General features: G+C 36.3%; 2 protein-coding genes and 1 long non-coding RNA gene across 3 annotated transcripts in view; 2 read left to right on the top strand and 1 right to left on the bottom strand.

The window, feature by feature from the left end:
- Window positions 1-29,534: 29,534 nt before the first annotated feature.
- On the bottom strand, window positions 29,535-50,542 carry angpt2b (angiopoietin 2b). The gene is given in 11 exon segments (XM_043217231.1): window positions 29,535-30,202; window positions 31,481-31,611; window positions 33,924-34,090; window positions 35,688-35,789; window positions 37,401-37,460; window positions 38,216-38,340; window positions 38,571-38,675; window positions 38,678-38,802; window positions 41,293-41,414; window positions 42,983-43,129; window positions 49,789-50,542. Coding segments are annotated over 11 exon segments (1,527 nt in total). The 5' UTR covers window positions 50,071-50,542; the 3' UTR covers window positions 29,535-30,041.
- Window positions 30,080-33,229, top strand: LOC122323417. Its single transcript, XR_006247002.1, has 3 exons — window positions 30,080-30,221; window positions 30,395-30,671; window positions 32,451-33,229. It is a non-coding gene; the product is annotated as an uncharacterized LOC122323417 (long non-coding RNA).
- Window positions 50,543-68,563: 18,021 nt separating the features above from the next.
- The window catches only part of trappc3 (trafficking protein particle complex subunit 3), a 4,756-nt gene continuing 1,230 nt past the window's right edge, over window positions 68,564-72,089 (top strand). Inside the window, 4 exon segments of the mRNA XM_043217089.1 lie at window positions 68,564-68,723; window positions 69,557-69,654; window positions 70,843-70,889; window positions 70,892-70,941. Coding sequence (XP_043073024.1) covers window positions 68,682-68,723; window positions 69,557-69,654; window positions 70,843-70,889; window positions 70,892-70,941 — 237 coding nt within the window. The 5' untranslated portion in view covers window positions 68,564-68,681.

Genomic DNA, 72,089 nt, shown 5'->3' with positions numbered 1-72,089 from the left:
TTAACCTCATATAACTGATAAACAGCAATGGACTGCTGTTTTCGTGTAACTTACCCAGCAGTGCTCTTCGGTACAATCCTCCTGTATCCCAAATCGCACTTTCTAACTATCAGCTGGCGAAATGAACAAACCTTGATGATCTGAAATTCAAAAGTTGATCTTAGCTTATGGTTTATGAGTTGATGACCACTACCACCGATTCTCAAATTTAATTATTTTGAATTATGTATGGCAAGTAGGCCACAACAACAAATAATAATAAGCATTAAAGTGATGGGGACACATGATAAAAAAGATACAGTTTGCTTGATTTTGGATTCTGAGAGCTTAAGAACATCACAAATACATTTTCATGGTTGTTCTGTCCAAATAAACTAACAATGTTTATATAGTCCTATGGTATTATGGCTTATTGTAACATATTATTCTCAAACATTAAACTGCTTTTATGAAGACTTGACCAGCAGTGTTGTAGTGCCTTTGGGTTATGTTTGACTATAGGACAAACAAGATATCTGCCTATATCGTGTTATGAAGATAAATAAAAAGAATGTATGAAACATGTTCTTCTTCATTTAAATCGTCGTGTCACTGCCATGAATAGTATAATTACATCCACTTTTTTGCAAATAAAAATTCATTTTCCAACTCCCCCAGAGTTAATAAGTTGAAATTTTCAGTTTTTGAATCCATTCAGCCGATCTCTAGGTCTGGCGATAGCACTTTTAGCATAGCTTAGCATAAATCATTGCGTCCAATTAGACCAGTTTCAATATTTTTTCCATTTAAAACTTGATTCTTCTGTAGTTGTAACGAGTACAAAGACCGGCAGAATATGAAAAGTTGCTATTTGAAAGGCTGATATGACTAGAAACTATACCCTCATTCTGGCATAATAATCAAGGAAGTATGCTGCCTGCGCCTGCTGTGGCCATGGTTCCTGTCAATGCATCAGTGTCTGGGTTATTACTAATGACACTGTAAAAAAAAAAAAAAAAAAAAATCGCACTACTCAGTAGGCGCACTAAATGAATATAAAGATTCCTGTAGTGATTTTACAGTCAGTAAGAACAGAGCAGGTTTAGACACTGAGGCAAACGCGTGCAGAGCTGCTTACCCCACAAACTCATCAACAGGTTTGGCATCTCTACTATGTTCTGGACACACATTTTCCGTGATCTTCTGAAGTTCCAGAAGAGGATGACTGTATGTGCTGCAGTGAAAGGAACTGGGAGGCAAATCATGTCAGGTTACAATGTGCTGTTTGACATCAGAAGATCCAAGCAGATGGCAGATGCAGACCAGCACCCACTTTCCAACTTTGACAGATGGTCTGGCTTTTTACTAGAGATCTCACTCTGAATGTCCCAAGCCGTAAACTCAGTCCAAGGAATGTAGAATCCTTCAAAGTAGTAAGACATATCAATCTGGCTTCATACTGTTTACATCTCCCACCTAATTACCATATCTTACCCCCTTTACATGACTCCCCGCTGATGCTTGTGTCCTCAATCATACCCTTCTGACACCACCTGCTCTAGATGTAAACAGAAGTCTGGCTAACCTGACTTCCCAAAGCAGTTAGATGTAACCTTGTGGATTACGAGGGCTCCGAAAAATGATCATGGTCTTTGGATGAGGACTGAAATCATTTCTAAAAACCTTTGCTATGAATACTCAAACCATCCAGCAATATGAGCATCCCAAAACAGACAGGAGAGATAATAAATTGTTGGGTGACCTGCATCTCCACCTCCCCGCCACCAGAATATATATATATATATATATATATATTCAGTTTTTTTACATTTAAACTATCATTTAACACAGTTAACAGACCGGCCCCAGTCTTGTATATCTTTTTACATTTCATACAGTAACTGTTGACAAATATAATACAGGTCAACAACTCCATAAATGCAGTTATGCCCTAAAATTCTAGATATTGGTGCAAAAATGCCCCTGCATGAGTTCTTGTCTAATAGTTATATCACAGGTTATATCACGGGCTGGGAGAACAGTATGCTGCTGATTCTTCCTGAATATCACAAGTTAAAAAGTGAGAACTTGATATTGTGTTATTTTAAACACAACATTATATGTTTTTGTTGAATTTTGCAGAAAAAATAGTACCTTTTAAAGTCTGCATGAATCGGAAGTTGTTGCTGACTTTATTTCAGTACGGTGACATATTTCCAACTATTTTATTACATTTAAAGTTATATTTTGAAGAGAATGACAATAACTGTTTTCGATTTTAATATGCTTTAATATAATGTTAGGGTTAGGTAAAAAAAGAAGAGTTGTGCTGCATAATATTTCATATTACATAAACACTTTAATAACAGACAGGGCTTAATCGTTCAATTAGGACATTTAATTAATTTCTATAAACATCATCTTTCTATACACACACACATTTTAGTCTCTAAAAATTGGGACTGCCCAACTTGTATCAGTACCTGTTCTATAAATAAACTGCTAGGTTTTCTTAATGTCACATGTCAGGCATCAAGCACATCATTAGTAGTGAAGAGAGGAGTCTGGCAGCTAAATTAAACTCAATTATGTCAGCTATTCCAATACAGTTCTCCATTGCGAGTGACATGCATTCAAAGCTGTCAAACTGTGCTACTAATAAGCTAATACCGCCAACAATTGGTAATTAGGCGTCCCAGAGTAAGCAATTAATTATCATTTTACAACGTGGCTTCCCTCGTTAATAGTTGGTAAAAGACAGCTCAGTTGATGTTTTGTTTAATAGTCATAAACTTTATTGCCTCTCAAACATGAAAAGTCAATTACATGTGACTGAGGATGCTTAACATAGGTCCCTGCAGAAGGGGAGGTTGATTGAGGGCACACAATTCCTCAAAGCATTAAACGGATGCCGGCCAAATAAATGAAAGGCTGATAATTAAAAATTATCAAGAGACAAAAGACTCTCTCTCTTTCAGTCTCACCACAACCCTGTAAAGGTGTCACAGTGAGACATCTGGATTACCAAATCCCTTCGGCTGGCGCTTTTCTCTGCAACATTTATCTTTTCATTCTTTTTTTTTTTTTTTTTTTTTAAGAAAAGAAGACCATTTTAAATATTTTACGATCTTAAATTATTTAGATGGTAAACTGAAAACTTCAGCATCCTTAAAACATGATAAAAGTGTAAAAATTAATGTCTCGAGGGCATCTGAACAATTGCACATTTATAATGGTCCCTCTTATATTTAAGAGGCTTGCAGTGAGTGGATGCTATAAATGGACATGGCGATGCTCCAGTAGTTTCCACAACAGACCAAACTGGCTGATGACTCATTCACCCAATACTCTCATAGTCACAGCGGCTCAGAGGTTTCTGGCATGTCATATATTGTTAAGAAAGCTACTTGTAAGAAGACTAAGTTGGGATGGTTGACAGGATTAAGTTTAGGTGGCTGACAGGGCTAAATTTGGTTGGCTGCCAGTGCTGAGTTCTGATGGCTGATTAGGGTCGTCCTACGGGGCGAAACCCAATTGTGCTGAACTGCTTTTTTTTTGTGTGTGTGTGTGTGTTTTTTTTTATAAAATATTAGAGAAAGAGAACAGTTGAAACCATTTTTTTCGTATTTTCTGTAGCTCTGTTTATCTCAGACTTTAACTTTTTAATTATAGCTGTTTAAGAACCTACAACTCATCCCTAAATGTTATAAATGAATGTGAACTACAAAGAGCACCACTGCGACAGCGTAACACTATTAGAAATCTTTGGACAGCAGTTATACCGTTCAAAAGTGTTTTGTTCAGTAATAACTGCTGCTGTAATAATAAAAACACTACTATAATAAATTAATTACTAAAATATAATTGTGAGTTTTCATTGGCCATTACTCTAATCTTTAATTTATTTTATTGCATGCTGAAAAAAAACATTGTTATTTAAATATTTTATAAAATATTTTAGCTTAAAATTATATTTTTGTAAATGTATCGTTAAATAAAAACCTTGTAAATTAAAGTTTTTAAATGTTTCTTATGTTATAAAAATATTTCTTTCTTGTGTAATTTCATACTAATGCATACTACTATTTCCCAGACTCCAACAGAGCTCTTTGAAAACCATAACGTGTTTGGCTTGTGTTCTTTCGTGTTTATTTGTTTGTTTTGACATGTTAACGGGACAGCTGATGGACTTGTTTTCTGATATAATATGGCTGCTTGAAGTTTCAGCTGACAGTGCTTGAGAAGGTCAGCAGTCAGTCAGATCACTTTCTCTCTGCTGTCCTCAGTCACTGAGGCAAAGCTAAAGGCCGCCTAAGGCTGGACAGACGTCAAGCCAACCTCTGGAACATGCCACCTGTCACCAGCACATCAAGACAGAAGGTTTCCTGAAGTGAATTGCAGAAGAGGGCCAAGATATGAGAGCATGAACTAGCGGCACTTCCAAAGGAACAAAAGACCACTCTTCCTAAAGCGTTTTCCAATTGCCAGTTGATTTGAATTGGACCTAGAATGACAGGTCATTGTAAGCATTAGGAAGTGTCCAAAATAATGCATGTGGAAAAGGTTCTCGTAAAAATATTATGCAGGTGCAAACACGCATAAAGAAAAAAATGTATTAAAGAGAAAGTATGTTTTTCTTAGTCATTTACAATTAGCCCAACATTTTAATTGCTCTTAGAATATCCCTATATAAATTGATGCATAATGTATCAACGATCAACTTGGCAATGTTTTCGTTTGTGAAAAACAGAATTAAGAAAGCATTTAAGTTATTCCAGTTTTTCTAAATACATTCAAATGATTGTTAGACAGACCAAACAATAACTGCAGATGGCCATACATTTCTGTGAAAGTCTGTCTTTCTGGTGTTTTGAGGCTTGTATGTGCGGTATATGAAGCTGTATGGACATTATTTTTTCTGCCTTTAGGACTGTCATTCTTTTTCCTTTTCGAAAAGGTAGGCTGTGTGTCTGTATTCTCAAGGGAGCTCATAATTTTATGTTTTGTTGGACCCAGTTGAATCTGTACCATTCTAATTAGCCGTTTTCTTTCTCCTCTCCTAAAAACAATCATACGTTTATGCTTTTATGAAATCATAATGTACAAATCCCTATGTCATGCTAGATTGTTTTTACTCATCAGAACATCAGACAGAAGAGGACGAGGTTCCAGCAAAACAAATGAAGGTGCTCTGAGTTACCCGTAAACTGGCTGTAAATTGTTACATTATTTAAACCCTGTACTTTGGGGCATTGGTGTTCCTGTTGACTGCAAAAAAAGCAACTAATCCTACTACTCTAGTTGTCTGTTGTTCTCTTGCCCGAGGAGCAGCCCTACAGGCAAGCGTATATCAGCAATTTCTTACGCAGCATGTGCTCACTATTGCAGACTATCACTTTCCAATTCTTGGTGAAATGTCCTACAGCAGACCGGAAAACAAAAAGTTGCTTCTCCTGTTTTACTAGAAGATTGCATCTACAAGAGCGCAAGATGCTCTTTCCGGCTGCCTTCTCTTTTTCTTCGCTGCCTCAAAAACAGAAAGATGCACATGACTGATCAGCCGTAATAAAATGTAGATTTTTGCTTTTTGTGGCGTTTTAATCTTGTCAAGAAGGTTATATTGAACAGCTGCTGGTTTTACAGCAGTGTTTGGAATGTATGGAGAACAATAGGGTGGATTGCACCTGTATATCTGTGGATCTACAGTGACCCCTGATGGTTGGGTGAAGAAGTCTTGGTGCAGGCAGTGCGGTGAATGCCATCCTTGACCTACTTAGTGCCTCTGCGTTTCTTACTAATCTCAAAGAACTGTGTGCAGAACTAATGCAAATATATCTGTACTGAGTAAAGCAAAATTACACAGTGTAAGAAGGCTACAATAAAAACCACTGTGTGTGTGTGTATATATACAGTATGTGTAGTGTGTGTGTGTGTGTGTGTTTTGTGTATATATATATATATATATATATATATATATATATATATATATATATATATATATATATATATATATATATATATATATATAATGTGTATGTATATATAAGAATGTAAATACTATAAATTTATTTATAATTGTAGCAATACATTATTATTCATAATAACAACATGATTACATTTTGACCTTTTTTCATTAAAGGATGTATTTATCTATGCTCATCTGTATAAATTCACATTTTCTGTAGAAATCTCAGCGGCTGTTTGTTATTCATTTCCCAAAACTCACTTTTGTCTCTGAATAGAAGGATTATTGTGGATCCTAAGATTAGCAGACAAAGTAAGAACATGTACGCTTGCAAAAGACCATTTAAGTTTAACCAAATCTCAGAGGAAAATTCATATGTTGATTCGGTATTACGGCACACAGCCTTTCCGTTTCTATTATGATTTTACCCCGCAGACATGTGTAGTACAGCTCTGACGCTGCACCCGCTGGTTCATGAAGGCAATGATTTCATCCCTGTAAAGGCTCTGATCTTTGCAGGCTCGGTAATAATGAAAGCAAGCTCTTGTTTACACAGGCCATTTACTCAGGCCTACTAAATGTATGCAAAGTGTTTTTGAGTGTCACTCCGACAATTAAATGAGGTTTGCCTGCGCTATTGAATCGCTATTTTAGGTCACAGGCAACAAAACCAGCTTCTGACAGTGAAATGCAGGTCAAAGCATGTGAAGTTGTTGAATATATAAATAAATAAATAAAGATAGAAAAGATTGAGGGAATTCAGACAACTCTAAACCCAAAGATCAAGAGAAAACAGAGTCGGGCAGCATCATGAGTGGGAGATCATCATCAAGGCAAGATCTTTTTTCTTTCTCTTTTCCTTCTAAGAGTGTGCTACTTTAAACATTTTTTTACTTCTTAACTTTTATCTGTCAGAGCCATGGTACTATTACAGTGTTGAGGCTCTACAGTACTCCTAATTTTACTCTTATTCTACAATACTCATGATTTTAAGCATACTTTATTTTAATTACATTGCAAAGTTTAAATACCTGCAATGTTTTCTTCTAAGGTACTTTTATAAAAGCTGCATAAACACCGTAATTTAATTTAAAAAACAATGAGTTGCTCAAAATTACATGATCAAAATTGAAAAGGTAAAACTGGAACAAATAGAATAAGAACATCCTAATTAACAACTTAAACTCAAATTGTTCAGGCTTTGTTTTGTTTTGTTTTTTATCATCTGAACAAACCGGAATAACGATGCCACGTACTAGAAAAGAAAAGAAAACAAAAACTGTATGTTTCATTGATTTACTGTTTATATATTTTACAGTGTCAGGGAGAGGAACATTTAAAAGGAATACATTTTTAAGAAAAACTAGATTCCTGCAATGAGAAAGAGAGTTGTTTAAGATGAACTGATTCAACTCAAACCTTCTCAAGGTTTTATATGACAGATTTCATTATATTACATTATGTCTGAACGAAGCAACTTACTGTAAAAGTTACAATATTTAAAGCTGCTCCTTGTGCTGAAGATTAGGTTTAGATTAGATAGTTGCTTCCCAACAATGCTTCACTAAAGCGTCAGCTCAGTCACGTCAGATCTTAACAGGGACTTTACCATCCAGACTACCTGGGGCCAGTTTGTGTAGGGTTGCTCTGGTTCATTTTTGACATTCATATAAAGTTAGGTTCTGTGGGGATGAATTTTCATCCACAAAGCAAGTCTACCATATCTTCCACCAAAGCTCCATGGCTCCCACCAATCGAAAACTTCCCGCTAGCTCCTATAAAGTCTCAGTCTGTTAATTTCCTCAAGGACCCAGTACCTCAGTTCAGGGTTTAACCTCTCTGAACATACCCTTGCCCTTCTTTTGGCAACAGCACTCTTTTGACTTTAAAGTCTGCTGTCCTTGCTCTTCTCTAAGAGGATGTGTTACCCAGACTGCACATCAGTAACCTCTCAGTGTTCAGTCTGCAATTTAGAGTCCAGTCTGCAATTTTTTCTTTCTGACATACTCGAAACATGATTACTGACTTTATTCATATTTTGGGATGAAAAGGTCATTTTTAGAAACTGTGTATTTTCATAGCATCTAGCTATACCGCCATATAATGATAATAACAACACGTGCATATACAGTATAACAAACATTTACACCAGGTAAAAAGGAAAGTCTAACTGTGTGCATAGACTACAGTAGCAGCCAGAAGGTAAGAAAAATGAATAAGTAAACTCTTTCATCTAAATTGTTCTATACTGTTGCAATTTATATTTCTGCTTCTTCTTCATATTCTTCAATGTGGCAAATTACAGCAAGTGATAACCAGTGCTGAAGTAGGTCTTAAAGGGTTTGTTCACCCAAAAATGACAAAGTCTTTGTTTTACTTCCCTTCGAAAGAATCCTATGTGTATCTGACTTTCTTCTTTGACAAATCCAATCAGAGTTATATTAAAAACTGTCCAGCAGGTGTATACTGTATACAGTTCAGAAGACGCTAAACAAAGTGTGCACATCTGTAATAAAACATTTCTCACATGGCTCCAGGGGGTAAATAAAGGCCTACTGTAGCGAGTCCGTATCTTTTTTTGTAAACATTTTTTGTCCTTTTAAACATAATAAACACTTTTCTCTCACTTCTTTCTCTTTCACTTACTGTGATATGCAGAAACAGTCCTAGTGGATTACGTAAGATGTATGCATTGCATGATTAGTGATGAGCATGGAGACTCTTATGAAAACTTAACTGCTGTTTGCTCACCAAGTCTTAACTGGTCAAAATGCAGTAAAAAAAACAGTAATATTGTAAAATATTGCAAAAAACATTTTTTCAAGTAACTGCTTTCTATTTTAAGATACTTTATGTAATTTATCCCTGTGATAACCAGGCTGAATTTTCACCAGCATTACTCCAGGTTTTGTTTCACATAATGCTGCAGAAATCTTGCTGATGTTTATTATTTTTATTTGTACATTCATATTTTCCAACATTCTTTAAATAACACAAATCTTTGAAGCATTATAAATGTCACTGTTGATCAATTTAATGCATTCTTACTAAATGAACATTAAATTCTTTGGGAATAAATAAATAAACATGTATGTTCATACCTACATAGATGCTTAAGATTCATACAAATGAATGAATGAGTGACCCCAAACCTAGTGACATAGCTAGAAGCGGCATAGCTTTGGATGAAGCTCACAATGAAACCATTTCATAATTATTGTTACCTTGACACCCCCCTTTCAAGAGCAGATAAGGGGCAGTGTGTAATCCTCCCGTTCACATTGGCACTGAAACCATCATCACTCACTTGTATATTTCTCAGAGTGGAGCAGACCTCCGGGGCCTCTTAAAGAAGAAAGTGATGCTTTAAAGGTTCAGTCACTCTGCATTGCCTGACACCAGACTGATATATTTCCAGCTGCTCAGGCTCTCTGTCAGCAACAGCTAATGGAATCAACATGGGTGACGGATATACCAAGGAAAATAAGTTGTCAAAGAGACCTGGGCCTTTCATCAATGAGTCTGCTGTGTTTGATGCTGCCATGACCCTCCTGAAGTTTCACAGAAGGTTTATCATCTGTAGACCGAAATTGCGGTTCGAGTGGTTTGACGCAAGAAATAGGGGAGGACTGTTTGTGAAGGTCAGCGAGATGGATGCAAGAAAATCCCTCCCATGCTCTTAGACTATAACAGGGTCAATGGATATTAAGGTTGAAGTGGAACAAAACAAGTATCTTTACCTACATCACGCAGACGAAATATTGAGACCTCCACGGGATGTAATACTTTACTGTACAGTACAAAATGTGGGGTCTTTATTTAATTTAATTTTTGTTGATGTTTTTGTTTTTATTTGAAAGAAAAAAATTATATATTTTTGTTTAGCAACGTTTCTTGAGTAGCAAATCCGTATTTTTTTTTGAAGGATTATGTGACATTTAAGACAGCTTTGCCAGTACAAGAATAAAACGCTTTTTAAACCTGACTAATATATATATAATATTTATTATTATTATTATTATTATTATTATTATTATTATGTTTCAGATTAATATTTTTGCTTTATATATATTATTATTATTATTATTATTATTATTATTATTATTATTATTATTATTATTATTATTATTATTATTATTATTATTATTATTATTAATGTTTCACATTAATATTGTTTTGCTTTATTTCCATCAAAACATGCAGCTTTAATCCTACCAACCTTTCAAATGATAATCTGTTGTCTGTTTGTGACGGTACGTTAATCAGCGTGAGCAAATCTGTTATCTTAATCATTAATATCTGATTATTTATTTATTGATTTTTCATTTGTTGTCCTGAATTACACTTGGAATCGCACATTTCTCATTTCTTCCCCTTAAAACGACTTTTAATCCCTATTTGCTTCCTTTGCCAAGACGTTTTATGAAGAAGGTAAACACAGAAAATGATGAAAAACATTTTAAATTGTCCATTAATTTTTAAAAGCATGTTAAATGATGGAACCGCTTCAGTTAATGCAACCTCTCATGCAATATGTAAGGGTGATTTGCATTTTTTGTGTGGGTAGAGATGTTTTGGAATGAACACGTACGTAAAAAATTTGCTAGATATGAAATGCATGTTAATGCGGGGCGCAAAGGGGCCTTGTGAGAGGAAAATGTGCCATGTAGTACAGTGCATTTTCGTTTGTCACCGTCTCAAACCTTCCGTGGTTCTTCTGTTTTCTCTGCATCGCGTGAAATGGGTCATTCTTTGTGGAGAGACATTGTTTAACGCGGCGGATTCTGCCATTCTCAAGACGTCTTTGCTGGTGTATCTTTTTGATATTAATTCCCACGGAATCGCGTTTCAAAAGACTGTCAGGGTCCGGAGAGCAGTCTTTTCAAGTGGCGTTTCAAACCTCTCTTCATATAGAGTTTGGAGTAAAAAAAGAATATGCAGATCAGAGACCTATATTTAATCTTTAATACTGACACTTGAATTTTTCAGTCTGTTTGCACTTTCTTCATTTCAGAGACGTTGCCAGCAATCACGCTACGACTGCTCGCCAATCGCGTCAGCCAATAAGCAGCTCCGGCCTTGTTTGATGGGAGTGTGAAACTGTCCCCCTTTTGGAGTGCAGATTAGGAAATCAATATTCTTATCCCTCTTGACATTTTTATTAACTTCATATCCAGCATCTTCTCAGATGCCAAGACTGTCACGCGCGGCAATCACAACCTGCAAACGTAATAGGAACATAAAATCATACGAGATCTCTAAATTTCAGTCAAGAAAATGGCTAAATGACCTTCCGTTTCAAATACATCATACGCAGCTCATTTTATTTTATTCTCTCTGGGAAGGGAGTCGTAGAGAGATTCATGCATCTGAGCAAAGATGCGTATGAATGTGGTCACTGTTGCCATTTAATAAAGGCCGTTGGTACTGACGGTTGCATTTTGAGTATTGCATTAGTTGCTGCAGATAGATAACACATATTTCTTTGTTTGTCATATAAAAAAAGGTAGCATTTACAGTGCCTTAAAAAGTTTTGAATAGGATATTGATATAGGACATTGATCTGAGATGTTTGTGTAAAAGCATCTGCTAGATTAAATAAATGTAAATGGAATATAAAACAGAAAAGTTAAAGTGACATGGGGACAGGAGCGTAATTATATATATATATATATATATATATATATATATATATATATATATATATATATATATATATATATATATATTTGCAATATTCGCTAAAATATCAAAGATGCAAATAAAATATTTAGCAAAAAAAAAAATCTCTCTCTCTCTCTCTTTAAGAAATAAATCAAAGGCTTGTGGCTTAAAAGGGTTTAGAAAAATTCAAAAAATGTTAGGCATGAGCAAAAGTTTATGTGGGGTGTGAATATACTCATTTAATTTGCATATTATGACATCATCGGGGGCAATCCATCTTGAATTTCATAATATTCAGGACATTGAAGTGATGTTTCAACTTATTTGCATGCTTTTTTCTTTTTATTTCTTCTTTTTATCCTCATTTAAATTTATCAGGAAAGAGAAACCAACAATAAAACAGAAAGTTAAATTATTACTATTACTATTATTATTATTATTATTATTATTATTATTATTATATTACTGTATTATGCTAAATTATTACTATATTATACAGTAGTAAAATGCATAAAAATCAATAATATAAATTCCCCTTCAGAGTCATAATAGGCAAATAACGTTTCCTCAAACACTTTAAATGGGAACATATGGCATCGTGTTTGTTTAGGATCAAAGTAGCCTACTATATGTCTGCCAGGAGAGATGCATCTATTCAGTTTTTTATTTACTGTCTTGTTGGTCAGGTTAATTATTTACAGATGAACTATTAATTTTTACATGTATCAGTAGGCATTGTTTTACTAATCCTGAGCGAGCGCATACATACTGTAGCCTGCGCGTGGCTGAATTTAAAAACCTCTTAGCTGAAACGTAAAAGTCTTGATTAGAAAGAAATCTGTGAAAATGGAGCCTTCTAATATGGTTTTGCACTCTGCGTGCCGTGTTTTCACAGGCAACAAGCATTTACTTTGTGGGTTTGGCAGAACAAGACGTGTGTCTATGTGAAAAGAATATGAAATTTTCATCCAACACGAGTTCCCTAAGGCCCCGCAGTCTGCTGAAGGAATCGTCTGCATCTGTGCTGGTTGAATCACAGTTCAGCAGCCTAACATTACAAGGTGGCGTGAAAACGTAATTTATAATCAGCGTCACCCTGAATTCATATATACTGTATGTACACCTGCGCGCTTGTCCCTTTCCGTTTTGGGAAATGGAGATGCGGCGGTCTCTTGAGATAATCTCAGCACAATTGCATATGCTTAAGGGGTCTCTCCTACTGTTTTAGAGGAGCGTGATGCATTTCAGGGGGGCATAACTAATGTCCTTGAACATATTGCTGCTATGGCTGGTTATTCTCATCTCCAGCTAATGAGCTCTGCTGAAATCACAATTACCGTCACAGGGAATGAATTAATAAATGAATGGGTTGCACCCTGCTGGTGAACTCCTTTGTCTGTCATTATATAATAATCAGTTCTCTGTATATATTCCGTTTTGTATGAACTGGATTTTGTTCGCAAGGGGTTAACTTACACTGCTCATGCTTACTGTCATGTTATTTTATATCGTATTGGTGGACGAGAGTAAATCTCGATAGTAATATTTGATATATTCAAAAGATAAACAGACACATGACCCAATACAGCCCGGTTCTTTCAAAATATCTTCCTTTGTGTTCAGCAGAACAAAGAAATTCGTAGAGATTTGAACAACTTGAGGGTGAGTAAATGGTGGCAGAATTTTCATTTTGGGGCAAACTATTCCTTTAACCCACACTGGGAGAGCTGCCACAAGTCACGCTGTAGTAAACTACCCAGCTGAGTTCATAAGAATGCATTTTGAAATGACGGCTTGTTTGGAGCACAGAAACAAACTGGTAATGTGGCTGTAAATTAGCATTTCCTCTTGGGCTGCTATCCATCAAAAATCCCTTCAAAGAATGCTCTTCGGGTACGAGTCGAACACACTTCGCTAAACAATAGAACAGATACACTCGCACGAGTGTTTGAGCGAAAAACAATCGCTCGTTACTCTCAATCACAGATTTTGACTTTCATGGACGTAGAAAAGGGCTCAGTGACAAACAGGCCCTGGGGTGCGTTTCTGCGGCGTATCTAAACACCCTGAAGTCTAAACATATTTAAATTGCAGTTTTTACTCTCACAACATAAATTGTGAGAGCCTTGACTTCTTTTAGTCCTTAGGGTCCGTCTGGCAGACCTTGTATGGAGCTTTGATGAAAACAGCTCCCTCCTTTTTCAACACAACATGCAGAATGAGAGCAGCATTTACTTATTATGGCACATTAAACATTTCTTACTAGCCATGCAACTGCATTTTACATATACACATTTTTTATGAGAAAATATATTTGAGTCCGTATATTAAGGAAATTACTTTAGCCATGTGAAATTATTACAAATGAATGAAATCGTGAAGTCATTGTGTCGTTTGCAGCACTATATCCGGGATGAGTGGGCATCTTTTGCTGAACAGATTCTGTCACAAAAATCAATTGCGTTAACACTTCAGTTTGAGAGGAATATAAACATTTTCTAGGAGCTGGGGAAGGTTGGAGGGTTTGAAGCGAGCTGCAAAACTGCTTCTGCAAACACTTGTCATATATTTGCCATATGATGATGATTTCATTAGGCCAGATTGAGTTAGACAAGATGCATGAAAACAATGAAAATCTTCCCTTCTGGTCCACAGAAGAAATAAAGTCAAAGAGGGTTGGAGCGACAAGAAGGTGAGTAAATGGTGACTTTTTGGGAAAACTAGAAAAATTAGAAAAGTTGTCATGACACATAAATCGAAGTGAGCCAAATCAATAAAATTACCAACGTGGAAATAAATACAAATTAAAACCTTTGTGAAACTAAAATAAATAAAAATAAAATAAATTGAATTTCAGTAGTGATAATGAATAAATAATGTCGAAAAGTCATACCAAAATTATAATAAACTAATCTAACAAATATTAAAATCACAAACTAAACTAAAATGACAAAAAATAAATAACTATGACATAATAGTAAATGACACTGGCAATATTTGCTTCTTTTTTTTTAATGGTACAATAGCATAAAAGTGTAAAGGATAAAACAAAGTGCAACTTTGTCTGTAAACTCGCTAATGAACTTTGAATATCATGCACTGTGGAACACACTCATAAGGTTCATTTATACTGGGACTCTTGAATGAGAAGTTTGGCAAATTTGAAATGGCTCAGTGGATTCTAGAGGAGTGTCATTTACTCCCTCTCTCTGCACAGCTGCTGCATGCTAGTGCAAATTAAAAATGCTCATAGGCATATTTTATCATGCTACTCCTCACCTAAAATTAGCTGGGGTCAAATACAGTTCCTCTCATTTGCCTCTTCTAAGCTGAGCTCTGGAGTTAAGACTCTTCTGACCGTGAATAAGTTTTCTCTTCATTCTTCCTGAAGTCCCCTAAGCCCATGAGAGACCTTAAGCGTTGCTAAAGGACCCTGCAGAGCAGATGTGCCGCCCACCTGCTATATAAACACTAATTCTGTTTCATTTGCTTCACCCCTTCTATATCATCTTCCTCCTGTTTCTCAGTCTCTCTTGAAAGCTGTAGACTCTCAGAGCAGGTGATGTGTGCCAGAAGCCTTTACACACACTTACTTTTGCCCTTCCGCCATGAAGAAAGAGGCAGTCATGTGGAGGACATTATGGCATCTGGCCCTTAAGTGAAGAACTGACATGGCTGCAAAGTCTTAGTGAGATGACAGCTAAGGCTGAAATACTTAACCGCTTCCATTTTCAAATCTAGTAAATCTTTTTCATTTTAAATTTACTGCTTGTAGTTTTTCCATTTGACTTGGATTGCTGAGCATGTACATCTTATCACGTATCAGATATCATCTTCCCTACAGTTTATGCTGAACTCGAACCACTGAGCTGCCACATTTTATAAATAAAAAATAAATTTATTTTTGAATACTTATAGAAATGGATAGAAATGATGATTAAACAGATCTGACTTGCCGTTCGATAATGGATCCAATAAACTGCAGCAGGAGTGAGGTACACAAAAATGTTACAAACAATACATTTCTTTCAAAAAATGAATAATAGAATAAATAAATAAATAAATAAATAAATACATAAAATTATAAAATATTATCATTATTTGATTTTATTTAATGTATCTAATGTAAAATGTTTTATTTTAGCTTTTCAAAATTTGATTAATAGAAATAAAAAAACATAATTTGAAAAAAAAAAACTTTATATTACATTATAAATTAAATTATTCACTTATTTGGATGCATATAATAAAATAATAAAAGTTATTAAATTGTAAAGTAAAAAATATATAAAATTATAAAAATTATATTATTATTAAAATAATTATAAATTATATAACAACAATATCAAAAATTATGACGATGGTAATAATATATTTATAATACATTAGATTAATCATAATAATAATACATTTATAATATAATATTAATAATATAAGAATTATATAACACCATGGCTGCTCACAGTTGAATGCTCAACAGTTGTCTGCTCAGGCTTTTTACTCAATGATTTATCTTTCTTATTTTAAACACACTCTATTAAGTTGGGTCATCAATTACAACCTGATTGGGCGAGTAAATGTTTCTGGCTTCTTTTTACAAAACTAGGTTGTTCGTAATGTATCATGTCGACTGCCAAAATGTACTTCTCCAGACCATCTGCTCAGGAATTTTGGAGTTTCACATGACAGAAAAGAAGTCCTTATTTTGTAGCCCTCGTGAAAAATGTCCCATTTATAGCTGTTGTAACACAAGCGTATTCTTAATCATGTTCGGCAATCTTTAAATAAAACATTTTTATGAAGAAGAATCGGTCCTCGTGTTAGTTGCTGTACCGCAAACAATACATGTTAAACAGGCTCTGCTGGTTTTAGATAAATGGCGCTATAGTTCAGAGTGAGGAAACCGTTCTTCTGTGGACTGTTGATTTGAAAAAGCCATATAAAGCTTGAAATAACAGATAATATTACGCCCTGGGATTCGCGGTTTATGAGAAGACCAGTGCTTTGGAGAAGAATGCCAAAATTCAGCATGACTTGCAAATGAGCTCAGACACATCTGCGGGAAATGGAAGGCTCTGTGTAGAAACCAACCATAAAAGAGGTTTAAAACAAAATCAAATCTCACTCTTTGGTACTTGACGAAGTCCCTGTTGAGAGGACAGGTTTTATCAGTGTTTTATTCAGGCTTTAGAAAAACAAATGAGCGCACCGGCACACAAAGTTAAAATGCATCAGTGCTCTTTCGCCAGTTCAGTAAATAGACCCTTTGCACCTCACACTTTCTCACATCTCCGGGTCACTCTAGGAAGCTGACTCTGAAAGGTAATGGTGTTTTTGCCTGGTTTATCAGCACCTACTCCTCTCGCAGTGCTTGTTACACTTGAAGGATTGGGATGAATTGAGAAGGGATATATTGGAGGGTCAAGTGCAGGAGCACAAAATGGCTGAGGAACAGTGCCGGCAATGAGCTGCAGTGTGTGTGTGGCGAGGGAGCAGAAAATGTCACGAGAAGGGGAAAAAAAATCAATGGGCTTGAATTAATTTCATCCAGCCATCAAATATGCCATGACAACTGGTGCGTAAGGCTTATTTCTGCAGTTCAGAGGCACTTTCAAGCATTCGATATGGATTGCGGTGGAAAGTTTACTAAGTAGGCGAACCCGCTATTCGATATGTAACAGGAAATAAATGTAAAAAAGATACTCGTATACTAGTAATATGATTATTGTGTTGTGAGCTTGTCCACTTTAAAGGGATAGTTCGCAAAAAATAAAAAATAAATAAAAATTTATTCAATCATATAATGGCTCAGTACTAAATTCAGTAATAAAATTCAGTAATAAAATTACTCAGTCATATAATGGCAGTCAATGGGCTCCAAACATCCCAAAGCTGAGAGTAAAACAAAAGTAAAAGAAACTGAACAGTATTTCTATAATTTTTTACCTCTGATACACCACAATGTCCGACTGCCCTGAGCTCATTCACAACATCCTGCACATGATGCATAACATGCTCTGGCACATATATATATATATATATATATATATATATATATATATATATATATATATATATATATTAGGTAGATGCCTCATTAAAGACTGTTTCTGCGGGCTGTGAAACATAAGGTCTACATATGTATCTATTTATATATGTGCCAGAGCATGTTGACGCGTCACGAGCCGGATGTTGTGAATGAGCTCAGGAAGACATTGTATAAATTAAAGGAAAAAATAAAAGCATAAATGCTGTTCAGTTTGCACAGACAAGTCACCTATATCTTAAATGCCCTGGGGGTAAGCAGATTCATTTTTGTTATTGGTATATGGCGACGGGTAGAAAAATACGCTTTTCGAAACGTTAAATCAACTGAACCAATTGCTTCACAAAGTGATTCACTGTTTCAAAGAGCTATATGCTAAAAGCACCAACGAAAAAATGATGTTTTTTGTCTTTTTTTAAAACCCTAATGCATAATATCATTAAATAAGATTTAGGATCCATATATGTAATCCTTTAAACTGAATCATTTTTTTAATTCAAAGAGTCAAACCAGTGACAAGTAAGGAAACCTCTGTTGCTGAAATTTAGTATCTAGTACTGTTTCAATTCACAGGGTCCCTAGTGTTTACCGCTCTTTACTCTCTGTTGAAGTTCACTTCACCTGACAAGAAGCGTTCATTCGAAGTTGGAACACTCTGTAACCTTATCCCAGACACACAGCACTTGAGTCATGCATATTAGAGGAGTATGATGTCATAGGTTACTTCTGTAAATAAATATAATAGAAATAGGACATCTGTATATAATACATTCATGTGTGTTTATATAAATATGAATTTTATTTAATATTTCAAAATTTAAAAAACCTGTATGTTAAGTGCAAGTGTTCAATGTAATGACATATTCAATTAACCCTGGTCAGAATTTATGTTTAAGGTAAAAAAAAAAAAAAAAAAACACTCTATATATATATATATATATATATAGATAGATAGATAGATAGATAGATAGATCATGAAACTAATTAAAATATTAATCAAAGATAACACAAGTAAACACAATATGCATTTTTTTAAATGAAGGTTTTTATATATGAAAGGAAAAATATGTGTGTGTGTGTGTGTATTATATATATATATATATATATATATATATATATATATATATATATATATATATATATATATATATATATATACACACATTAAATTAATCATGTGACAGTAAAGACTTTTACACTGTTATTCTTTCTTTTATAATATGAATAAACATTTTTTATATATATTAAATCAAACTTTTGTCTTATTTAACTGTAAAGTTTCCCCTCTACTTCAAATGACGTGATGCACTTTATTCCTACTTTTGTTTGCAGTGTGAACTTAGCATGCTCACTACTTTCAGACTGGACTCTTACCAGCAGAATAGCAGAATACCTTACAAAGTCCACTTCACAGGGCACTCATGGTCAAATCAAATGCATCCTGACTGCGTCCGTCAGCACTGTGAAACAAACGATTCATAAAGATTTAGCCTTCATGCTTCAAACATGCCATCGCTTTTATCACTAGACCTCATTCTGCTCCTTGTTTCAATACTTCTGTGGCAGGCAAGCAGCATTCTGTTCATTCACTGGTGAATCCGAAGCAACAAAACATGAATAAAACAGCAAATCTGGCATGTTCTTGTCTTGAATCATTTGGTAAACAGGTGAAACAAGCCTGAGACTCACAAGCTTGAGGCAAAGTGGTGTCAGGAGATGGGCATTTGATGGGAATGGGTCCTGATGGAGCTGATATAAAATGTATTTGAGGAGCATATGGGACATTGCCTGGATATGAAATGTACACATCTGATGATCGTATGTCACCTGTATTTGAGTCTGCAATTATTAGACCCTCTTTGGATGCATTAATTGTACTCTTTGTACGATGAAAAATTGAAATCTCGTTTACAGTATATATTACAATATACCAAATCACAAAAAGGCAATTCAAGATGTAGAGGAGTTTGATTTGTTTTCATTGAAACAGATTTTTAAAACATGTAAGAAATGTTTCTTCACTTGCTCACCAATGCATTTTCTGAATAAAAAAAAATCCAAACAGCTGAAAGAACCCATCATGGTAATCCACATGATTGAAATAAATCCAGTTTCTTACTTCAAACTATTGCTTCTGGCTATAATGCGAGTCCTTTGATGAGATCCGATGGTGAGCTAGTTAAGTACTGCTATATTTCTCTAAATTTAAATGTTTAAATATATATATTTTTAATTATATATATATAAAAACACTGTACATCTTGGATGGCCCGAGGGCAAATAAAGTTTAAGCATTTTTTTTATTTAAAGTTTTTCATCTCTTCCTTGAAAATACAGATGATATGTGATGAATTCATGTTTATTTAAGGTAAACACTAATACACATAGTGATCAAAGGAATCAATTTTCAATTCCCCCCCAAAAAAACAACAACAACATGAACAAACGCTAACTGTTTTATGTAGTATCATGTTTGCCATTGAAAACTCAATTTGTGGCATGTAGTTGGAAAGAGTCATAACAAGAAAGAAACGGAGAAGAACATGCTCAGAAAGGTACTGATTAAAGATTAATGCTGGAATTTAACAAGTTAATACAATTTTTAATGTAACATGTTAATACCGTTTTTAATGTATTCATAACAACTTTTAGATTTGACCTACCTTTTGTTGCTGTCATATAACATTATTTCACAAAGTTTGTCAGAACATGTAGATGGAATGAATCAGGCAAAGAAAGAAACAGCTAACACTGACAGTGACAGTACAGTTACACTTTCTACATAAATTATTTACTGTGCACTTTTACACAAGCTAATACAGTTCGTAATGTATTCATATGCTTCAGACTGGTTTGAATTACCTTTTTTGCCTTCTTGCTGCATAAAGTATAACATTCACGGCAGTGACATTATGATGGAAAGACATAGAACTTATAAGAAACTGTTTTCATGAACATTTTTTTCATATTAAGATATTTTTTCTCCATAGACATTTACATTATTTTCGAATTGTCTTGTTCGTCCTCGTCAAACACACGACCCAAAGTGACTACAACACTCACGTCATAATACTTCATAAAATAAGAGTTTCAAAACAAAGCAAAAGTTTGAATAAGAATCAACTACCAGTGATTGCACATTTAAGCAATATTCTAAATATCAAGAGGGTTATGTCTACATCCAAAACTGCAAAATCACAATAAGCCATAAACATGGTGTTTGAATGTCTGCACAATGTTTTTTTTTTCCTTCTCCTTCTTTTTTTCAGTATGCACGAAAACTAAATCCAGAATTTTGCAGTCCTTAAAGCTCCGAATAGATTTACCAAACAGAGTAAATTAGAATTAACCGTAATAAGTGTCAATGGGAGGGGAAAATTCTATGATTTATTAACAACACGCACAATGAAATCTACCAAGATCAGCCCAAATTACTACCTGCTTTAAGACGTGCTTTTTTCAGGCACAAATACCAGTAATTTAACAAGCACAAATGTTATTAAATTATACGCTAAAACATGGTTCGCGGAAAGCATCAGAAATGTCTTAATATGTTTTCTGAAGATGAATGAGGGTCACATTCACACTATAAAATGAATGCAGTGCACTGCAAAAAAATTATTTTCAAGACTAGATTTTGTGTCTTGTTTCCAGCCATTATATCTAACTCTTAAACCAAGAAGGATTTTCTAGAAAATAGAAAATTATTGTCTGTTTTCAGAAAAACAAAAACAAGTCAATGTTAAGCTTTATTAAGTAAAACAATCTTGTTTTCTGTTTAAAATAAAATGATTTAGCTTGGTCTTTTTTTCACATTGAATTAACAAAAAATACTTGGACATATTGCTTTATTTACTGCAGGGCACAGGGGCCGAAGTGGCGCCGACACCAGATAGTGAGATTTATATAGTCTCATTACTAATAACCCAGACGCTAAGGTTTTGACTCTGAGAATAGAATATAAAGAGAATAAATATAGAAGTGCTGTACTGCATGCTGGCCCGCTTCAAGCACTGATTATGAGCATTTTACAGCGTGCAAGCACCAATGTTATACAAAGGTCAGTAGAGCCAAACATCGCATGACCTTGAGGACAATGTGCCTTTTTTTGCGTGACTACAACTTTTTCAGTCAATTTGAGAGAATTTTAAAAGGCCGTGGCAAAACATGAAATAGAAGCCTGAAATAGAATGATATCTCTCCTCATTAAACACCCAAGGTCACTGAAAGCACCGTTTGAGCCCCGAAGGGTTGCATCAGTCAGGAGACACATGCAGCAGCACGAGAGCACCACAAGGGGGGCAAAGGAGAGACGGCGGTGTCCAGTGGACGTATCACTGTCTATCGCAGCATTGATGCGCCCGCACGTCTGATATCTGCCCAGCTTTTTAAATGTCAGGCCTGAAGGTGTTTGAATAAAACATCAGCCTGTCTGCTCGAGTTCATCTTCACCTCAGCTTTCACGACCGTGGGCCATCTCCCAGCACTGACCTCTATCCACACTGAGAGTCCGAGAGGTGTCACTTAAAACCCACCTTCTATTCCGCTGACCCTTTAACAGCCGTCCCAAAGAGCCACTTTACTTTGCAAACAAACAGGGAAACCTTGGCCCCTGCCCGCCCTGACAGTCATTGATAGTACAGTTCATAAATACAGAAATAAATGTGTTTATTCATTACGCGCAAACAAGCTCATCTTCACATGCATCTGGTTAATGATGAACAGACCATGTGTCTCTAAATATAGGATGTTCTCTGTAATGTTGAGTAATGATGGACAACATGGCCGGTGTAGTCAGAGCTCATTACCTCTCTCCGGTCTAAGGCAACTGTGCATGTTAGCGCAGCGTGAGCTCGCTGCTAATCATTGGCCACGGCCCAGCCCCTCTGTACAGTTATGACAGCAATGCACACATCAGATGACATTAGTGCAGAGGTGAAATAAGTGCAACGTGGAATGTTTTTTTCAATGCTAATGTAAAAATGTAACTCGTTTTCCAGGCTTTGCATAACGTAACATTTACAGTTTAGTTCCATGCATTTTTTTTCTGTAAGCTTTTCAAAGCAGCATAATGGCATACTTTACAATAGTGGCAGCATTCAGAGCAGGGCAGTATTCAAATGACTATATTTGATTTACTTTACTTATACGCCGCTATTCAAAGGTTTAAGGTCAGTGGAATTTTCTTTTCAGCAAGGAGGCGTCAAAAGCGACAGTGAAGACAGTCACAGAATCTTCAATCAATAAATTTTTTTAATCAATGTATTATGGTTTTCTCAAATAAATAAACAATTAAACAGACACAAATGAAATAGCCTTGGTTAGGATAAGACCTTCAAAAACATAAAAAATTAATCCAACTAATAAACAGAACATAAAAATAAAATATATATAAATATTGTCAAATATAAATTTATATATATATATATATATATATATATATATATATATATATATATATATATATATATATATATATATATATATATTAAAATAATTATTTTCTGAAACACAATAAAACATGAAAGACTTATATCAATAATGATGTTTCACAATATTACTTTGCTAAATATTTTGGTAAATCAAAAAAAAGCCTTGGTGTGGATAAGACTTTCAAAACATTACATCTTACCTAATCTAACATCAGTGTATATTTATAATTTTATTTTTATGTAATGTTTTTATTTCTTTAATGGATTTCTTTAATGAAGATAAAAAAGGTAAAGGCCCTCTAGAACTGAAAACCCTAATTCCTTACACGCTCTTCTTGTATCCAGTATTTCCCCTCCTTAAAAATATTCTCATTAATGGGGACGATGGCACATTGAAACCTAACAAAAATGTATGCGGTGCAGAAAGATCTGTCAAACGAGAATGTTCAAGTTCGTGAGCTAGTTTCTCACCATCATTTCTATTTCCAGAAACAAGCTGGAGAGGGTCGGCTGAGCAATAGATTTTTGAATGAGAAGTGGAACTTAGAATTGAGAAGCTTTCAGAAGTTTTCCGAAATTGTACATCCATGCATCCAGCTAGTCTGAACTTCTAGGGTCATTCATATAACTCCGCGTTTGTGAGTTTAAATTTATGCCCGATGCTTTAACTGTCAGCATCTTATCGACATCAGATAAGACCACACCATAAGAAATACTTTTGTAGATGTCCAACTTTTTCCCCCTTGAAATGCATTGGGAAATTAAAACTTATAAATGTCAAAGCAGCAATTAGCTCTAATTGAGCCTTCTGGATAAATTCGTGATGTGAGTCACGGGCAGAGCGGATACGGACGGGGCCATTTGCAGTGCTTAAGCAAATAAAGGTTATTAAAATGCATTTCTAAATAAATTGTGATCGTTGGTTTTCTGCACTGAAATTATAAATGGCAAGCTCCGATGTGAAGCATTGTGAGCACAACATCTGCTCTGGGACTTACTGTACTGTGCATTTCAATTAGCATGGTCTGCAGGACCCCGCTATATTCCCATCGCTCTATAAGTGTCTTATTTTTCAACTAAAACCTGAATTTAAACGCAACGTTCCCTTTTTCCTGACATTTTGATTGACGGTTGGTGGTGTAGTGAATTTGAAGTTGACAAGCCCAAGGCTCAATGTACCCATTCAGTCGACAGAGCTACTTCATTGCATTCTTTTTCTCCTCTCTCAGCACACCGCAATGGAGACACCCAAGCACGAAAGAAGAAAAATAACTTTTATTCCATAACACAGTTTCCTCTGCTTCTCTCTCTCTCTCTCTCTCTCTCTCTCTCTCTTCCTGCCTCCTCCTCACACACAGGAGGGAGCCAGTCAACAAGTAGCCAGGGGTCATACCAACAATTTTATTTGCTCTTCATGTTCGCTCCTAATACATATGCTATTGGAAGAGGGGAGTTTTTAAAAAAAGAGCTAAATAAATAATTAAGCCTATTAACTCATGGCCTGCATTTCCCGTCGGAATCAAATATTTATTTTGTGCCCTGGGTCAAGTCTGTGCCTTGCTTTAATAGATTCTGTCGTGATTTTTCACGCTTTTCTCTAAGTTCTCTTTGAGGTGGGAGAAGAAGGAGACACCTTAGCTGTCAGGGTTGAACTGGAGACCGACTTCTAATTATACTTAAAGCTTCAAGGAAGTAGGTTATTAAATATTTTTAAAAGTTTACTTTTTTAGATATTTACTTGCATTATCATAGTTAAGCATACGTCCTACTGCTAGGATCATAAGCTAAGCATGTATTTTATCGCTTTTAAGCTGATTTTTTTTGCACCTTAAAATACCAGACATAAATTATCTAATAAAATAGTTTTGTCCTTTGTTTTATACTATTTTGTCAAAATAAATTACAAATAAAACACTAAAAGCTAAAAAGTATGGATATTAATTTTGAGATTTCATAAAATTTGCTATTAAATTGTTAGTGTTATATTAGTGGATTCAGTTTATAAATAGATTGGCACCAATATTATGCATATTGCATTATTGGAAAAATTCTGCTTTGCTATCACAAGAATGAATTACATTAAAAATATATACATTCAAATGCAAAACACCTTTTTACAATTGTAATAATATTTCGTAGTGTTGCTGTTTTTGTATGCCTTTTTATTTCTAAAACATTAAGTCTATCAACCCCAAAATCTTGAACTGTAGTGTAATTCATCTGTAAACAGATTCCCGATGATGTCTGCTGCACATAAACACTTCTAGATTGCTATTTCACATGCACCACCAAATCATCTTGTCAATATAGCAGAGCACATTATGAACAGACCGTGTTGTTGGTTTCCTTCCAAAATGACACTTCAAAGTGCAGTTGAGGAGCCCCCTCTGAAGCCGATCTTGGCCCCCTTCTAGCCCTCCTCATAATTTGAACACTAGGTGCAGGCATTATTGCTCCACTTGCATCCTCTCGAGAAAGCCCCCTCCTTTTGGAATGACAACAGCGGAGTGCATATGCCGGAGTCGGTACTCTTTTATATGTAAATACGCTGTTGGAAATAATAAGCTCAAGTAAAATGAAACGGAATCAAGGTTGAACAAATGGAGTGGATGATTTACCACAATATAACATTCAGTTCATTAGGTGTTGCTCTGAATAGCTTAACAAATTAACATCAGAATCCACGAGTCGAGATGAAAAACAACCGAAATAAATAAACGCAATACATTCTTTTTCTTTTTGCATATGCAGCATAGGAAGACACCCCCACCACCGAGAAGGAAAGACCCTAGACTTTGAAGTGCTAATAGGTTAGATCATTACCCAGCCGACACTGACAGATGACTAGGTTCGCCCGATGCATTTGCAACAATATGTTCTCTGTGTTTCGGCAGCGTTAACGAGCCCATTCTGATGGTCTTCTGGCCTTTTTGATTCTCCATTTTTAGTGAACATATCATTAACAGATTTCTGATGCCTTATAAACAAGTATCACACGATGCCCCCCTCAATCGCCCCTTTTTTCCAGCCTTCCATTCGGCCATCTGTTTGAGGCGACGGCATTAAAAGAGTCGCGATAGTTACGACCGACACGCAGGAGACGTTGCGACAAAAACAGAATGATAAGAGAGGAAAGGCAGAGCAAAGTGGAGACAAACTCCCTATCATTTCTGTAATCCAAATACGCAGCTTCTATTTGATTCTAGAAGCATGCTGCGTTGTTTCTGTGTCTCCAGTGCCCCCTACTGGCAACAAAAAAAAATCATTTTGTCTGCAAACATGATTAAACATGCTAGATGTAAACAAACAAACTGAGAGGGAATGCAAAAAACGTTTTCATTCGAGGTCAGTAGTCTGTGCTCCGCCGGGTTATTAGTATCACACCGTCCTCTAGATTCATTATGGCACGTCCCTGACTTCACCTGTCTTCACATCCGGTTCACCATGTGGAACTGAGGCCGGACAGAGATTTATGTATGGAAACCATGCACATCCTCCCCACTGAGCTTGCTTTCTTCTCCGTTCTCTTGCTCAAGGAGATGATAAATTCTTGGAGGTGCTCAAAGGCTCTACTGGTGCGGAACCCCTTGTCAGTGTAGGGCATCTCATTTGCACACTGAACCAAGTCGGTATTATGATGGCGTCAACAAATAATACACACTCCAAGCGGAGGTTCATACCTGCTTTAAACTGGGAGGAGCCAGCTGTCCAGAACTCTCTTTAAATCCAAATATGATGGAACCCCCACCCCCTCACTCCCCCCCAAGCTTAACCCTCATTTCACCAGCAGTAATCCATCACAGCCGCTGCTGGACCCGTAATAAAGTTGTGCTAGTTGTTATGGAGCATGGGGAATGTCTTCATCTATACATGCCTTGCAGTATATTTCTGGCAAATGGCTGCACGGCAAATCAATGCAGAATCTCGTGTGAAAGAGAACGGCAGGTAAGTCTTCTCGCTCTCTGGCCACGGATGAATGGGGTTGTAGACCAGAGCTTTAAATCATGACAGTAGTAGCATGGCTAAGTGCTGAGTGTGAACACAGGTCAGCAGGCCAAGAGAGCCAGCCTCTGAGAAGTGTTTTATAGGAACGGCCTTTATTGAATGATTCATCAAGCGATTGGCATAAAAGCAGGGCTAATGCAGACCCTTAACACGCTGCATGGATGGTCAGTCTTCCACAGCAGCTTTAAACCAAACCTGCTGCTTTTGCAATTATGAAAATGGCAGAGTGCAAGCGTAGACAACACCACAGTAATTACCTCATAGTGGATTTGAAGCTGTTTCCTGCGCTACGTTCCAGCAGAGTTCTCACCGCTGCTGAATCTCCAGCCACGGCAAAATAAGCCAGTTTGCAGTCTGTACTGAATGCAATAAAAAGAAGCGTACTGTGAAATAATGCCAAGAAACATTTTTCTTTTAAGCTGTTGTTACATGCAGCATGTTTAGTGTAACAATTCTAATGAACCACTAAACTGGACATTATGTTTGTTCTGATGGATGCAGTATATATGTTTAGTTTTTTGATGACAATGACTCTTTAAAAGGCGCATCTTTTTAGATCCCCTTTTTATTATACAATTCTTAAAATCGTATTTTTAGTGAATCAAAAACAACCACGCTAGTTTGATTCCCAAATGAATGATTCTTATGAATCGATTCTTTTGAGTGATTTAAAACAGCATAGCGTGGTTACCAAATAAATGACGCTTTAATAACCGTTTTTTTTTTTTTAAATCCATGACCAGTGTAATCAGATTCATAAATAAATGACCCAGTTCTTTCAAGTGATTCAATCAAAACCTTCAAACATGATTCACATTTGCAAAACTATTAATAAATCAAAAGTATGCAATTTGATGAGGGAAACATGAATGTGTTGTTTCTTTTATCTAATCAAAAACCCACAACACACTCACTGTAGCATGATTCACAAACAAATTGCTCTTAGGTGTTTTTATGTTTTTTTTAGTTAAATAAATAAATAACAACATGATTCTCAAATGAATGAGTAGTGTAATGAATAGCTTGATGACTTACCAGTTTAAATCAGTCAATTAATCTTTCACTTCAAGGCATATTAAGCATTTATAGCTTAATATAACGTTAATTATGTCTCTTACTGAAATGTGTAATAGAAACCCACGAAAGGTGTGTGCTATTTAAAAAAAAATAGACATATATAGATGGCATAGATGCCTCATTAGCGACTGTTTCTATGAGCCGTGATACGTAAGCTGTCCTCTATATTGTAGCGCAATATAGTCATTCACCATAGTAATCAATGAATATTCAAAAGATGCCACAATCCTGCACACAACAGCTCGGTGATTCTGTGCAAACCCACAGTATGGTGAACAACATCAAAAACAACATGGCGGCCGCATCTACGTGCCTGGATCGATCTAATGAGGCGTCTATGCATGTCTATGCTTTTTACTGCAACACAACTCAGAGTAAACAGTTCAGAAAATAAAATTCTTACAAGATACCATTTTTGGTGGTAATTTTTAGTCGCAAGGCAACAAGAGAAGCGATAAGAGTTGGACAAAATAATGGGAAGATGTCTGTAGATGAACACAACTTCCTTAAAAAACATATCTTTGTCCTCTCCGCTTATGCTCTGATGCCCTTGACTCTTTTAGTAGATCACAGCTGCCGAAAGAGCTCACAAACGGCTGAGACAAGAAATGCTATGCCATCCTATTAGGATGTAAACATACCCACGCTTATTATTACGTCACGGCCGCTGGAGGAGTTTCTTATCGAGGATTTCCCTCGATATCCAGGGCATTAAGACTTCTTGTGAGGGAAAATAAAATCATGGTACGGAATTTCGTTTAAGCCTATGCTTATATCCATCGCATCCTATAAGCTCTTTCATTTGCTGTGGTCATCATATCAGTATTTTAATATGGGAATTCTCTAACCTTTGAGTGCACATCGCTTGTACAATCGTTTTTGCCATGCATTATGGGATTGAAGGAGTGCACTCAAGAACTTCCACTATGGTTTCGGACACCACTTAAAATGGCTGTTATAGGGGGTCATCAGAATAATGACGCCCACCACAGTTCAAAGTATGTTTAAAACGATGTGAATTTCTTACTAACATAAACCATTCATGGTTTTTTTTCTACATATTTCAGGGACATAATTTACGTTATATTAAGCCATACAAGCCTTAATTCCCAGGGTCCCCCTTCACACAGTTGAACTGACTGAGCATTTACTAAATCAATACTTCTCACATATGATAACTTGTAGTTTAGTAAGTTATTATTTTCAATCACGTCAGGTTTTTTTTTTTTTTGATTAAACATTATTTTTGCTAAGCATACTTTTAATATATTACATATTTACATATCATTAAACATGCAGGTCTGTAATGAAGAATTAATCCTATAGGCAAACATTCTGTGAAAGGTTGAAACAGAATTCTGTAGGGAAGTCTTGATGTCTGTTGTTTTATTACAAATATGTATTTATAATGAAAGGTGTGCATATAAAACATACACCTGTTTCAGTGTCTTGAGCGCTTGTATAAGAGGTATTCTCTCTTAAACCCTTTATAGGCACTAGAATTGGAAAAGAAATCTCAGGAGAGCCGATGTTCCACTGGATGGAGGAGGAAGATAGGTTAGTGTTTTTCCAGACAGACATCGGGCTCAAACATCAACTACAAATGTGAGCACTGATCAGCCATTCCAGTTCATTGCATTTTACATTGGAAGAGTTTGCTATACAGGGAGATAAAACATTTATGGTGCAATTTGTGTCTGTTTCGCCAGACTAAACAAACAAAACGGAGACAGATTGAATGGCTACAATGACATGGGCACAAGCTGTCCAGTGCTCAAGTTGTCCATAATTTTCATTGATGTCACCAGCTTGTTTGGATGATTTGGCTGTCAGTAAAGTCAAATGACCCATTTATGAGAGTGTCTTCCTGTTTTTAGAAGTCCACAGGCCGTATCATCATAGTGGTCATGGTCGCCATCCAGCTCGGCCCTTTCCAGTAGTACCACTTTATACTGTTATACCGTATCACATTGGAGCTTCCAGAATAGTATATCCCATTGAGATTGGAAGGACCACAAGCTTCGAACCACCACCCTGCAGAGATAAAAGACAGGTAATATCAGTTATTAACATGAACTAAGCTGCCATGGCAACATTCCTATGGTTTTATCTAATATTTATATTATTAAAATATTTTAGTTTCAGCCTTTCTTTCCATTAATAGTTTCCGTTTAAGAAATAGTTCATTCAGAAATGATCATTTGCTAAAAATGTGCTTACCCTCAGACCATCCAAGATGCAGATGAGTTTGTTTCTTCATCGACACAAGTTTGGAGAAATTTACCAAAGGATCCCCTGAGTTCATTGGTGCCGTAAGAAGTTCAAATGTGTTATATATTAATCCAGACTTCTCCAGCCACCATTATTATGATATATATATTTTTATTTTATAGCCAGACTCTCATTCTGACGGCACCCATTTACTGCAGAGAATCCATTAGCGAGCAAGTGGTGCTAAACTTCTCCTACAGAAAAACTGATCTACATTTTGGATTGCCTGAGGGTGAGTACTTTTTTTAGTAATTTTGAATTTTTGGGTAAACTATTCCTTTAATAATAACAACACTTAATATTGGCTTTTTAAATGTAGGCTCTGTCAGAGGAAATCTGCACAGGGCTCTGCAGAGGTGGATCACACTGACTTAGCATTGAGATAAAATAGCAGACATGCTTCATATTTGATCAAATATTTTTACACAGCCTTCCATCATTTTGTTTTATTGTGAGCAGCACACGAGAGATGGATTCATGGATGTTTTGTGTTACCTTTATCTGTTGGATGTAAGCAGGGAGTTTGGTTCCAGCAACTCTAATCTGTGGCTCTTCTTAACTTTAGTAAAAAAAAAAGTGTCCAAAGTTTGTTTTTAACAAGGTCCCTGATCACATCAACCCAAACTTCAGAGTTTGTGCAGTACATTTCAGTGAGGATTGTTTTGTGGTTCTGTCAGGGTGTAATGCAGGCTTTGGAAAAATGCTGCTGTCAAAGTATAAGGCACCATCAACTGTATTGAACCCAGCAGCAAACCTACAATACCTGACTAACACTAGTGGACCTTTGGGTGAGGAAATAACGTAGTAAAAAAGACTACTAAGATTTAGACTAATCAAAACTAAAAAAAGCCATATTTTGTTTTAATCAATATCATTATTCAAAGTCAAATAAATGTGAACTGTTGTTTTATAACGTATTATTACATATTAGCATGCCTTATATTTTAGCATCATTGTAGTTGCATGATGTTGGAAAGTTGTTTTTCATTATAAGCAGTTTGATAATTACATACCCAGTTAGAAAGAATATAAACGTGATACCTCCTGTGGCCATCTGAGCACACTTGCAGCTGCACTGGTCATTGTCCTGATCCTTTGTGCTGAACAGGGTTCCTGAGTGGGTAAGACTACTAGTGCGTCCAGCTGTACCACTGAAACCACTTGCGTGGAGACTGAAGAGGGAAAAAAACATGGATGGGTGTGGTTTTTAATGTTTTTAATGCGGCAGACTCCCAAACATGGTTATCCTTGTGAGGGACCCCATATATAAATATAAAGGCAAACATGTATGGGTAAGGACATTTATTCATCAAACAATACTGAAAACATTGCAACCAACTGTTTTAACATTGATAATAATTATATATTTTTCTTGAGCAGCAAATTAATGACTTATTATAATGATTTCTGAAAGATCATTTGACACTGAATACTGGAGTAATGACTGCTGAACATCACAGGGATAAATGGCAGTAAAAAATTATAATATTTTCAAATATTACCTTTTTACCACATTTTTGATCAAACAAATAAAAAATATGCTACTTTCAGAAAATAAAATCCTACCACCCCAAACCAAACCTAAATTTTTTTATGTATATTCGTGAAGATTACAGTGTAAAAACGGTGCGTTTTATGTTTAAAAACATAGCCAGAAAACTTTGCTATACCACTTTCTCTTTTTGCCACTTCCTGTATGTCGAGTTGCAGCATTAGCTTGCTTAATAAGCCCCGGCACATATCCTGTTTTAAATAAATTACTTAAATACTATACACAAAGGATCACTTCAACGTACTGTTATTTTTACATAATCAGATGAAAGCGTCTACATCTATTACATCCACTGTTAACCCCAGTAATTGGACCGGCTGCAAGCCCGTATAAGATACTCCTAAGTGATTTATCTTTTTCCTCTTTCTTATTTCGGAAAGCTCTAAGACTCATTAATGTGTATTCCAAAGATATTCAGCCTCCATTATCCACAATCCATTGTTGATGATGTCTCACCAGGAGGAATCGCGAACACACTGTGCCAGAGAAAGGACCACACAGCTAGAAACTGCAGGAGATTGTGTTGGCATCAAAACATTTTTGCACCATAGGTTGCTTGGCTGGTTAATCCCAAATGGGCCCAAAACCCTCGAGACCATGCCAGGATTCTCAGCGCGCTAATAAACGCACACTTACCATATGAGGTAAACTAGAAAACAAACGTGGGATTTGGCAAGTTCTAGTTCAGCAATTTCTCTACCTGTTTACACGCACACAAACACAATCTGATACCATTGCTACAACACTCTCGCATTCTATAGCTGTATTCCAAATCATTTATTTTGAGTTAAATTTAATATTTCTGGTTCTGGTTCATTCGCTGTATAAGTATGCCCACAAGCAATACTGCATGTTTAATTGCATCCCTTAAGAGAGGTGTGAGATTTGTTTAACTCGGCAGTTTTCTGGCAAAGCCTCATGCTTGAAATGGTTTGCCCTGTTTCTCTTTTGTAGGCAGATCTGCTCCTGGGATCGGCAGACCATAAGCAATAACGATGCTGGGAGAAATGCCGGTTTACCCTAAATGTAGCTCATCATTTTGACTTGTGTACAAAATCACACAAGCGTCTCCTATCCCCGGAAAATGACAAAGACAAGCCAACAAAAAAAAAAATTAAATGTATCAATAATGTTCTAAAAATGTGATTCACATTGCAAATCTAAATGCAAATCAAGCCTTAATCAGATTCTGTGCTCTGAACAATTATATACTGAACATATTCTACTTAAATGACACACAGTGTATTAAAATAAACAGCATTACTCACACAAGTTCAATTTTGTCTTGCTTTGACTAACAGAATAAAACACGGCTGTAATGCAAAACCCAAAGTACTGGAGGTTTTGCTTGTTTCCACATAGGCGTCATTTATGATTGAGACTGGTAGGATGTGTCCACCATGGCCGATTTCATCCCCAGCACTTTATGAAATGCTAATACGTAGGGAGCAGCTTCAAATGCTGAGAAGGAGTTTTCAATTTGACAGAGGGTATTATAATGAGCCTGTTGCTGGATTTCTTATTTTGAATGTTTTGTTGAGTGATTGTTGCAGTCGCGTTCAGTGGAGGAAAGCGTTTGGCGGGAATGTCTACCACACACTGCTCTGCCACCTCCCTTTCACTTTCCACTGCTTGTTATCGAGTTAAATCACAAAACAAAATGGATCCAAATGTTTTTCTGTTGCTGATTTCGGTTAACTCAAATGAAAGGTTATATTAGGGAACCCCTCATACTAAATGCAAAAACAATGCCATAGACCAATCATATCTGATCCCAAGTTCATTTGAAATGATTGGTCCCTTAAATAATTGCGTAAAAACAGCCACTCAGTGTAGTATTTTAAATAGTTTAGTTTTTTTTTGGTAATAGGAAAATTGTTCTGTGCTTCTATGCAACATCTAGAGTCAAGAGAATAGAGAACTTTTTGGTACCTGTATTTCTTATCCTCTCCGTTAATGTAGAACTGGTCATATTGAGAATAAGCTTGCTGCCCCTCTGAGTCTTTGAGGTGGACCTGGAGAGTATAGACTTTTGATGTTGTAAGCATGTGGATTGCATCATTTCCTAACCAGTGTTCTCCTGATGGATCTCCAAATCCCTGCGATATAGATGACGAAAAAACAAAACAGTTGCTTTATCTGCTTGACATACATCTCATTTTAACAATCTCGGACAAACAACCTGAAGTCATTCATTTCCAGTGGAGGATACACACAAAATCTAAATTTTAAAATGCTACTTTGAAATAATTGTTTTCACTCTACAGTAGGTCTGTAGTTCATCATGTTTACATCCAACTATAAGCGCTGAGTGTGTTGAAATATTCTGACCAGTATTTCTGTATTCTGTAAAAGAGACAATTATGAATAATTCTGTCTGAAATTATTCTTTTCTAAGTATTACATAATTATTTACACCGATAGCAGAAAGATAGCAATCCTGGGGTTCCTTTTCACATACTATTAAACATTTCACAAGACCTCCTGTAACCACAGCAGAACGCTGCATTTCCATCTGTTTTGGACGAGCAAATGAAACGGCACATTTGAACGCTGTGAGATGTGGTAGTGCAGTTGGGCATTCAAATGCTTCAATGCACGCGTTATCAACAATCTACAGGGGCTCCCCACTCCCACTCTCCATCTGGGGCCAAATATTTATCATTCACTTGTAAAAACATTTTTCTTGGAAAACAACAAGGAAAAGAGAAAAACAAAAACTTGTGCGGTTCTGACGCACTCCCAGAGCAGCCATAGCAATTTGTCTGTTGAAATGGCCCAGGTGAGATGAATTACCACTGTTTTTGCATTTAAAACTCAATAGTTTCCAAACAAATCAGATCTCCAGGGAGTTGTTACTTTTTCAGGTGGAAAACGCTGATTTTAAAGCGAGCTTTACTAACAATAGCATACTTTAAATAACGGACGCAGTGCATGAATGATGACATCCTACTTAAATTATAATGTCTTTTCTTATCTTTTCCTCTTCAAATGACCCTGTGACCAGATTAATTTATACTTATCCTCCCAGACAGAGAGGGAATGCAGGTGTAACAACATAGGGAGACATGGGAATGCAGAGACGGCCAATCGGAATTCTCTTCCTCAAAAAAAGATCAATGGGGTCACTGACGCATCAGTATTCTATGGCCATACAAGTCAAAACACCACAAGAGTTAGACTTTCTCCATCAGTTCAGGTTAAATATGTGTTTAAAATGTTAGGCGCCTCAGATTAATGGTAGCAGAATTGTGCATAAATCAAAAAATCTCAATAAGGGATAGACAGGCCCACATGTAAATTATACAGTATGTCTTCATTAAAGGAGTGATCATACTTCATTGTCTAAAGCAAAATCAAGAAAAAATATTTTTAACCAATCTTTAATGATGGCACAAAATCGAATTCCTTCAGCTAGGTACTTTACAATGTTCACCTTGTCAGATGTGATGCATGGCGATATGTGCCGTTTTCCAAAACATGACTGATATTGTGGAATTTACCAGATGGGTCTTACTCAAGATAGATATATGAAGACCTGCTTAATGTAAATGCCTGCGCTAAAATAAATCGAAAATTGGATATAAGAGAATTTGAAGCCAAACTGTACTCGCTCCTACTAAGCGATCGCTTACGTTCCTGAAATGGATTAAATGTGTAAAATGCTCTAATTGGCATTGGACAAATTGCTCATACCAGTTTGTAATCATTCCAGCCCCGGTTGAAATCGACAGATCCATCATATCGATGCTGAAAGACAGTCCAGCCTCCCCCTTTAGTTTTCATGTCACAGAATACCTGGTAAGAAACAACCATACAGAAACACATGCAACGCAATATAAATACATCTTGTCATTTTATACTTTTAACAGCAGAGAGTGAGAACTAAATGAAACATTCTTTTTCTTTTAAGCTAACATTTGTGAGAAAACCGTTATTTAATTTTAAAAAATGGCGTGAGACTCTTTGCGGGTGCTATATTTTATTAGGTTAATTTTTATTAACAGCAGTATTATTTTAGTCCTAATTTGGTAAGTACTCTCACACTATTCACAAAATAAGTGGCGGTTTTGATATTTGACTGCTCAAAACTACTGTAATTTCCCAGGATATTCCACAATGTGCCACAACTCAGCATGTTTTGAATAAGGACCTTTCTTATCTCTGCGGGTTACACTGACAAAATACAGATAACTGAGATTGTAGAATATGATCTTTAAGAGTCATCGCAAAATCAACAAAACAACAAAAACTGTGGCCCACAATCCTTTTTAAATACGCATGGGGACAAGACTGGATCACAAACCACCACATTTGGACCTCCAAAGCAGGACATTCTGTTCCTGTCCACAGTGAGATACTAGGTCTTCAGGCTATATGAGTACTCTGTTGGGTTTGTATTTAGCTTTTGAATTTGGTTAACCACTGTGCAATAAACTTGCCAATGATGAATTGTACCAATTTTAGCCATAAAGTACAAACAAAGTCTAAGGCAGACATTTTTGGGACATGAGCACACTGATCTCGGTTCAGTTTAAACACACGAACATAAACTCGGTGCTTTTTTTGCGGATCCAATGAATCTTTTACTAACCATTGATTTGGTATTGAACACAAAATAACTTAATAATTTACTGCTTTGTGGCAAAAACAGCAAATTAGTATGAGCAACGGGAAGCAAAATAAAATAATAAAAGGCCAACTCATTGAGTTCCATCATCCGAATCCATCAAAACTAATTAAAGCCAATCCCGTAAAGGATTTTATTCTGAAATATTAAATATTTCTAGCCTGTGGGTGTCGAGTAAAAACATTCCAAGTAAATATCCTCTGTATGATTTTTCTCCAATTTTCCCAGCTGTTTTTGAGAGGAATTAAGCTTAAGGAGAAGGCGAAAAGCAATAAGTTCTGCTTGGCAAAAACAAAAAGTGGGATAACAACACATGAGACCGTCCATCGTGAAACTTTAAACGGCTAATCAGGGTTTAAAGACAAAGCACTTGCATTAATGACATCTGTAGAGAGGTTGTTTTAGGGAGTATGAACTGATTCTTATTCGGCACAACATATCCGTTTATTATCCTGTTATTTGCATAACAGTCTTTTCTTCGTCTAAAACTTTAGCTTGTCTCTGGCAGCAAAAACCTATTTAAACTTTCACAATAATGTGTTCATAAATGAGAATCACCAGTCAAGATTTTCCAAAGGAACCATTTGTTGTCAATAAACCTCAATCAGCACTAATCAATATCTCTCATAAATACGTTGATTTGTATCATTATGCAAACAAAGTGCAGTAGAAAAAAGAGCAATTTGAACTCTAAATGAAAAGAGCCACCCAGTGTGCTTCTCTGAGGGGTGGCACAGAATGAAAGGGTGGTGATACTACATATACCAGCTCGCTCTCACTTGCTGCATTAAACCCTGTGTTGGCAGGAAGCTCTCGAATCTTTGCCAAACACCTGGCTCCTATGCCCACAGGAAACAGAGGGGAAGACGAATGAGTGCACAGGAAAATAATGAATAACAAAAACAATTTTAGCCACGTTTTTAAAATGTTCATCACCCCAAGAGCCTGCCAGAAATTAGATTTGACTCTGGAAGTCAAAGGCAGAACACAAACCTTTAGAGGTTTTCTTGTGGTTCAGTAGGGCAAGATTTTGAAATAAATACGGGTGCTTATTTTCCGCACACAAAGAATTGGCCTAAAGGAATTCTCTGACTTCTTGACTTGGTTTTCTGATCCACATGACATTTTCATCTTGCCCTTTTTTTTTCAAAGACGTACTGAAATTGCAGTATATTAAACCATTTTGTCATTCCAGATTATTTTGTCCTCAAAAACAACACAAAGAACTAAATGTCAGGGGAGTTCAGTTTCTTCAGTAATCAAGATACATGCCAAGATTCTTTTTTTTTTATTATTACATATAAATCAAATTCGCTCACTCTTTATTTCAAGATCCAAATCACACTTTTAACAAACAATTAACTACACATTTTGCCTCAGTAAACTTGCTAATAGTTAGTATAGTTGCTAAGTTAATTAGGGTTAGGGATGTAGAATATGGAATGCAGAATGTGTGCTTTACATAAGAATTACTACGCAGCCAATATGTTAATAATACTATAAAATAATACAACTAGTTAATAGTGACAATTAGTCCCAACACTAGAATTTATTCAAAGTAATGTTTTAAATAATGGTTAAACCATCCACAAACCTTGGTTTTCTGGGTTGAGTTAGGAAGATGAATGCTGTATATCCCACTTTCTGTAACTCCAGATTTGAATATCTCAGCACAGTCTCTGAACTTCAGCATCTCCTTTTCAAGTGGAGTGGAAATATCTGGAAATACACAGGGTATTGTTAGGTTTGAGAAAACCTAATAATAAGAAATACAAGTATACCCAAGTCCTATTTTGAATCAATATTGATTTACACCGCAATCTTCTTGAAAATTGTTGGCAGATCACTTCTGGAAATTTAAGCAGTTGCCCAGTTTAGAGAGATTCTTTAGTTCCCACTGAGTTGGCTGTACGCAGTCTAGCCTTTGATAATGTTAATTTGGCACTAACCGTTACAGTGAGTGACCATAGCCAGTAGCTGCTGCACTGTGTCAGTGAGTGTGGCCTGCTGTCGTTGGAGCAGTGTGCTGTTACGAGTGGAGCTGGCTAGTTCTCCTCCAGCAGGCTGACCAGGTGATTCTGTCTGTCCAGCAGCTCCAACAGCTGCTGTTTCTCCTGCTGGATGGCCTGAAGCTCTCTGCTGTGCCTGGCCTCCATGGTAGCAAAACGCTGTTCCAGATAGCTGAGAAGAAACAGCCTGGTTTATATATGTATTTGCTATTTGCATCTTACAAGCTCAACACTTTTAGAAAGCCATTTATACATTTCTTATATAATAGTCCAATGCACTATGATTTTCGCACCACCTGTCTGCGTCCCAGATAGACTGTCAGTCGGTGCGTTAGTCGTTTGTCTGGAGAATACTTCAATAAGGCTTGAATACACTGCATGGTCTTACATAGTTTTTTTTTTTCCAAAATTTAGAGTCTGGATGAGTCTGCACTAGTTGCACTGAGTCAGATTTTGAAAACTGTGTAGTGTTCTCCAACTTAAAGATGAGTCTTAATGAGTGATTCATTGAATCATTCATTCAATCGATTCATTCAAAGCACTCCCTGCACTCAAATATGCCTGTTCCTGATAATGTAGCAGAAAAACAAGACGTGAAATGAATAGTACTGTATGTTTAAATTCATCAAAAAAGTATATAAAAAGTACCAGACAGTGATCGGTGTAGTACGTCCAGATTTTAATTACACTTCACACTTTGTTACTATATAGAACATACTTTGTTATCCACAGTACTTCATTCAATCAACTGGTTGCAACATTGATTCATTCAGGAGGCAAAGGCCACTATGTGCTCAGGAGGAAACAAAACTGGATCTATTATAGTTGTAGAACAATATTGTGTATATAATGTAAGTTTCTCAATATTAACTTTCAATATTTACTGAATTACTATGGCAAATTTTCAATAACTAAATTCCCTGACCACATTCAAATGTAATACCATAGTGATACCCTCCTTATCAGTAAATGATAAAACACTTTTCTAATAGCAAATTTATTTCTAAAGGCATTATAATGTTTTACCATTTGTATTACTCCAGCAGGCTGCAATATTTGGACAGGAGGCGCATAAATCGTGCCTTTAGACACAATTGTTTTGTCTTACTATATTAAGTGTCATATCAAATTCAAATGTTTAATACTTCACTCTGTGTGAAGCTGTTTGTTGGTTCACAGCGCTCTCGGCACAGACGACACCCTTGAACAAGCCTCTCAGATTCCACATCACACACCTCTGCGAGCCTGAGAGGCTGGTAGACCTGTAAACACCTGGATACCGCTGCCATTCACAGATGGTCGTGTTGCCTGGGCTTCTCTATCAAAATCAAAATCAACACTCTGACAGGCTGTGTGAGCTGGCACCGTACCAAGCTCCAAATAAAGACAATAAATCCCACAGGCCTGATCTTTATGAGTCCGACTAATGACTTTGCAGCAGTTTTTTATTGAAACGATCCACCCACACAGATTGAACAAGCTACTTTCAGCTAGTCGAAAGAAACATTCGCTAAATCTCACTCCGCTTGCTGTTTCTGTTCTTCAAGCATTCACCCTTTCAAGGAGCTCTGCACTTGAGAATACCTTTTCGTGTTGTCTGAAAATACACTAAATTGTTTTTAAGTTATCTAAATTTGTGGACATGGCTGTTGTTAAGCTGCAGCTTTATTGTAAAGCAAAAACTAAATCCAATGATATTTCACTCCTGAATAGATTATCTTACTGTCCCATTTTCAGACAGAAAGTTTAAGTTTCCACAGAAAGCTTGCATATTTTAATTTGGGTTAGCAGAAAGATGCATAATTACTGAGCCATACTTCCCTAAAGACCAACATGGAAAGATGAAAATGCATTTCCTTTATTACTGGCTCTTGACAGCCAATTTACTGTAACAGAGTGCTGTTTTTTGTGTCAAAGGTGCTTGCTGCTCTGCAGCATCATTGTTTATTTGAATGCAGTTATAAAGTCATAAAAGAGATGTGAAACAGGTGATGCTTTTTTCAGAGTATAAAATAATAAATACCAGGTATAAATAGGAAGTAGAGATGATTTTGGGCCTGTTTACAGCTGATATTAAAGGGATGGTTCTGTCATAATTTACTCACCTTCGTGTTATTTCATAACCTGTATAATATTTTTTTATGCAGCACAGAAAAGGAGATATTATGAGGAATGTTGGTAACTTAACATTTTGTTCCAATTGACTTCCATAGTTTTTTTGTCCATATGTGAAAGTCAATGGGAACTGAAACTTCCTGCTTACCTACAGTCTTTTTCTTTGTGCTAAACACAAGAAAAAAATACACCCCAGTTTGGAATGACACAAGGATATGAAAATGGTGACGACGCTCTTTAATCATTTACTCACTCGTTCATCTTCAAAACGCAAATGAAGATATTTTTAAAAAGAGATTTCTCCCTTCTACAAAGATATGTCTTTTTATTGCATATAAACACTGATCGAACTGCATACATGCAGACGCATTTTTGTCTTTTTAAGCAAACTTGTTTGCATGAAGAGCTTCAGAGGTGTAGTATTACAGGTCTTTTGCATCTTGCAGCTCATTTGCCTTTTTATCGTGTGTGTCAAAAATACACATTGTAACAGCTTTAGAGACAGCGTTCACATACAGGAAGGTGTGCACATTTCCAGACGACTCACCTGTTTTTGTCATTGAGGCGGGAGACTTCCTGGGTTTGCTCTAAGAGCTGCTTCTCCAGCCTGTTGGTGCTCAGAGAGTACTCCAGCAGCTGTATCTCCAGACGACTGGTTTGGTTCAGCACCTGCAAACAGGCCCACATGACAGACAAGCGGAAAGAGAGATTACCTTTAAAATATTCAAAGACATGGCAGAACGATGGCGCTTTTCTTGTCCAACTACTATGGTTTTCATCTCCGCTTGAATGCAAATGTACAGGATTTCACTTATTTTCCCTAGAAAACGCTGTAGTTAAATGTTGAAGGTAGTACCAGATGTTTCCCCGTGACATTAAAGTTGCCAACTCTATCTGAAAACGTTTGAAGTGCTGGAAACAAATAAAATATGTTAATGAGCTTTAATCACGGTTAACGTAATAGTTCACCCAAAAATGTAAATTCTGTCATTTACCTTTATGCTGTTCCAAATCCGAATTGCTTTCTTTCTTCCACAGAACACAAAAATGAATAATCCAAGAGACTTTGTTGGTCACACTTTCCATTCAATTACAACATACACAGACCATCAAGCTTCAAAGAGGATGCAAATGCACCTTAAAAATGTCATCTAAAAAAAGCCCATTAGTCTCATGCTCTATATTACAAACTATACGATCGTTTTGAGTTAGGAACATTGAAACGTTCATGTTTTTACAAGCAATCTACTATTTAAATAAGCTGTAAACCACCGTGACCAAATATTTTGATTAACTGAAATGATTCAACTTGAAAATATGTTCACAAATTGGACAGGTCCTATTCATTGTAGCTGATAAAAGGAGAGATTTTGAAATCTTTTTGTGCACCACAGAAGGAAGAAAGTTATGGATTTGGAGCGACATGAGGGTTGGAAAATAATGATAGGTGGTTCATTTCTGTTTCATGAAGTTTGTAAAGCCATAATCAAGTGATCCAAAGACTCAAAAAGTCACACATAGATCAGCAGCGATTATCCCATCATGCCTGTTTCTTCAAACAGCTACATGTTTTTTCAAGCCGTTCAAACACAGCAACCATACTGTAAGCCCTGACAAAAGCAGCACAATATTTTTTCAGGCTGCACTATGATGTTCAATGAACTGCTGATGAAGGCAAAACATAGCAGTGTGAAACAATCACTCTTTGAGAGGATAAACACTATGGCTGTTTTAGTTGGGCTATTTTCACTGTCTCTCTGATTCTTTTCCAACACTACTCTGCATGGCCACTTAACCCTGCTTCTGTTGGCCATGAATTCAGATGAGTGAAAAACCAAACACACACACACACACACACACACACACACACACACAAACACACACACTATCCAAAATGGGCAGCGGTGCTTTGAGTGTCAAATGTGATGCAATGAAGCCTAATTTTATGAACTCACTTTACTGCACAAGATTAAAAATTCTCAGTCACTGTGCTCCAAGAATTTAATTCGATTGTGAGCCACCAATGCAAATTATTGAGCAGTTTGCTTATTATAATAGAGAATTTTGGACAAATGACGACATGAGAAGTGGCCACTTTTCATGGCAGCTTGTCTTCATAATGTGGTTTAACAATTAGAGAAAAGGCATTTCACAGCAAAGACGAACAGAAGCTGCAGTCAGAGCAGTGCCGCTGTTTGTTTGTCTGGATGCTGTCAGTCTCATTTGATCAGCCTCACCTGTGTCTCTACATCTGTCAGTTTGCGTGTGTTTTCTGCTGATTGGCTTAGAAGATTGGTTCCGATCTCCAGCATGGTGGCTGTCTGAGTGTGAATGACATTCCGCTCCATCTCTGATCGCACATTCTCCTGAATATAGCTCTCCAGCTGTAAACATGACACAAGACACATCAACAAACATACACCAACATCTTGAGCTTTTAAGCGTCACCAGAGAACATTAGCTTGCATAGGCAGCATTAAAGCACGCTAAGTTAAAACCCTATTGTTTATGGATATGAATATTCAGTTGCAATCAAAATTATTTAACCCCCCCAGAGGCTGTAATAATTTACATGGGAATGGAATGGGAATGGGCCAAATATGCAGTAGAGAGGTGAAGCTTGAAATCGTTTAATTGGAGGTTATAAAGAATAAAATATTGTCTACAAAATGTAACTTTTGGGGGTTAAGTCATTTTGTGTATTAATGTTTAAAGCTAATTAAAAATGTTGTTTCATTAAGTTCTTACAATCTCCCAAATTAATAAACTATGTTCAAAATAAAAATTTGGGGGGTAAATAAGTTCAGGCCGTTAATGCACGATCACTGTTTTTAAGAATTATATTATTTTCAATGTAGTATTAATATTATCACACTTTTTAGTATTTTGTTATTATTTTATTTAAAAGCGAAATAAATAAAGATTTTAATCGATTGTGCATACTATGTGAAATCATACGCCGCACAGTGTGTGTGTGTATATGATATCATATCGTGAACTGTATCTGATCTGTATATGATCTGTGTGTAAAATATTGATCAACTTCACGAGATGTCAAGACTGGTAAGACACTGCTCCGACAAAAGCAACAAAAGAAATATAATATATAATACAAATATGCCCTCGTCCATCTTCAGTGCCACTGCCCGTAACCAAGCAACATCCTACACAGAGGCCATGACAATATGTTTTATATTATATGCACAATACATGGCATCTTTCAGTCAACTACAGTACCACCGCACTGAAACATTAGTATGTGCACCTAGGGTAAACAATGCTTCGTTCACTCAGTTTAATTCCTTATTGGATGTTATATGAGGGAAGGCAAAAATAAATAAATAAAGATCTTGACCATTTACGCGAACTATAAAATTGAGGCACCAGGCATCTGAGAGTTATAAACAGATCTAAGATTGATGTGGCCTTTTCATAAAATAACAAAAGGGAAGAGAAATCCTGTCATATCTTCACCATACCATATAATTTCAACGTTTTTCCAAGGACGTTTTGCCAGTCTTTAAGTAGGTGAGCTTCACAAAACTAAAGAAGCATTGATTAAACCACCTTTAATCTTGCTGTTCCGCCACTTTCGTAATGAACATTCAAAGGGTTTTAATTGAGTTAAATAACGAGTCATAAAAACGGAACTGAATTAAAAAGTGGCCAAGTCCATTTGTATTTTCCAATTTCCTGGAAAATGAGATTTATTATTAAATAGGGCCAAACATGAATGCTTCAGGCCCTCAGTGAAGCTTTACTGAAAACAATAGATGGATCTACTCAAGGACAATTGAGCAAGAATTATTTTATTGTGCAAGACTGAACTTTTTGTATTATACTCACCCCCATGATGTTTAAAAACTGCATGTTATTTTTTTCCCTGTGGTACACACAAAAATGTGTGGTAGAGAACATTCACATACATCTTTTACATACATAGTGAACACACACTGTCAAGATCCAGAAACAATCTACAAAAGTAGTTTTGACGTTAGGTTTTGAAACAAAACCAAATGTCATAAATCAGCGATTCAATGTTGTTTTTTATAAATGACTTCCAGCCTGCAATAATTGTACCATATTTCGTATACAAATTAGTAGGACTGCTTTTATATTATTTTTAGTAGCTTTAAAGCCATAATAAAATATAAATGTTATTTTATAAAAATATAACAATGCATTCAGGCTTAGAAAAAAATAATAGCTTTTCATTTTAGGTTTGAAGCAATTATTTAAAGCAATAGGTCCCCAAAATGGAAACTGCACTCAAGCCATCCAAGATGTAGATGATTTTTTTTTTTTTTTTTATTGGAACAGATTTTGGGGTGAGCTATTCCTTTAATTCAGTTTTTCCTATGGTTCTCTATCTCATCTGTCTGTCTCTGACTCCTTTGTGTTTTTCCTATCTTTTTTTAGCAGGACATGTCAGTGCATCTTGGCTGCTTTAAACTGAGAGACAAAGGCTGCATAAGCAAGCAGCAGATCTGTCGTAGGAGATTATTTTGGATTAGAACGCATTGTTAAGAACGGATGTTGGGAAGCCAAGAAACTGCAACTGCCTGTGTATATTTCACATCAAGACGTGTTCTTGCCTGGAAGAAAGGTGATTTATTCACCTCTAAAACAAAAAAATATAAAGGCTTTATGGTTTGTTGTGCCAGCACTATGACACAATAAGCTTTTGTGATTTTCCATGTTTGCTGTTCTCTCTTTTCTGAATAGTGTCTGGATAAACATTTCGGGGCAAGAAGATTTGTGTTAATTGCTATGTTTATAATAGGTTTGTTTAGTTTTACACCCATATATGAATCACTTTCTATACTCAAACCATTCATGAATAATTTTTCTTGTGCCGTAAGATGTGTGGAATACGCAAACGCACACATGTTGGTATTTGTGAATTAATGGGACTCTCCATGGCATAATGGTTTTCATACGGTACAAACTGTATGTGCTATTACCAACCCTACACCTAACCCTAGGTAACAGGGCTGACAAGACAAGAGGCAAATTCATTTGCATACTTTTATTATAAGACATAAAACACAGACAGGGTCAAAACATCAAACAGTTATGGTAAAGGCGAGACAAGAGAATAATCCAAACTAAGGAATGAGTCAGTCGACACCAAACAGAATCCAGGCTTGACAAAAGGGGTAATCCAGAAACTCCAAGATACTCAGGCAAGAATAAGGAACCAGGAAATCATAGAACACAGCAAGACTTGATTAAGACTAATGCTATGAAAAGAGTCTAGAAACTAGAAAATAAAATGTCTCCATAAAGTGCTAGGAGAGAGATTGCAAACAATACAAAGATAAACTCAGAACAAAACAAAACATAGAAGGGCTCCTTACAGGAGCGATTGACACTAGACAATACTTGGAGGTGAGTGCGAGGAAGTTCAAGGCTTATGCAGCGTGTGTTAAACTGGATGGAGCTGTGTAATCAGGTGAGTGTGCAACTGAATGCATCTGTACAACTGAGTATGGGAAATTAAGCCCAGTGTGAGGTGCAACAGTAGTGTATAGCAAGAGTACATGGGGTGAGTGAGTGACCTCTGGTGATGAGGCTTTTTGAATTACAGAGACATTGGCAGTAAACCACCTTTAAATTATAATACCTTAAAACATGTGTCCCGATAAACCACAAATTCCAACACATGCACACACACATCAGCATTCAAAATGGATCTGTAAGATATTATATATATATATATATATATATATATATATATATATATATATATATATATATATATATATGCAGATTCAGCAAGGGCAATTTTTCAAAGGTTTTTCCATTAAACTCACTATTGATTTATTCATGAACTGTTTTTAGCACTGGTAATAATAAGAACTGTTTCCTGAACACCAAATGATTTGACACGGAGACTAGAGTAACGGCTGCTGTTAATTCATCTTTGACATCACAAAAATAAATTACATTCCAGTTTTAAAAGTATTTTTTGATCAGCTGAGCATAAGGATCTTCTTTCCGAGGCATAAAAAACCTTTTTGACCCCAAACCTATTTTCATTCTGTTGAATTTATTAGATTAATTTAAGTGTTTCTGAAGCAGTAAATGCTGCTGTTCATCATTGTTCTCTACTCTATTTATATACCTTACAGATTTTTTCAACTCTGATCCTAATTGAGATCTTAAATGCCCTCTTAAAGAACTTAAATGAAGTACTTTTTCTCCGTAACTTTTCCTAAAGCATGTCTTGACTGTAGTTTCAGCACTTTAAATTACTTTTGAAAGCTAACGTTTAAAAATAGCTTCCCCAACACTCGCAAAAATGTAACCTCATTCTTTTACCACATTAGCTTAAAGAACCAGGCTGCATGTCATATAAAAGTGTAGGAAAGATAAGCTGCAAGCTGCTTTGACGAAGACCTCAAATTTCGAAAGGGAACTTGCTGAAAATCTCTCAGACATTTCATGTATAACAGCATAAGCACCTCTCATTGACCACCCACAGGATGAATGCGACTCAACAGAAATCAGAAACTGACATGTAATTCAGCATGCTTGTCCCCTCGTTGGAATTTCATTGAAGAACATCCAGGATTAGCTCATGCTTTCTTTCAGGGGGGGGTTCGAAGACCCTGAGGGTCAGATAATCATGTGGGAGTATGGTGTGTGATACAAATACAACGTCTCATGTGTGGCCTCTGGCCGGAAAGTCTAGTAATACATATGCAAAGCAGATCCTCTGTGGTGTTGAAAACCCAGTACAATCCACTCAGCGGCAGGCCAGAGGTCAACACTCTCCAATGCTCAGGAAGCTGCTGCTTCTACCGCAAACTGCACTCAATGACCGGAGAGGGAGTGAAATAATAATTTATACAACATTTGGCCTGTTGGTGAGAGCGTGCATATAGGCATGTCAGGAGGGTCTGTCTGGACCGCTGTTTCTGAGATATAGTAGCCATTCCACTACCCCCCTCTATACCTTATACTGTCAGTTAAATGCATCTTGTGCCAGATGTATGGCCTGTAAAATGAAAAGTGAGCCAATTCATGAGTGTTTTTGTCCCTTTTTGTAATCCTTTGGCACGCAGGAACATTTCTGTTATGCACGTATGATACTAAGCCCACTCCGTGTCCATATTTATGGAGCAGACCAATAGGAGGGCTGAATAACGAGACAGACTTTCCAGACAGTCAAAAGTCTGGGTGACGAGCAGAGCAGGCCAAAGCTGGGACATGCAACATATAGATCACATTGTTGTATTTTTAGCAAAGAACAGGCATATATTAGAAGTACTGTGTGTTTCAGAGGACCTAAATAACATCTGCAAGTTGTGATGTGACGAGCAATGACCTTCCCTTTGAAACGTAGTTTGAAAAGGGACTCCAAATGCACAATTGATTTGAATTACTGTAGGAAATGACTGTACCATAATGTTATCACGCTTTAAAAGACCTTCACTGCAAAAACAACATTATCTCAAGCTCCCAAACAATAATCTGCAGGTTTTAACTGTTAAACAGCAATATCTCTGTCAAACAGAATGTTTCTAAGATAAGCCTGAATTATGTTATCCAGAAGCGCACTGTAACAATGTTTATCAGGAAACCTAAAAAAATGAAGAGAAGTTAAATAGACTTATCAAAGTCAATATATTATATGATACGACAGGAATGTTTTATTCAAGCTTCGGATAAAAAGACCTGTTGAATGAATAAATGCAATTGTAGTATCAACCTGATTTTATTCGATTACATCAGCAAAAGTTATTTTAAAGGGGTTAGATCAGGTAGAAATAGATAGACTACTTCTTTTTACACAGCAGAATCAATGCTGCAGTTTTATTCTCTGAAAATATGACAGTGAGAAATGGATCTGGCTCTTAATGGAGGCCAAATCCGTGTTTTAAAACTGATACTGACAAACTGTCCACCAGCTTTAAAAGATCTACACATTCAGGAAATCTTGCTTAAACATGTCCAAGATTTACCTCTCCCTTTCTCTCTCCTTCCCAAATTCAATAACCTTGTGAGGATAATGCGTAATGCAGATTGGGACACATCTATAGTGCACAAGCATAAATAATGCACATAAACTTGTTCTCAAGCGGTTTGGCTTCAGAATCCAGAATTCACATCGGACGTCAAGTGGCGACCCAACAAAGCATCACAATTATTTATCGTACGAAAGTAAACAAAATCCCTTTACAATCAAGCACTAAAAATTAATATTTCCAAGAACTCCTAAATTATCCATGATGTAGTCTGAGCGGCACAAATATTTACAGTTTGGTTTCTAAATGTCTAAATTTCAACAATTTCATGCTTGGCTGCCTATAATTCACTAGACAAATGCATTGTGGTCAACCTAAACCTTGCTATTCTGGGTTTTATTCCCTTTTATAGCTTTGTTCGTGGTTTTCGAGGATGTCACACAACCTGTCAACCTTCTACCAAGATGAATTTAGTTTTGTTTTAATTGGAACTGCACTGGAACACCAATCCATGCGATCTGCTTAGCCATTTCAAATTTTTCAGCATAACATCCGATTGCACATCACCATTAATGCCATTTTCTACTTCCTTTTAAAAGTTATTAAGCCTATTTATCTTGTTAAAATATCTTGTTAGTTATCATTTAGCACAGGGGTCCCAAACTAAGTCAAATCCCTTAGATGTAGAAACCAAACCCCTGAGAATTAGAAGTAGTATTTCAATCATTTAATGATACGTTTGCACATTCACGGTTCTTTGATGTCAGTTAATGAATACATGGCATGCAAGCAAAAAGATAAAATATTTAATCTTTGTTAATAAGCTTATTCTTTTAATTGTTTCATTTTATTATTATTTTTTAATACAGAGCTGCAGCACCTAGGTGAAAACTTTTCTTGCATTTATTTAGCATTTTTATATTTGATTTAATGAATTATTTTTCATCAACCCAAGAATCCCCCGTAATTCCCTCCCTATTTTAGAATAGTAGTATTTAGAGAACCACTGGTGCAAAGCAAGATGAGAGCGAAACAGACAGAATGAGGTGGATGAAGCTAATTCACTATACCTTCTGCAGCCACTGTGTATTGTTCTCCGTGGCGCTCTCTAGGGTCTCCAGCTTCTTTTCCTGCCAGGTGGGTTCAGCGTGGGGCGACTCCGGGGCCGAGGGCGAGTCTCGCTGGAGGGAGTTAGTCACCTGGAAGTCCCCTGCAGGCCGGCACTGCTCCACCTCTGGAAGAATAAAAGTGTAGCGGCAGGGGCCATGCTGCACCTGGTGCTGTCTTCTTTCTGAGCCAATAGCCACAGCCACTGCTGCTGCCAGGTAACACAGACACAGCAGCCAGCCCATCCCAGGAAAACGCTGACGGTAGGAAAGTTATAATCCAGGGAAGGGTGAAATCGCGTGGGCACTCCTCTAGAAGCAGGTCGGATTTGCTCTTGTCCAAACTTTTCTGAAGTTCGGAGTTCAAGTTCTGCTTCTAGCCTCCTTTTTTTCCCTTTTTCTCTGCTTGATGAGTTGTTCCAGGGAGATCTTATTCAACAACAGCACACTTGTAGTGCTGTTTGCCAAAAAATGCAGCAGATTTAAAAGCAACACTGTCCAGACGACAGCCTGGAGGGGGAGATTGTTTCCTATTCCTCGCTTACTTTGCACTCAGCACAGCTCAGAACCAGGAACATCCTCTATGTTTATTTACCCTCTGAAATGTTTTTCAGTTTCCCGCTCTGGTTTTGTACCGCCTCACTCACTCGTTGCGACTGTCCCAGGTTTGGAAGTTTTGAGTTTGGGAACTTCTGAACTCAGTGCCAGAGCTTTTTAAAGACTGAATCTAAAATCCCTTCTTTTGACACATAATCACTCACCCCCCTCCTTCATTCTCCCTCTCTCTCTCTCTCTCTCTCTCCGTCTCTTACATACTCCCCCCTTCCCTTTCTCAGCATTTTCAGATGGAAGCTACAAAAAATGCCCACAGCAACCTCCACTAAAAAACCCAAACAGAGAACATTCTCTTTTCATTAACCCCCTCCTTCTCTCATGTTCTCTCTTCATTCTACCCCCTGCCATCTCTCCCTCGGAGCAATGGCTTATGGGTCCACACCTGCACCCTACACGAAATAAGAAGCTGGACATGGTGGTGTGAGATATTAATGGGGGTTACTCTGGGATTTTTGAAGTCGGAGGATATGATCTGAGGGTGATCCAGGATGAAACAATTTGGTAAAAATACAGATATACAGTAAGGTCCATATATATATTTTTTATTTTAATTCTGTACTTTAGTTTCTAGGTCACTAAAATTTGAAATTTATAACTATTTAATGTTAATATGTCAGTTTACCAGAATTACCTTAAAATGCACTGACAACCACCGCAAAAATGCATTATTAAATAAAACTGAGAGTCACATGATAAGTCGAGTTAATCATAAAAGAGACGGAGCAAAATCATACAAAAAATAAAAACACCATCGCCACTAAAATAATGCAATAATTCGTAAAGAAATTATTGTAATGTAACCAAAAAACACTGTCAATTGGAGAAAAAAAGAGGAGAAACAAAAACTCATATAAAGTATAAATTCTGGGAATTTCCTTTACTGGTTATTACTGTAATTTTATTTTATTTAAAAACATTTTTCTTTGCAATAATCAGATTTTACAGTATATTATGTTTCATATTACATATACATATTTAATTTTTTTCACCATAAATGAGAAGTTCTTTCTTTTTTCTTCTCACAGTGTTGTAATCTTAGTTTGAGACTGCCACTCATTAGAGGAAGGTTAATATATAATTGAAATGAAGCTTGCTAAATAAAGCTGAAGGATGTGCACTGGATCAAACCCCACCTGCACTATATATAAATACTGTAGAATTGATGGAGTCTAACCTGGTTGAATAGCATTCTGGGTCGCTCTGACCCAATTTAACCCCTGGCCATTATTTTCATAGTTTACAATGTGGACTTGTGTGTTCTATTAAAGTCATCCTTCAATTACTAGTTTCCCACTGACTAATACAACCTGGCCTTTAGACTGCGTACCAGCAACTGGTATGAATAGCACAAGCTCTCAGGAACATCTGAGAGCTTAAATCTTCCTCCCTCTTTCATTTGCTTTTGCCAGACGCAGGATAAAATCTAACAGAGTCGATCCTGTTCACTTAAACTGTTTCCTTTTACACTTTTCCATGCCATTATTCATAAATGGTTTACGCTAAACGGAAAGTTAGTAGCTATAAAAATCCTGTGGGTATATAACGGGATTAAGTTGCCAACACAAAGAGAAATTAATTGTCTGTGCATGTTTCTTCTTTGACATGAGTTTGTCTCCTCCTCTCCCTCCCTCCCCTTATCTTCTTTTACGTCTGTACCAACAGAACCAGGTTCATTCGTCTTGCTAAATTCTTCAGCGCAGCCGCTAAATAAGAACAGTCTGCTGGTAATGATGTGATGCCTCATGGATCAGGGTGTTCTAAAGGGTGTGTGGGCGATGTTTTGCAACTCTCAGACTTCCTTTATTGTCGCAGTGTCCATTATCGAAACTGATCAAAGTATGCATAGCGGTGTGAGGGGGTAGTCGAGGTCACCGAGAAAGCTAAAAGCTGTGATCAGTTGTGCAGATGTGTGCGGAGAGGCTTCAGAATATGATATGGTTTGTTTAGGTTCAATAGTTCATCGTAACAGAACATACCACTCATTTTCTGACTGGTGAAAATAGCCTCGTTTCATCATTGGCAAAAATCACTTTCACACTGAGAACCATGTGCTGATGTTTCGCTCGAGTAAAAATGAAGTGATTATCACAACATGAACACACGCAATTGATATATATATATATTTTTTGAAATTACAGAACAAAGACTACACTTTCACTTGATATTCCAAAAAAAATGTCAAATTAATCATGGACCCCAAAATTAAAGCTTTCAAGAAATAATAAAATTTCACGTTACGTTATTGTGGCAGACAAAAGCACTTGATACTATAAAGCTTAAAACATTGAAATTAAATCAAACTTGAATGGCCTGGTGGGAAATTATTTCTGAAAGACGTAGTCGTAGGAGTATGTGTTTTCCTAATTGAAAATGTTTTGCACAATAAAATCATACTAAATTAACTAAAAATGTAAATGATTCGTAATAATATATCTGAACTGCCTGTTCTGAAATTCTGTTTTAGAGTTGTATATACAGTATATGCAATTTTTACTCACACAATTTATGTAATTGAATTATGGGGTACAGTATGTACAGCATTTAGCTCTGCAAGACCAGTTCAGGGCAGAATGTCTTGATGAGCAGGGACAGAAGAAATTTGCAAGTGCTCGGAGAAGCAGCCCAGTCAGAGCATCGGGTTCGGTCTATGTTAAATAGCTAATATTTTACTAACCTCTCCAAACTACTCTTTTCACAGAGTGACACAAACCGCCCTCTCTATCAGGGCAGAAAGGGTTTGGCTTCTTTCTTGGACCTGTCAAAACGCAGGCGAGTGTTGTTACAGCACAGGGAAAAGAAACAAACCTTCAGGGCAATATCAATCGCCATATAATGTCTCTTTCGGTGAACTTGTCACTCTACAAACAGCAAACCAAACCAGCTCTCACAGCATCCAAAGACGACAGAAAACAGTTTCTTTGACAAGAAAAAATCATTACTGGTCGCTGTATTGTTGTTTAAAATCTGCTCAGCATTCTAAAAACCTGCATAACTTGCTTTCTTCCGCGAAACACGAAATATTTTTGAAAAAAGATGAAAGCAGCAGCTTGAAATAGTGTCCCACAGAGTCAAAATGGGTAACGCTTTATTTTATAATGTCTTTGTTACATGTATTGCGTGTATGCAATAAAGCAATAACAGTAAATTATGTATAATTGCATGCAACTAACCCTAAACCAAATCCTAATTGTATTTGCAAGATATTAATTAATATTACTCAGTACCTCATTGTATTTTAAAATATTTGATGGTTTTTTAGATGAACTTTCCTATAAAGGGCAGTCATGTGATTGCGAATGATGGTATTGCAAATATTTTTTGCTCTGCTATCAGGACTGGAAAACGAGCAAAAATGATATATATGAAAAAAGCTTTAAATTCACAGTATTGCATGATGTCATGACAGATGTGCATGTTTAGCATCAGTTTTTAAATTACAGGAAAAATACGTAAAACATATTCTTAAACTATAGCAATGGTGATGTCATGCAACGCCTTTAACCTCTGACCCAACTAATGTTTCTACACAAACAGCCCTGTATTTCCATGGGGACAGGACAACACTTACATGAAGTCTCTGATTTCCAGAGCCAGGGTAATTTCACCTTTGACAGGTCTTGGCGGGAAAAACCACTATGATCCTTTGTCTTGTCTTTGGATTGTGAATTGTAAAAATGACAGTTTTATTACAAGATCTAAAAATCTTGCCACACATAGAGTCCTGCAGAGAACTTTGATTCTTCTCCAAAAAATGCATTTTCTTAAATTCTAGCAGGAAAATACCTTTTAAACTCATGTGAACTCTCAGAACGAAATTTAAAAACACGATAAATGAGCCTTTACCTGGAAGCTTAGATCACGTAATAGCAAATAGACAGGTTTAATAGTGCCAGTAAAACAGGACATTACCAAAAGGGGATCCAGATTTTCCAAGCATTTATGATGATCTTCTCTCTCTTGACACTGAATGTTTCTGGGGTTTTTTGTTGAAACTGTATTTGAGGGGTTTAACCAAGGCCACTGCCTGATATCAGACATATATCATGCTCTCTTGTATTTAATACTTCTGTCAGGATGGTGAAAGCGTATCTGTTTTTCATTTTTTTTATATTACGACTAACAACTGCTCTGATCGCCGCGCTGTAAAAATATCGCTGTTTGCTCCATTTTATACTCCTAAAAGTCCTCATTAGTCACAGCAAGACGCTTGTAAAAAAACTGCCCCCACAAACCATCTTAAAGTGGTTTCTAAGCAATTAAAGCAATAAGCGAAATGCAGTCGTAATGTTTTAGTGTTTGCATGCTAATCTGTCTGGCCAGATCTCAATGCTAACAACTTAGCTTAAATTATCTGTTATGCTTAATTCAGGTTGTTAGAGGAGTCAAACGGAGTCGTCAATGCTAATGTGGCTAATCTCTCTGTAAATAGTTGTTATTGGATTAGATTATGCAGTCGTAACTGAAGGAGCTAAGCAGTTAAACGTAATCACACTTCGTGTCATGCTAAACCGTCTAGCATGTTAATCTAGCGTGGATGTTTCTCCTGCTGAGGACCTGCAGTGGCCCTGAACATATGTGTCATGTTTAAGGCATAATGAACTTTAATGTGGTTCACATGTTGTACGAATGGCTGGTTCAATGGTGGTTGGGTAATACGCAGCTTTTTATGGATAGAGAGCTTATTGGAGCCAGCTGTCTTTCTCTTGATGCTGTGTGTGAATCAGGAAGTCGTAGCCCCCCCACCTTTGTAGCCTTTACCCTCCCAACACAATGTCCTGGAGTGTGTTCAAAAGATCTATGTCATTTTGATGTGCGTGCCTGTAGGGGACGGCATACATGTGTAACCAGGGGTTGATGCTTGATCAGGTTTATGCCAATACATTTACCAGGTACATTTAAGTCACTGTGACTTCAGACTTTTATGTATTTATTATTTTAAAGTTCAACCAAAACAAACAAAAATTATGTGAGTGTATTGTATATATGTGTGCTGCAATTGATTAATTAATAATTGATAATAATTTTTGAGCAGCAAATCAACAAATTATGTGATGCTGAAAATTCAGCTTTGCCATAAAAGGAATAAATTACATTTTAAACACTTTTAGATTTTGGATGCATTTTAATATTACTGTTTTCACTGTTTTTGGATTAAAATGATATATATTGGTAAGCATTTTGACAAAAATTCTGACAATATATATATATATATATATATATATATATATATATATATATATATATATATATATATATATATATATATATATATATATATATATATGTGTATGGGTGGGTGCGTGTGTGTCATTTTTATCTTTACCATATTAATTATTAAATTGGGATGGGCCACAAAATGACACATTACAAAATATCTTCTAAAGATACTTTATCGATTAGCCGATTAGCCACATGTCGTGTTTTTTTTCACATGTACTGAAATGATTCTGTAGATATATAATGTATGTATTTTTGTACACTTTAGAATTATATGTACTTTTACATGCCTTCAGCATTTTGTACCTTTTATTTTTGCACTTTGACCCATCGTCGCTAGTTTTCTTCCTGGCTACAAGCAAAGCGGCTGGTTGTAGTTTGTAACACCTGCCCCGGACAGGAGCACAAAGAGGGTCCCACACAGCAGGGGGGTTTTCCTTCAGACCTAATGTCCAGCTCAAGAGGTGCTGAAATGTTTTATTATGAGCCTCCTGTCAGGTCTCTTTAGAGTGAGTCTTTCTCCTCTGTGCTCCCATCAATCACAAGAAGACAGTGCATATAATGGCCTATAGACCTGAATTGTAAACTACGAACACTGTATTCCATCGAGGAAATTTCGTGTCTGCCAATACTTTCTCCAGCATGGCTGATCAAATTTGGTTATTTGTCTCTCAAAAGCCTTGTATTGACTGGTGAAATCTTTAAGTATGATTTTCTCGCCAACATTGTCTGGAATGCTCTGGGAGAACTGTGTCTTTGTATTGTATTCATTCCCATCTTTCACCTTTTATAACTGACTTTGTCCTTTCCCTCCCACTTTAATATAATGAGTTGGGCTGGCTAAGCCATTGTGAGGAAAAACCAATACATCAAGTAATAAAAACACCATCAATTGCCCCATGTGTAACTGTGCATCCTGCACAAGTAACTCCTCCATAAATTTTAATCAATTGCATCACCTACATTTAATTTTTTCACAACACCCAATTAGCAGAGTAGCTTTTAGGCACTGGCGTGTTTTTTTTTTGTTTGAAGGTGGGGAAAGGTATCTGGTGACAGAACGAAAGTAGTAAAATAACTTCTTTTTTACATTAAACTAAACAAAACAGCTCTGAACTCAAATTCCAGGAATAGTCCAGTAAAAAATGTTCACGGTACAGTATCAAATGACTAGCAACACAACTAGCAGTATCAAGGTTCTCGAATGACTAAATACACAACACCCTTGTGCAATACACATGTGAATTCAACTCAAAAAATAAACACTAACATGCTCTTTTCTTTTATAGAAAGCTATGCAACATCAAGCGGCATGGAGATCACAGCCAAGTAACTCTACAGGTCCGAGGGAAAAGACTGCTAAGCTCCCAGTCAGATTTTTTACTCTGATGTTAACAAGTGTTTTTAGTTTCCTCTAATGGTGTCAACTGTATCTTCCTGAACAAGTGTTGCCTTGCATCCTGCTGGGGTTTGTTTCACGGTGCCTCTGTTCCCACATAGCTGTTTTCACTTTTCCGGCCTGCACAGGCTGCCGGGAATGTGTTGTTTCACACAGACAGCAGAAAAACTTCACTCTGTAAAAACAACACTGAAGCTGCATCTAAGGTAACATACAGCATATGCCATGGCAGACATTTGATGCCACATCGGAAGCAGGTGTATATGTTCTATAAAAAAAATCCTAATCACAAAACAAATCTGTTTCTTAATTACTTTCCTTTGCACATCCGACAGAAGCAAAATGCAACGAAGATTATGCAACTTTTGATTTACAGAAAATCGCTAAGTACATGAAAAAAAAGATTATAATAACAGTAATAATAATAATAATAATAATGTAATCCCACATCTGCTTTATAAATATAGCAATTTAAAGTACAGATTCTATATATTCCACAAAGCAGCTTCCACAGAGACGTTTATTGTTTGTGACTTTTACGAGGCACTGTGGCTGCCAACCTGAAAATTTACAATAAATCATAATCCATTCTAGACACTATTTAAAAGTACTTCAGTCTCTGTTTTTTAACTCAACTACCTTAAAACTTTAATTCTAACCACCTTAAAATTATGACGTACAATGCAGATATTCTCTAATGCATTGTACTGATCACATAATGTAAACAAATGTGTCCTCTTCCTTAAAAGAATAGTTCATCCAAAAATTAAAACTTGTTGAAAATGTACTCACTTTGAATCCATCAATGAGCTTTTAAGCAATGGCTTGAAGTTTAAATAACAATGTTGTTTATATACTGTATATATATATATATATATATATATATATATATATATATATATATATATATATATATATATATATATATATATACATATATATATATATATATATATATATATATATATATATATATATATATATATATATATTTTCACACACACAATACAGTTACAATGTTACATCATCTCATACTCTATAATCAATTATCTTATAATAATACTTAATATCTTTCATCAACACCTTTTTTCAACTTTTGATAAAATTTTTCAATGCAAGTCATTAAAATTAAGTAGCCAATGATGTGTACAAGTACCTTGAAAAAAAAACAAATATCTCAGAGTTTGACCAAAAAGTTTCAAGGGTGTTGCTTTTGTGGATGAAGGTATTAGCAGCATACATCAGAAAACCCTGACAGAGAAAAAAGTCCGCAAGACTGGTGCAAATTCGGAGAACATGGTGTTCCCAGTGAATTATCGTTTTAATGTACCATTCAGAGCAAACAGCCCATTCCTCAAATAGGTTGTGGAACCTCACAAGATTATTTCATCACGAGAGAGAGAGAGAGAGAGGCGGAGAGAAAATGAGCAAGAAATCATTTAGACAGATTGATGATGATGAAAGAGGAGCAGATCTCTCTAATTGTAATATGTGGGTGTTATCACATCCCAAGAAACATGTCCTGCTGTTTTAATGGTTTGGACCAGAGTTCAGGAAACAAAAGAAATATTTGGGTTAAGCTTCTGTACAATGGTTGCCAACAATAGAGAAACTCATTCGAGGGCTGTTCATTATCATTTGCTTGTACAGCGCTATAAATCACACACCTTAAAGCCCATTAATTTGGCTATTTCTGCCAAATATGAGGGCATGTTTTATGGTTGGGCATCAAACTGATCTGCAGGTATTTACAGAAGAACACAAAGCCGTGATTTTAATGCGCTCAAAATGAGCCTGTTTATTGCAACAGCTGCTTTAATCGATGTGCTGTTGATATCTGTGAAATTATTTGTTGGTTTTCATCAAGCGAATCATGTAGCCTTCAAAATTGAAAATGTTATTGATTTACGAGGGTTTGAACATAGACCGTCTAACAAACCTCACGCTCGTCTATTTCAGAAAAACACTGCGAGTAATGAAAGTACACAGATTCAATTATTAAACCCTTTACGTGAAAATGGCCTAGTTAATGCTTAGCTTTAAGGTAAATGCATAATCTAACGGTTTCAGGTGGGATTTTCACTTAAGAAAGTAAGAGAAACGGTATTATTTCTCGTTTTCAAAATAGACATCACACAGACAATGCCGTGGTTTAAATTCAGATATGATATAGGCTATATGCCCTGGTTTTGATGGTCTGTTCACTTTACAGGATGAGGTTAATGACCCAGTTAAGAAGTGACTTAACCAATTGTTTCCTCTGCCTTCATCTTTCAGTCTGGTCCCTGTGGCATTCATTAGGGTCTTTGCGGCTTCATAAACATATTTGGAGGTCAGGGGTCGCCACACACTTAACATTTTTCTTCTCAATGCGTGCTACTCACTCATGAACATGGCAGGACTTAACACAGGGAAGACAAAGTACTTCCCTTATTGCCTCAAATGGTTGGCATGGGAGAAATGAACTTATAATGTCACTTTTAACAAACGCAGCCAATAACTTAAAGGTCTGCGTTGAAGTATCAACCTAAGAACATTCATCACTAAATAAGAAGCTATAGCTGCGATTGCTATGCAACTCAATTCTACCAATCTATTTTCTACACCAAGCTGTATCCATCGCAACAGAACCCTATAAATATTTGAACAAAATGATAGCATTTTGTATATTCGTCCGCATTCTTCGCAGCTCAGAAATACTTAACTGCAGCATCAAGGCAGAGCAAGACAGAAAATGAGACATTTCAGAGAATGCCCACTTGAATGAATGCAGATGTTGTTTCGCTCAGAAAACATCCCACTCAGCAGATGTGAAAACACGTGAAAAGGCCTTCATTTGCATTCAAGCTGTACGTGAAAGTCAATTTGTGTGCATGAGTGCGTTCGCATTCAAGTCCGAGCAGTGCATGAAAAGTAAATGTAAATTCCGCGCTTTACAATGACAAACTGTCGGCCGGAACCATTCCATTCGAAGCCCAGCCTTCACCGCGTTGTATAAGCAAAGCAAAGTCTGAGATTAGTTTAACGTGCATATTCAGCTTCCTGCAAATTCTTGGAAAAGCGGTATTTACAAGATCGATTTCTATTTGCAAACATTGTTTAAATCCATCCGTATCCTAAGGTTCTCATCAAACACATGACACGTACTTGTAGAGAAGTGGTAGGTGTGTGATGTATCTAATAGCTCTAGACAAGTCAAAGGGGATAATCATGTTTTGGAGACATGGGAGGAATTGAAGCAGGCTGATAATATATTTAGCGGTGGGGTGCTGTCACAGATAGAGATACACACTGAGCAGTATCATAAAGTGTTCAGCAATCTCCAAGTAAACATCTCTGTGCCTTGAACAAATTTTGCACCACTCCTTGGTTTTCATTTACTCTGTCGTGATACACTAAAATGTAAATATATAACGTAAATGAAAAATGTATTAACTAAATGCTTTTAGAATGAACAGGTCCTGCACGGAAATATCAAATCACGCGTGATTTAAGTCTAAGTAAAAGAGGTTTGGAAGGTTTGGCGTTGTTTTCTATGAAATACTATGGAAGCAAGTAATTTCTCTCACATATTATATCACATTCCTGACACTTTTTCTCTCAGTTGCATGTTTCTCATAATTAAGTTCTGATATAATGAAAGAATTTTAAGTTCATATCTTGCAAAAGTGAGTTATATAATAATATTAACATTATATTAATGGTATTACGCTTTATGTTTACATCTCTGAATTGCAATTAAAAAAATAAACTATTACATTACTATCATATTTGTGGCTTCCATAACAGGAACGGCTGTGATTTCAGCAGAATTCTTTTCTGTTCATGAGTTAAAATGCAACTCTTATTGAGTGACACTGAGATTTATTACAGCAGAACGCTCAGTTAGTTAACTTGTAAAGATTATCACTTGTATATATTAAACGTCTCTTTAAGAGCACGTGGTTCTGGATCTCCACGGTTCAGAGACCAAGTGGGCTGCAGTCGCAGCTCTGTATCGCTTATCCAGTTGTCCAAACAAGGCTAAACCCTCTCTTCAAGCATCCCATTGGATATATCGTGTTTATTCTAAGATTTCTCACCCTAAATTTTCGGCCAGTCAGCTCTGGGCGCTGGTCCGAAAGTTAGAAAGTTGAAGCACAGCATAGTAATCCTCTGCCATTTAGAAATGCCTATGATTAGATCAAAGCCCTGAAGCAATGGGAGATGGTTTGGAGTTTTATATATACTTTTATTTACTGCCATGTTTATAACATCCCCAACGTGCACACTTTAATGAATGCACATTTGTCATCCTGAGCAAAATCTTTCTCCGTTTCCTTTAAATTTAATAACAGCTGTTATTATAATTTATATCGAAGTACATTATTACACTATATAGACTATTTGTTTAAAAAAAAATCATTTTTAAGCAATGGTTTTCATTTATTATACAGCGTACACTACCATTCAAAAACATAAAAAAAAAACAATAAAGACATTGTGAAATAATAATAATAATTCTATCTGAATATATTTTTATTCTTGTGATGGTATAAGCTACATTTTCATTACTCCAGTCTCATATGATCCTTCAGAAATCATGCTAATATGATCATTTGCTGCTCAACATTTCCTATTATCTGTGTTAAAGCGCATGTGCTGCTTAATATTTTTGAGTTTCTTAATGCATATATATTATTTTAAAATTTTGTTAGGAATCAGCATTTATTTGAATTACAGAAATATTTCATTACATTTTAGAAGTCCTACTGTCGCTTTCAATCAATTAAACGCATCCTCATGCTAGTATTAGACTGACCCGAATCTGTGAACAGCGTTACACGCATGAACATATTTTCAATATAAATGAATTGCTAAGTAGCTTACGAAGTGGCTTCCCCAGCTCAGTCATCATATTCTAATTCTCCTGTATGTTCCGTTACTTTGTACTGATCATGCCCTCTTAACACCGTCCAATATAAAAAGTATATCTACAAACAGCATGCGAGATAGGTTTACTCATTCGCCTGACTAAGGTCTGCATGGTGCTCAGTCCTCCTACTCAAAACACTGGTTGCCATGGAGCCTCAGCTGTGGTGTCTACCCCATACTCTGCTTTCTTTTACTCTCTCTCTCCTTCTGTGCTTTCTAATTTCCTCATGGCACTGGTCACCCTCCCCTGCTGGAGGCTGCGATTTTCTAGTGTGATATTCCCTTTTCAGCACTCTCTCTGTTACTCTAAAATCAGCCAGCGTAATACAGACATCACAGTCCTCTCCCAAACAGATGGTCTCATTTTCAGAAAAAGGCACTGTTCCTGGACCAAAGATTAAAGATGCTGCTGTGTGATTAGAGTTATGTGAGCCCTTTGAAACTCTAGAATAAGAGCTCTACTAGATGTAGTTTAAAGGGATAGTTCACTCAAAAATCTATATTGTGCCAAGAAGATATTTTGAAAAACATTCTTCAAAGTATCTCATTTTCTGTTCTATGGAATATATCACACGATATCTGGACCGGCGTGAGGCTGACTGAACTCCTCTTTTAATAACTTTAAGCGTAAATTGTGTGCTATCCAACATTGTTCGGTTTCTTTGAGCATCCCGACCAGCGGCGACAGTTTGAGATGAGACTAACCAATTGCTGACGTTTCCTGGAAAAATGAGTCTTTAAAGTTGCGATGAAAACAAAGCAGTCTTTTAATCAGTATTGTGATGAACACAATGAAAAAGATTGATTGCCGACTGGGTGGAGACAGATCTGAACGCAAGCTTTAAGAAAGGGGCGGGGTTTAAGCAGATGAATGGGTTAGTTCTGACTCTCTATTTCTGTAATTAATTGTTTACCCTCATGGTGTTCCAAAGCCATAGTCTTCATTCATCTTTAGATATCAACACAAAATAAGACATTAACCGAGATCTTTCTGACCCTGAATAGACGGCAATAATACTACCGTGTTCAAGGCCCAGAAAGATAGTAAGGACCTTGTTAAAATAGTCCATGTGACGTCAACTGTATATTCATGAAGCTACGAGAATACTTTTTGTATGCAAAGATAAGGACTGTATTCACCAGTTCTCCTCTTCCATGTCAGTCTCTGCCAAGCATTCACGAGTTTCCCTTTAAATGATTTAAGATGCCCACCAGAGAGAAGTCTAGTATTTCAACAGAAGTTATGAAATGTATTAGTTAAAAAATAATTTGACATGAAACACTTTGCACAGATAAACATGCGTTTAGAAAATGCCGTTTTTAAAAACAGGTGGCGTAAGCGACATCGGAAAAGCGTAACTTTACAAAAGCTTGAATAAATAAAGTCGATTATAGAGCTCTCCTATATTGATTTGAATTTAAGAAGTGAGGCTCTGGATGCACTACAGGATGCAATCATGCCAAAAAGCATAAATTCAATCTAAATTTTACACCTTGTACTTTTGCATACTATAGATTCAATCTGACAAGCCACAAGCCTCCTGCATAGGGTGAGAACCTGTTCGGTTTTCTGCTGATCTTTGCGCTTAAGAGACTGAATTTATAACACTGCCAGAGGGATGCCAAATGATAACACATGAGAGAGGGCTATGATCCTGGCTCACCCTCACTGTAGCTAATGTAATAGGTTAGGACGGAGCAACTAACATTATCAGTGTCCCGTTATAAGCTAAAAGTACATTAAGGCCTTCTGAAGCAGCCTTTGTGTTTTTTTTTTCTTTTTGGTCCTCTTATGATGAAGTGTGAAGAAGAAAAAAAAACTGTGCAACGCAAGCCAGGGTTTATACTTCAATCTTTGCGAAAAAGTGGAACAGATGACTTAAAGATATTTTGCATTTGCAACAGATTAAACGTCTGTGGCAAGAGTGATACGAACGTAATCTCAAACGCTTTCCTTTAAAATATTCAGCTTAAAATTTGATTATCTCTCCAAGCAAAATGGCAACGGAACTTTTTTTTTTTTTTTTTTTTTCCTCTTAGCAAGCTGTATAAAAACGTTGAAATTATCATCACGTATCACATAACTTAAAACAAAACCTGACAGGCACATCATTGATTTTCAGACTGCCACTGGCTGCCCCGCAACTATTCCAGATCAAACTTTAGCCTGTAGCAACTGCTTTCTTTCAAAGCTGCGCTTTTAGAGATTGTTGTGAGAATATATCCTGTGAAATGAGGATAATACCTTTCCCAGCGGCCAGATTGCACTGTTTCTGTGTTGCTTCTTTGCTAAGCAACATTCCAAGAAGTTCAGCCAGAGATCACTGACATATACAGTAGATGCACCCTGTGATGGGTGGACCATGCTGCATTATGGCAGAATGACTAATAACCACTCTCAAATGTTTCCTGCAGGCCTTTAAAAATCACAGATGATTCCACACAGACTAATAATTTGACTTTGTATATCATGATGTTGTCATTTATGATTTAAAAAAAGAATGAATCCCAAATAAAGCACCACTTTAAGCTTAAGCAACCTTTTTCCAAACCTGCAAGAAACTCCCTGGGTATTCGGTAACGACAGGCCAAATAACTACAGAATATTTATGTATTGTGATATGACGTCTGATGCTTACGAGTGGGCGCGCACGCTACTAATATCGTTTTGCTGGGTTAGCTGGTATTTACTCTGAGGTTTCGCTGGTATTTGCTCTGAGTGCATTAAGTTATTCCGAGTCTGTTCTGAGGAGCTTATCCATCATTTCCAGTCTGAACAGCGTGAGAAAGAAACATCGGGAGAAAAATGAGACAGCTGCTATTGAACAGGCTGAAACAGAATTTTTCTCCTCAAGCGAGATCAACTGACTCAGCACAGCGTGACATTAAGTGTTGTTGTCCAAATCTCAATTTTTGGAGCTCTGCAAATAATCTTTTTAAGGAAATATCCCACAATTCTTCCTGCAGGATATGAATACTGCTAAGCACATTTACGATGCACTCTAATGCACTCAAGAGATAATATTCTGAGACGGTGGGAGATGTACAATGGCTGCTGTCTGTAATATAATTAATTAGCAATTACGGTATTTATAAATTCTAATAGGACAAGACAAATATTAGGCAATCTTATTGCTAAAATATTTTTATGGATACAATACCGAGCTATCATGAAAGTCCAAAATTACGTATAGACATTGAATTAAAACTGTGGACTAAATTAAAGACTTTTTTTGAGGAGATGTGGGAATATAAGGACATTTTAATGTTTTCACTAAGTTTATATGGTATCTATTATATATATATATATATATATATATATATATATATATATATATATATATATATACATATCTGTATTTGTATCTTTAATTCATGATAACGTCGTACTGCATAGACTTACATGTTGTTGCACAGCCATCTAGTGGAAGAAAACAGAAATGTCCCAGATCTCAATCTGAATGAACAAATAAAGCAGTTTGGATTGTAATTTTAAAACCCAAGAAGACAATATTGAAATGGTTTCCCTCTGAAAATGTTAGAAGGTTTTAGAATTGCTTCTTTATGAGGAGTACGTGCACTAAGTTTAGATAAAGTGTTAAGGACTGCTCAACATTCTAGTCAAGAAAAAAAAGGTTCTTATAGCTTATAATAGATTATGTAAAGTACATTTTTAGGTTATAGGCAAAACAAGCAGGAGTCCTAAAGGTATTTTTGTGATAATTAGGAGCAAATGTAAATTATTAACACTGTTACCTACCGATTTGAGTTTAATATGTTTTATCATCCTACTTATTGATCGTCTGTGCTAAGAAGTCAATAGCAACATAGAAAACATTGGCCCTAGCAACAAAACTCTGCTTTAATTAAAATATCAGTTTATATGTGACCAGGTTACTTGTCTTCCTCTATGCTCCCTTTCTTCTATTGGTTGTCTAATCTTCTCATTTATTATTAGCTGGATTCTGTTTTAAGAAGAGCGAGCAAACGGAGAAAGACTGCAGAGTGAGAGACGTGACATAGTGTGACATATCGGCCGCACTGATAGGCTACTTAAAAGGAACTCTCCTTTTTCTTTTTCTTTTTTTTTTTTTTTTTGAAAATAGGCTCATTCTCCAACTCCCCCAGAGTTAAAAAGTAGAGTTGTACGGTTTTTGAATCCATTCAGCTAATCTCCAGGACTGGCGATAGCATTTTTATCATAGCTTAGCATAGATCGTTGAATCTGATTAGACCAGAAGCAAGTGTTTTAATATTTTTCCTATTTAAAACTTTTCTGTGGTTACATCATGTACTAAGCCCGATGGAAAATTAAAAATATAGAAACTCTTTGGTCATCTTTTAACGAGATGCTTCTGGTCTAATCAGATTCAATCAGACGTTTCACTCAGTTGGAGAATGAGTATATTTAAAAAAAAATGAGTGTTCCTTTAAGTGTTGAGAAAGTTACTTTTAAAAGTAATGCATTACAATATTGCATAATTCCCTTAAAAAAAGTACCTCCGTATGTTACACAGGTATCTGTATGTTTGTTTGCTCTTAACATAAAAGCTTTGAAGGTCAGCAGCAGAAACATTTAATAAATAAAATGTAAAAAAAAAATGGATTTAATACATGAATTAAATTTGTCTTATTAACATTTAAATATTGCATAATATTCTGATTTTGCATTTGACAGTTTTATTTATTAAACATATACATTTTTTAAAATGCAGACTGAATTTTGTGCTGGGGACATGAGTAAATGTCATATTTAGTCCAGAATCATGTTCACATAGCATGCACAACACCTCTGCACTTAGGCCTACTCTTGATTTCTCTCAACATGGCAACACGAGAGCTGTCAGTCAAGAGATGGGAAACAAACTAACTAGCATTACTAAAAAAGCTAATCACATATTCCTTCTAAATAAAAAATAATAATAAACACTAAATAAAAAAATACTTGCAATGTTTTACCCCCAACACTGGATAACTTGTGACTTTACAATACACAAATAGTAGGAATCAGATTTACTATTTAGCCTACAACACTTTGTTACATTTCTTGTTATTTCCATAAAACTACGTTTAAAGAAATTGGGAAAAACATGCTTTTTTTTTTATGCCAACGTGCTACAGAACGTGTTTGACCGCTGCACTCCGCTCTGCTAGTTTTTGCTACATCTCGAAATGTTTCTTGCATGAAACGGTTCTTAAGTTAAAAATAAGTTCAGCTTTCTAACAACGTGCCTCAAAACCTTGATTTTAGGTGTTTTGAGTCCATGTCCAAGCAAGCAGCACAACACAACAAAAGACAGCAGAACCCAATAATCAGTTACGTATCATTTAGCAGATGTTTCATCCAAAGCAACAAGCAGGAGACCTTTGTTTGTGACTCTGGACCCTGTTTTGAAATGTATAAATAATCTGAAAGCAGATTTCTATTGATGTATGGTCCCGATGTAACGTGTAACATGCATTTGACTGTTGCACTCAAGTCTCACATCTTTTTCCAATACTTACACATCCTACACTGTGCTCTAAAAAACACACTGCTGGAGTTAGATCATTGTATTGATGTCTTGGATCTCACGTGACACCAAAAATGCTGCATTTGAGTTAACATGCAGCGCACCGGTTATACGTTCAACATTAAAAGTGCATCTCTCGCACACTTTGCAGTTTTTACACCATTTTGCATCTCATTTTTGCATGTAAACACGTTTGAGGCCATTCACACAGAACGTGTTTTCAATTCCGCTGTGATACATTTCCATAATGTATTTACAAGTGCTAGATAGATGTGCAAAAGGCCTCATGAGCATTGCATTCACGTATTTTGCAATGTGTTGCACATTACAGTGTTCTAAAACTGCGGTGCTCGAGTTAAAGTTTGCTTTAGCATGCCCTAGACGGATGTGGTTGACCATTGCATTCATCTCCAACATGTGCATGACTCAGCTCATCATTAAAAAAAAAACACTTCTTGAAACAATGCCTTTTTCCCGTTCTACTACCTACCTCTCATGTTTTTCAGTGCAAAATAGTTTTCTGTGTTAATGACCCCTATGAGGCTGCTGTCTTGCATATTTTGCATCGTTTACTTATACATTTAAGTTTACTTATACATAACAGATGTGTATGACTGTTGTGCTCGCATCTCTCATCTTTGACAGCAACTCGCACAAGATATAACATTTCACCAATAATTTTATCTTTTTTTGGTGATAAAAAATATCAGAGAGCCCTTTCAAGAGACCATGTCATGGAAATGTGGATTTCTAGCTTTAAAGCATTGCAGTTTCTTCTTTCCACTGCTCGCATCTTAGGTTTTTCATAGCATTTTGTGTAAAAAGAAGATGTCAGTGTTTGCTTCATGACACTAACCATCTAGGCTACATTGTTCAGCTCTTACATAGTGGACATGGACAAAAATATTGAACTGAATGTGACTTATTTCATTATTCCTTCAAGAGACCACATAGAGTCACGAGTACAACTATGTTGGCTTGCAGAAAGCTATGCTGTGCTTTGTTCTAAACTGGCATAACTACAGTTTGACTACAATACCCACAATCCAGAGAAATCAACACTTCCGGTGAGCGTCTGCGATTCAGGAAGTAGATCCGTTATAGTGACAGGAACAACATCACGGGACTCTCATTGCACTGAGCAGATTAATAAAATATTACCTGTAACTGATCTGTACACACCTGTAATATAAGACAATATGTCTAGGCAGTCAAACAGAGCCACGGACAGCAAGAAGATGGTAAGTGTGCCTTGTGTTTCCGCAGATCTGACCTAAATCCAGGGCAGCTAGCTAACATGCTACTATAATCATCGGTAAATAAGTTTATTAGAGCACTGTTTGTATATTTGCATGCAAATAAATATAGCTTAGTATGCATGTTACCTAGACGAGCTTTAGTTTATTCATCTAGTTAAGTATTTTATCTTATTTTTTTGTACAGACATGAGACTTTCAGTCTGTCAGTCGGAGCTAGCATTTGAAATAAAAATCTTGCGAAATGCTAAATACAAAAAATAATAATAATAATAATCGTTTGAGGAATTATGATAAAGACATATTGGTTATAATAATACATGCTTTCATAGCATTATGCAAGTGTCATACGAATTGTTTGAGCACAAGTATTATTGCACTGGGCTTATATAGGTTACATGAAGCATTGATACACTCTCAACACCGTCTAAATAATACAATAGTAAAACAGAGAATAATTATCCAGATGTGTCATGCAAGCATTAGTAGAAAGCATTAGATGACGCTTTGGCTGCAATTTGACATAGGAATGAATGTGTGTGGAAATCCCACGTTGTGCCGTGAGAGGGCGCTCAAGACCACTATGTGCCCACATTCATTTAGACCTGAAGATTACCTAGGATGATGCGTGCTAGTTTCCTGCTGTTAGGAAATTACCATTTTCTTGTCTAAGAAGAGGAACTTCTGTTAGAATCAAATATGTAATTAATATAGTAATTATTGTTGTTGTTGTTATTATTTATAAAAAAAAAATTGCATTCATTGTCAGTATTAAGAGTGGTAAGTTTTTGGCCTGTCTTGTATTTCCCTTTAAACAGAATTCAGAATTGTTTACTCTCACTTATGGAGCCCTGGTCACTCAGTTGTGTAAGGACTATGAAAATGATGAAGAAGTCAACAAACAACTGGATAAAATGTAAGTCTCACTATCCATTTAATCCGTTCACATTGAACAGAGTTTACCATTTTTCTTAAGACCGTAGATTAAACGGTCAATGTGTGAGGAGTATGTTTATGTTATTAGGAGCTGTAATTGGTCACCTGTCACTGTCCATTATTCAGCATGTGTGCGTGGAACAGAGAGGGTTTGGTGTGGATGTTGGTGGTGGTTGTGCCATCCAGTCTGCTGAAGTTGGTTTGGGTGGTATAAAGGTTTGTTGAGAGCCGTCTCTCCCACCCTGTTAAATGAATCGTGCAGCTGTAGGTTACACCCCTGATTTCTCAGATGCATGATTCTGTTCCCAAAATGGCTATACTTCTCAAATTCAATTCCACCGTTAAGAGCGGATCCAGATGAAAGAGATGGATGAGAGTGTTGATGGTTTTTTTTTTTTTTTTGCAAGTTCACATCTCATGTTGTACTGCACAGATTCATTCAGCGTCTTTCAACCTTTTTAAACAGTTGTGATGCTTAATATTTTAGCACGCGCTTATTTTTCTGCACTAATGGCTGTTCATATCATATATTCACCATCCATTTTTTTCTAGTAATAATGTTGTAGATTATTGGGCCTGTAATTGTATAAATGTATTTTTATGTTCGAGTGAGTACATATTTGTTGCTTTTATCTTGGTACTGTGTTGGGTCGCCACTTGATGTCCCTTGTAAAATCTGAGCCCTGAATCAAAACCAGTCAGGAAGCTCTGTTTTAAAGATTGTGGGAAAAGCAGCGAGGATGCATGGAAAGCCCTGAGATGCTTGGAGTCCAGCGGTTGTGATTTAGAGAATCAGTGGGCAGCGTGTGTTCTTTGGCTGAGCGGTCTTTTCATTTAAACCGTGCCTTGAACTAATCCAGTAGTCCCACTGATATTGGGTTTGGCAAAATGTCTGAAATACAATCTTTTTTTTTTTTTTTTTTTTTCCCTCTTGCTTCTTTAAAGCATCAAATGCGATACAAGCAAAAGCGAGATTTGACTTTCTCTCCATCTTTGTATCTCTCCTTTCGAGGAGGCTTGAAGTTAAAGGGCTTTACTGAGACCTTCAAAATAAAAAGAGATTATAGTTCTTACGATTGCGTTGGTGGTTGAAATGGGGGGCGATTGAAAGTTGCTCTGACAATGACACAGTTTCACAGTTTGCCTTCTCTTCTTCCGTCCTTTCAAGGGGATACAATATCGGAGTGCGTCTGATTGAGGACTTCTTGGCTCGGTCCAGTGTGGGAGGTGTCACGATTTCCGAGAAACGGCCGATGTCATTGCAAAGGTAACGTGAGCACTTGGAGCCAATCAGAGCGCATGCTGAGCCCTCCCTTAGGCCAAGCGCGCGCAAGAGCGAGAGAGAGAGAATCAGGAAGCAGGCAAGCATGTTAATGCGCAAGCAAGTGACTGGAATTTGAACTTCAACCTGCAGTAGCCCACATATTTTCTTAGCTTTCATCACATCTTTCTACCGTTTTTTTTTTTTTTTTTTTTTTTAATTTTTCAGTCACACAGCTTGAGAAACATCCGTGCTATGCTATCTCAAAGCCAATTGGTGGGCCGTTTGTGCGGTGTAAGAGTTAACCGAGACACTCGTGTTCCTTTCAGCTTGTTTTCTTTGATCTGGGAGAGCCAAAGACTGTGCTTTTTTACGAAACAATTCAACTCACCCTAAGCGTATAAGGTTCACACTGACAGCATTGATGGCGCTCTTCCCCTGTCCGTCACCTGTCTTGCTTGGTCTCTGTCTGTTTGACTGTCTGTTCTCATTTCTTCTTCTGTTTTCTCAGTCTTTCTCTCCTCACTTTCCCTCCTGTGTGCCACGTTGTCAAATGTTAATCCAGAATGCATCGGTTTGCTGGGACCCTGATCAGAATCCTAAAGCTATTTATTATTGAGTCACTGAGGGTTATAATGCGAAGGATTTCGTTTAGTTGTTTATGGTTGCTGAGCAATGCAGTGACTGGGAGCGTTAGAAATCAAATGATGTGAGCTCACAGGTGTGTGTATTTTGGCTATATTATGGCTTCAAACAGAGCTCATCCATTCTGAATTTAATAACCTTTTTGTTATGGAGTTACTTCCTGTAGAGCTGTTTTGCACTGATGTCCTGAGGATGTACGGGATGCACAGTTTTTATAAATCAGTTATTGTTGTCTTTATGATAAATTCGTTTTAATGTTGCCTTAAAAACTAAAAAGAATTGCTTGAAGACTTCAAGCTGTTTTAAGGCTTCAAGTACATTATTAAAAGACCAATTTAGCTGTTATTTAAAATGTTTTTATTTTTTACATTTGACATTTTACTTTTAATTTTAGTCATTTTAATTTTAGTTCCTTTTTAGTAAGTTTGCTATGTGCATTTGTCATTTTATTAGCTTTAGGTTTTTAAATTTATGTAATAGCTAATTTATTTTAATTGAAATGTTAGTTT

This window comes from Puntigrus tetrazona, chromosome 19 (assembly GCF_018831695.1).
Source record: "Puntigrus tetrazona isolate hp1 chromosome 19, ASM1883169v1, whole genome shotgun sequence".
Classification (NCBI taxonomy): Eukaryota; Metazoa; Chordata; class Actinopteri; order Cypriniformes; family Cyprinidae; genus Puntigrus; species Puntigrus tetrazona.
The sequence above is the reverse complement of the archived record's forward strand: the minus strand, read 5'-3'. Positions and strand labels throughout refer to the sequence as shown.